Here is a 60,270-nt window from a genome sequence, read left to right on the forward strand (position 1 = left end):
AAGATCTAGTATCTACCTCTTGCTTTCAAATTTCAACAAGCAATGGGAGAGAAAAGAAATAAATACTTCCCTTTGATCACTGTTAAACAATCATGATTTCTTCTAAAAGAAAGCTTGCTATATACCCTAAAGTTTTTGTTGAACTAAAGAATAAAGAAGTGAAAATAATTGGTACCATATCCCACACAAACTTTTGTTTTGTTAAGTAATTAACCTTTTCTTTACCCTTTCATAATGAATGTTCATAACCCTCTTTCTTGCTTGAAAGAGTTTTCTTTTGAGAGTAGACTCCAATAAGCTAATTAGGTTAATTCTAATATGCAAATTAAGATCCAAAAAGATTGAATTCAGTTTGATTTGTTCAATTTCAATTTTAATCCTTATTTAGTCTGATTTATACGGTTATTTCAATTTTATGATACAATTCGATTGATTTGGTTATTTCTTTTGATTAAATGCTTAACCCTGATGCCTATACAACTTAATTACTTGTCATGATGAATGGTTTCAGTTTTAATCATCACAGTTTATCCGATTATTTTAATTTTAAGATATAATTCAATTAATTCAATTATTTCTTTTTATAAAAGTTTGATTGAATGCTTAACCCTAATACATATTCAACTTAATTACCTTAATTACATGCCATGGTGAATGATTTTGATTTTAATAAGTATTTAATTTGGTTTATCCGATTACTTCAATTTTAAGATATAATTCGATTAGTTCGATTATTTTTATAAAAAAAATTCAATTAATTCGATTCTTAAAATTTTGAAATCGAATTGAGGAATGCTTAACCCTAGTGTCTATACAACTTGATTATCTTAATTAGTACATGTCATGATGATAATATTCTTTTATTTTGACTAAGATATGTAAAGTATTATATATATTTAATGTAAAAAGAGGTAAATGATCAAGTCAGAAACCATAAGCAAGTAGATCCGCGGAATAATGATAAATCACAACAGAAAAGCCCGTTTCTTTCTAATCATATCTTAATTTACTTATTTAATTAATAATTATAACATTAATTATTAATTAATTAATTAATTTTTTTTCTTCTTTTGACTTGTGAGCCCCACATAATTAGCCTGTAGAATTGGTCTCTACCTTCTTGAATAAGCTCGTTTTTATTTCCTATAATCTACCTTACCATCTTCTTTATTTACCAATCTATCCTTAATTTTTTTCCCTACATTATTTAATAAATACTTAATTATTGGTATCTAAATTTGTAATTTATCGAATAAATGAGATAAACCCGAAATGCAATAATTCATCACGGTTCTTGTTATAAACTTATATTAATATGTCTATTTATAAATTTGAAGTGTTTTGATATTATTTTTTATCATATACGAAATGTATTGATAATCAAAATTAAATTCACACGATTACTTTGTAAAAACGAACATACATATATTTCATCTCAACATAAAAAATTTTCACATGATATGATATCACGAGAAACATCTCTAAATTTTTAATTTATTGAATAAACAAGATGAACCCTAAATGAAATATTATATGGTTTATATATCATGATTATCCGACGATCTGTATTTAAGAAGATTTATACTCTCAAAAGACAAAAAATAATATCCAACTTTGTGCCACTCTAGAGTTTCATTTGGCCGGCTTGTGTAATTGGAAATCTAAATTTAACACATTGGAAATTCCGAAATTAATATTTTAAAATTACCCCTTTTATTTTAAAAAATTAATTAATTAATTAATTTTATGGGGTTTTGAGTGTATTTTTGTACTTATAAACAAAGGTCAATTATGTAAATTTAATTAGTCCAAGCTGTTGGAATCAAAATCGATAATCAAGGAAATTATAATGCCTTAATTCTCTGTGACTCAGTATAAAATCTAGCTGTAAAGATAATTAATTCTTTTATAACAATTATAAATTCATTTATATAATTGAAAAAATAAATAAAAAATATTTTTCTATAGTAATCATATGTAAGGTGAATTGTTTTTTCTTTATATAAAGTTACCAAGTTGCAGTTGTGGATAGTTGAATTGAAGTTCCAAAGACATAAGACAGTAAGCCCTGCAGAGCCAGTTTGTGTTGTTCTCTCCTTTAAAAGCATCATGTCTGTCAGGTTTTACTACTTCTTCTCTTCTTCTTTGAGATAAATCTTGATGTCCTTTCTTTTAATAACATGAAAGTGAGACATAACAAGACCAGCTACCTACTGAGTTCTCATGGAGTACTCTCTCTACTTCCTGTTGCTGCTGCTGCTGCTGTCAGCTTGCAACTTGAAAACTGAAACAGCTTTGGGTTGGTAAGTTGAATGAAATCTTTGTCTGTTGGCGGTTTGGTTTTTTGTTATCTTTATCATGAGTTTTTTTTATTATTTTATTTTCAAAAGGGTTGCCTCTTTTGTGGAGATATTTTAGTTTTGAATTCTGGGTTCTTATCCTTTCTTTCTGTTTTCCTATTGGATTTCTTAAACCATGAGAAAAGTCCGGTTTTTGAGTTGTAGATGACTTGGGACTCTTTCAAAAAAAAAAGAAAAAAAAGTTTAATGCTTGGAACTAAGTTCAAGTTCTCTCACTTCCTCAATATTTCTGGTTGGTTTTATACTTTGTAGACTTCCAAATTCTATAATATTCTCTCTATGGAAAAAAATTATTGTGTTTTTATGATATGATCTGTTTACCATGTTTGGTTGCTTGGAAAATATAAATTTTTTAATTTTAAATGTGATTTTTTTTCATTCTTTTTTTGTTTCCAGATTTAGGATAAAAAGTCCTTTTCTAGGCTTCTAGGATGCTTTGCAGCTTTATTCTAGGTGGTCTTACCCAGATTTAATTTCTTTAAATATTTAGTAATTGTGCAAGGCTTTTTCTGGTTTTCTTTTTCTTTTTACACCTTAGATTTCCAGAAATAGTACCCTTTTCTCATTAGCCTCTGACATGGAAAATAGGAAGACAAAAACCTAGATTTTTTTGCTAGGTTTGGTTTCATCTTTAGGGGTATTTATATGTGTTTTCCTGCTGGTTTACTGGATCTGCAATTTTCACTTTTTCTCATAGATTCTATACTTTTGACTTGAAATAGTCTCTCTCTCTTCCTCTTACTGTATTGTTCTATAATTCTTTTTACAGGTATACATTCTTTTTTGGTAGTGCTTTATTTTCCATCAGTAGGGGTTAGATTGGATACCATAGCTGTGGCTTGGGATGCACTTCTTTTTCTTTGTCTGTTCCCTTGGTAAGCACTAACAATATGTTTTTTTTTTTTTTTTTTGCCTTTTTATCTTCAGTGATTAAACAGATAAATTCGATGCAAGATGGAATTTTCTGACTGTACAAGAGTTTTGTTCAATAGAATCTGGAAACTTGAACCTGAGAATGCCGCAAAGGTTATAGGGATTCTTCTTTTGCAAGGCTATGGTGACCAAGAGATGGTTCAGTTGGCTATGTGTCCTGATATGGTTATCCAGGAAGTAATTTACAAAGCCAAGGCTGAACTGCAACAGCTACCTCTTAAATCAGGGTCACCTCCTATATCCCCTTCCATGAACTCGGCCCCTGGTTCAGAATTCCCCTCACAGTTCACTTCCTTTTCACCACCTGTCTCCTCCAGGCCCTTTTTGTCTCCCAGGAGCTTCCAGGTCACATCTCCATATTGGGAGCAACAACTAGCTGCAAAGCATAACTCTGATTTTATGCCGTCGGCTTACTTGGATTCTGTATCTGAACTGCAAAGTCAATCTCAGTTGCTGAGCCTGGAGGAGCAGATAGAGTCTTTAAACTTAGGAAATGGTGGATTTTCAAATGATTATTGTTATTCAGATGCTGTATTGGGTAATCTTGGTGTGAGAACAGAACGTCGGCATCAAAACCTGCCTGACTTTCCAGTTAAGACTTGTCATTATTTCAACAAAGGTTACTGTAAGCATGGAAGTAATTGTAGGTACTTCCATGGCCAAGTCTCGGACAACTTCCCTCATATGTTTGGTAATAATTCAATGGATGCTGTTAATGAAGATCCCTTTATCTCGCTTGAGAACTTAGAGCTGGAAATTGTAGAGCTCCTGAAATCAAGGAGAGGGGAGCCTGTTTCAATTGCATCTCTCCCTTTGTTATATTATGAGAAATACGGTAAGGTTCTTCAGGCAGATGGTTATCTCACTGAAAGCCAGAGGCATGGCAAAGCAGGCTACAGTTTGACAAAGCTTCTTGCTAGATTGAAAAATAGTATTCGAGTAATTGACAGGTATGATTTATGAATTATGATCTTCTATATAAGAGATTAACCTTGAGGATTCAACTGACTGACTCTTCTGTGATTGAGTCACAGACCTCATGGACAGCATTCAGTCATTTTGGCTGAAGATGCACCCAAGTATATGGAAAATCGAAATGATAGAAGTGATCCAGGTCCAATTGTTAGTGGATCGCGTCAGATATATCTTACATTCCCAGCTGAGAGCACTTTTACTGAAGATGATGTCTCCAACTATTTCAGGTAACATGATCTTGAAGCTTTTTGCATGCTTATTTGCAGTTATATAATCAGTATCCCCAAGGTTTCTTATTTTTCTTGTTCTTAATTGCAGCAATTATGGACAAGTTGAAGATGTAAGGATTCCCTGCCAACAGAAACGGATGTTTGGGTTTGTAACCTTTGTCAGTGCAGATACTGTGAAGATGATTTTGGCCAAAGGAAATCCACATTATGTCTGTGGAGCTCGTGTTCTTGTGAAACCTTACAGGGAAAAGTCAAAGCTGGTTGACAGGTAAATAAAATTATTTCTCGTTTTCCATTTCCACATTTGGAAATCCATGAATGGAATGCAGAATATGATAACTCCATTGTTAAATTATGTGGTTTCTTAATCATGTTGCAGTATGGTTTTGTCATAGCTTTGGACTCTCATTTTTTCATGGCACTTATTCCAAAAGTTAGACTTCTTTTTCTGCTTTCTGAAACATTAATCAGCAAATTCTATAGGCTTTCTAGCTTGTTTTCTTCTTCCGTACTTTCGAGTCCCATGTTAAGGTTTGGTTTTCATGCAGGAAGTACCAGGACAGAATTGAGTCTCCAATGTACTATTCTCCGCACTATATAGACATGGAACCTGAGCTTCATTCAAGTAAGTAGCCTCTTTTTATAACCTTGTTTGTCAGAATTAAGGTCCATAGCTACATAAAACATATGCTAGCTTGGGCCTTCATTCTGGTCTGGCAAAAGCCATCAAGGTTTCTTCAATGGAAACTTAAGGTGGACACTTCAAATCAATTTGTATCCTTTTATATTTTCGTGATGTTTAATCTTGTCGCTTGTGAAATAAGTTGGTACTCATCTGATGTATGTTTTTCTCAGTTCCAAGAGGATATGCAATGTCTAGGTTGTTCAGGAAGCAGTTTATAGAAGATCCAGAACAAATCTTTGAACTCGAGAGGAGGCGCCCATTGGAGATGCATATGACACAGAAGTCTCAGGCTCATCAGTCCTACTTTGGCTACTCCATGGATGGGTTGAAAGTCTCAGAAGGTCTCTAACCTTTTTATCTTTTGTGCGTATCCTTTAACTTTTCTCTCCTCGTTACTTCTCTCCCTTAATTGCTTTCTTTTTCCACCATGCAGATCAACTCAACTTCCCCTCAACAGAATTCAATTATCTGATGGAAGCTTTCAACACCAGCGCTGCATCCGATGAAAAAATCAAGCGCTTAGAGACCAACACTGACCAGGAGAGGTAACTCATATTGTATAACCTGAAACTACAGATTTTCTTCCTCTTATCCAACTTGGGCTCTAATGATTGTTTCTGATGTTCATGTATTCTGCAGTGAAGGACTTAATCTCCCAGATAGCCCTTTTGCTTCTCCTATAGCAAGTGGCATTTCCACAGTCATTTAGGCTCAGCAACACACAGAATAGAGTTAGTACTGGCTCAAAGATTGACATGGCCAAAACTTATACATAAAAGAATCCCATTTTAGTTTCTTTTTTCTTCCCCTACTTGTTTGTTAATCAAAGTATCCTGAAAGTACATACTATCCAAAGAAATCGTGAACGAAGGATCTCCCCTCTGTTACTTGATTTTGAAGTGGCAAAGCAAGAAGATAATGATACATAGAAGTATATAAGAAGGTTCTACACTTTTTTGATGTTAAATCACAGGAAGAAGGCAAGAGGTATGGATCTTTAGAAGAGGATGTAATATAGGTCTCTTTAGGTGATCAATAGAAATCTCTGTAGCACTGAGCAATAGCATTGAAATAACTTTAACCAAAGGGTAGATCTATTTAGCAAATTTATACCAAGTTTATCTCTGGTTTCATCCTGTTTCACTTCATACATAATATCATCTTCATCTATATCAGATCTGTTGGTGTCAAACATTGCAGTCTTTGCCTTAGTTTGATTACTGATAATTGTCACAGAGGACTTGATCTCTCAATCTCAAGAAGTATACTGCTTCTTTCCAAGCAGATAAAAAAGTTTCGTCCTATCTATTGTTGCCGGCTTTTAATGGCCTAAGAATTGATGCAACCACCATTGATGGCTAAAGATGAGAAGGGAACTGTGACATTGATGCTCTCAACTGCTTAAAATAAATTCATCCTTTCCCTCTCAAATTTTTCTTGTGACTTTCAAACTGGCTTTTACTGTTTCCAAGCCTGTCATTGGAGGGAAGAAACTTACAAAATTTGACTTGGTTTTGCAATGGCCGAGGGAGTCAACTGACACTCCCTAGGAGATGGAGAAATCATGGAACATTGTGTTCCTATGCCAGCTCCTCAGAGGTCCAACAGACAAACTTTATTTGTCACTAAACCAACCCACATCTCATCCCCATATTCAACCCCTTTTCGATCATTCATGCACGACACGTGTTATCTTAACATATAATTAATAACAAGATCCTGGAAGCATGTCACAGACAAAAATGATCAACAGAAGCAAGGATAGGATTTCAGAAAATGGGTTTCAATCCAATTTCTGACACCTCTCAGAATTGCTGTTCCTGTTCATAAGTGACACCCAGGGAAGATACATCAAAGGGTTCCTCTTGTATATTTGTATACGTGGTGTGTGCATATGTTACATGTCATGAGATCATTATTTTTTTAAAAAAAATTTAATTTAATAAAATATGTAATATTTATATTTATAAATTTTTTTAAATCTTTTATTTTGATCGATGTGAGATTAAAATATATTATATACTTGTGTGACATTTTTTTTATCTAATTTGGTGACTTTTTTGTCTCCTCATCCAATCTAACGATATTCTCATCACGGTCGATCACCTTACTTACCTCTCTTTTGGAAGTGCTTGATGTGAGTCAAGTCTAAATCGAGCCAATTCTAATACCACTTTGTCACAAGATCATTATTCTTTCTCTAAATTTGTGTGATATTTTTCTCATCCAATTCGGTGAGGTTTTAATCACCATCAATTACGTTTCTTTATTTTTTTTAAGTATTTGATGTGGGTTAAATTTAAATCAAATCTATTCTGATATCACTTTATCACGAAATCATTATTTTTTTTTCTAAAAAACTAACTTAATAAAATATGTAACGCTCATAGTTCTAAACATTTTAAAATCTCTTTACCTACTCAACGTGAAAGATTGAAATATAGTACCTAATTTTGAAGCATTAAGCGTGACATTGCGCATCTAGTTTGTTGATTCCATCTTTGGGATGGAAAAGGAGATTTCAGGCTGACTTACACCACTTTGGGTGTGTGAGGGGTGTCTAAGACCGCAAGACAAGGTGCCTAAGCTGTCAGCCCGTGACAAGTGCTGAGATTTGCCATAAATATGAATTAACTAGGTAAAAAGATGGAGAGCAATAGATTCTGAAAAGACAAACCAGCATTGTTGAGGTTTGTCTCATTCACCATCTTCTTCTGTTTAGCAGCACAATTTTGTGAGGTTGACACCCCACTTGGTGGGTCCTTGTAATAATATTTCCTAACCCAAACTGGACCTAGATGAATACATCTGCAAATCTCTGTCTCTAGAAACAGGATTTAACTCCGCAATTCACGCGAAAATAATTACCTCTAGACAAGGCTGGTGAGAAAGACTTTACAACCAGAGGCATTGCTCATGCTTCAGCACTCTGCAGGTCCCATCAACCATCAATCCATTAGCAGATGTGTTTGACATAATCTCTTATCTGCTTGACATTCTAACTATATCTAAATGTGATTATCTTTCTTTGTGTCATGTTAGAGAGAAAGCAAGACCATACCCTGATTTCTAATGAATATTTCCTACCACCATTCTTGAGAAGATAATTCATATACAGTTAGTTTTAATAATCATTTCTTGGTTTGGTTTCTGCAAAAAAATGGAGGAAAGAAGCTGAAAGGTAAGAAGAAAACAGTTGTATGAATTTGCAGTGTACTTTAACTAATGAACCACTTTCCGAATCCAACCTGGTTTACCCACATCAGGCTGAAATACATAAAGGAGATCGATTCAATGATACATGTTACAAGGAAGTAAGAAAAGAAAATGAATCTTAAAAGATTTCAGTAGGGAAAAAATGATTGATATGTATGTTTTACAGGATGCTGATACAATTACCTCATTCACTCATCCCATCATAGTGGAGTACGGGGATAGATGTTTGCAATAAGAAGAGCACAGGGGGGGGGGGGGGGGGTGGGGTGAGGAAATGGCAAGTGTACTGTTATCATTCATAAAATGTAATAGAAAGTAAAAAGGAAAATCTGTAGTAGTATCAATTGTATAACTGCAACTTGTTCTCTTGATTACAGTCAGGATGTCAACCTGCATTGATACCAACATATCATGAGAAGCATAAAGTGATAGCCAAAAGTGTACAAAGGATAGTATGACAGACAAAATAACATCTCCATTATGATTTCAGCATACCATAAGAATTACAGCTGACAAGAATTTACACTACCAGATAATGGAGGAATAAACACATTGCTTATAGATATATCTAGAATAAAGACAATACAATGCATGAGGAGGAAGGCATCATAATTTTACTGAGAAGAATTCTTTCTAAATGGAGTACAAATTATAACTAGTTCTGTTAAGGGCAAACTACGCATGCTATATATTTGAATTCTCTTTCTATTTGACAGAATCAATAGTGTTGGATTGTTTCTATTTTATAAGCAACTGACCTTAAATTTACAGGGTTCTCCTCGAGGTCACTTTCATTTTCAGTCACCAGAAGTTAGTAAAGTACTCTCATCTACATGCCTTGGACCAAGAGTGTTATTGTCATATGCCTATGCAACAGTGAAGCAACGGCTGCAGAGATTTTACAGTGTAAACTCTGTCACAAAACCATGCTAAACAAGCCAATCAATTGATTTAAAGTTACCGGGATACCAGATCTAGCTTACCAAAGGCTTGTTGAACTTATAATCTGAATTTCACTTCAAAACCTCCTAAATAATTTCAGGAAAAACTAGCATATTAGACTTCTTGAACCATATGAAGAGACCAATCCGTAGCTCTGATTCCCATGTTAGTGAAGTAGACAGAATTTCAGGTCAACCTCGCTTTCAGATTTCCCACAAACCCCTTCAGCAGTATGGCATATGTAGTCAGAGCATCATTCCAAAACCTCTGAGTAGTTTCAGAGAACTAGGATATTAGATTGCTTGAAGTTGATTAGAGACCAATCTGGTACAGGAATTCCATTACTAGTAAAGGACTCTTTTGAAGCATTTTATCAATGCTTTTCATATTTCTTTGCGAACTCCTTGAGTAGCAACCTCTGACGAAATGCCAAATATTTATCTAAACTAGTTCCAGCCCACTGCTGGCAAAAGCATTCATCAGTTGGAACCAATGAACCGAGAGGAAATGGCCCCTTTGGAGCCTTCTTTAGGGAAACCAAGAACTGGTGGCGGGGTCGAATTCTCTGATCCAATGATAAGCTCAAGTACATAGGATATTTAGTCAAGGAGTGCACCTCATTATTAAGCTCATTGACCAAGTACATGTATTTAGGCTTTAGATTGTCTTCCAGAGACAGAGATAACACCTAGAAACAAATTCAAGATGTTAGAGAAAAAAGAATTTTCTGTGTTTTCATGCACTTACAAGAAAGTGAACTAACCTGTGTAAGACTAGTCAAGACTTTTAAGATATCAGAATTACGCATCCCAATGCTTCTTAGGAAATTTATCCTGGGCAGTAATCCGCCATCAATGCTGTAATGAAGAAGCTGGGGATGTTTTCTTACCATCTTCACAATACTATCTCTGGGTGCTCCTAACTCCTTTGAGAGAAACATATAGCGAGTATTCCATGATATGTCAATCCGTTGAACTAGAATCTGAGGGCTCAGCTGCACAACTTTACCTAAATCATTTTCTTTAATACCAACCTCCTCAATCAAGTATCTCACTGTGGGTTTTAATGAATTTTCAACACTATATGAAAACAGAGAAGGTGCAGAAGCAATTATCTGCCCTATTCTGGAATTTGGAATCCCCAGACCCATTAAAAAAGCAACATGGGACTTCAAGTTGTTCTCCACAGTGTATTCTAGAATCTGTGGTTGTCTCAAAAGTATTCTTCTAATGTCTCTCTGCTTCACACCTACACTCAACAAGTAGTCCAACCTTTCCTGAGCAGAACACACATTGATTTGGAGAGAAGGCATGTGTCTCTCATACATTTGGATAAAATGTGATTCTTTAAGCCCAAAAGTACGTAGGTAATTGAGAAGAGGGAACCATTTTTCATCGAAATCAATTTCATCTGCCAGCCGTTGATATCTGTTTTCTCCAGATGTCTTCAACACCAGCTGCAATGAAAGAAAACATATAAAGCCCCTTTTACACCATTGGTACAGGTAATATCAAAATTTGATAGGTTTTCTTACCTTTCCTCCTCCATCTTTACAAAAGGAACCAACTTCCTTCATTTGGTTAGGAGCATAATAAAAATTTCCTATACTGCTCTTCTTCAGAACATTATTACCATTTCTGACATCAATTCTGTCTTCAGCAACAATAAGACCTTGTCTCAATTTCAATCCTTTCGATCCCTGGCGTTGCTCATGCGGTCTTTGGTTCCCTGCACAAACAAATGAATCTTCTTTGTTAAACTCCTCTAAAGACTTTGTCAAATGTTGTGACAAGCTCGCAAGCATACCTTCTTTAGCGCTTCCCTTCTGTGATTTAAATTTCTTGCCATTAACATTGAATTCATGAGTTTCAGCAAAGTCATCCTGAAATGAAAACATCCATAGTTACAACCAGTAAACATAAGCTCAATTGTTCAACTACTAAAACCAAAGCACAAAATGCTTGCTAGTCAACAATTATCTTAATATCAAGGTAAATACAGTAAACAGAAACTGATGGGTCATTTTCTACAATACTAAAAAGCTCTTGTTTTTATTACAAAGATTGCATCTTGAACAACCAATTATACATCTTTCTAACTATAGTTTCTACCCAAACATATAATCTTCAGCAATTAAACATATAAGCAAGAAAAAGTGACTGTAGAGGAAACTTACATTCATCAACCAATCATCTCCAGCCATGTCATCGTCTTCATCAAATTCTTCATCTTCTTCCCCCTCCTCGTCCTCCTCAGTATCATAAGGATTAATCGTTTGACCGTACCTTGACTTCTTATTAGACTTGAGAATTTTGGGATTAGAGTGAGTTGACAATAGCACCAAGAACTTCCCTCTCTTGAGGCTTCCTCCACTGCTCAAAGCAAAACCCGAATTCAAAGAAGAAGAGGGAGAAGGAGAAGGAGAAGGAGAAGAAGGGAAGAGAATTGAACTGAAATGATTCAAATTGTGAAGAGACACAGCTGCCATTTTTAGGATAAAGAGAAAGACAAGAAAATACTGAAAAACCCCAGAAAAGCGAAGGGAGTATATACTGGAAAAACTTTATCTTGTAGCTATGGCTGTCGATGAGAGCTGAGGTTTTACTGGGGTTTTTAGTCAGACGAGATTTTTTTTTTGTTCCAAACGCTCAAGAGTGCTGTCGTTTTATGTGGTTATAAACTTGGCGCGGACGTGGCCCAACTAAAACTGATCGTTACGATTTTCCTTCCTGCTTTAACAACCAGAGGCTATAATGAATCCTATCACTCCGCCATGGAAGCTTCACTTTGTGCTTCTCTTCCACTCAAGCTACCCCTTATCTCAACACCCACAGTCACAAAGTACCCAAATCCGACTGTCAAGTTCACTTGCAACAGAACATGCAAAACTTTGACGGGAAAAAATCAATGGCTGATGACAACCAAGGTTTCTGCTGCTTCCATTCATGATGTTTCAGCCGTAGCTGATCCTGCCCGTGTCGATATTACATGGCAAATTGTTGTTGGAGCTATAGGTTAGCTTATGTCTACCTATGTTGCATGATGTTGATTTACTACTGTTTAATGTAATGTTTGTTGTTTATTGTTTTTGCAGCTGGGGTTACCCCTTTCATTGTTGCAGGGATTGAATTCAGCAAAAGAATTGTAAGTGAAACAATTTTAAGCATTCTTTATTTGACTAATAACAAGTTTGAACCTTATGAAGTTTACTGTTTAATGTATGTATGTATGTCATAAATGCTTTGGAAGTTTTTGTCTGTCTGTGCAGGCATATGATTTGATTTTTTGTTTTGGTTGATTTTATTGATTGTAGATCGCACAAAGAAGATGTGAAGAATGTGGGGGCTCAGGCCTTGTTTTCAGGGACAATGATTATTTCAAATGCCCTGGATGTGGTATGCCTTCTTAATTGGCTATTTTAATTGCTTTCTTGGTGTTGGAAAGCAATCCTGTCAACTGATTTGTCAATCTTGCGCCTCATTCTATTCTCTGCTGGCAGGTGGGTTTCTTCCATGGCAGTCATGGAAAAGATTCTTCACTGGTTAAAGCTCCTTTGAATTCATCTCTCAGTGTTACAAGATTGCCAATAGGCTATTGTTCAGTTTTCAGGCATGTTGTAGAATCTGTGTGTAAAGAGGTTGAAAACTTGAAAGCCAAGTGATTTCAACTGGTACAAGGAGGAAAAGCTGTAAAAACATTCCTGCATATCAACTCTTGTAAGATATATGATTTCAGGTTAATGTGCTTCAGTTTTAAAGTGTAACTGGCTAGCAGCAAGAGGAGAATTACTTTCTCTTTGCATTATCTGACACTTGCTAAACATAGTTTAGGAATGAACCAAATCAATAATCTGTTTTCTGGCAGACATGTTTCTTTTCAGCCGTTTAGCTAACATCTAAATAGATGGTTTTGGATTCAATTGGTTAACAAAATAGTGTCTAGTTTGTTATCTCTTGTCAAGTTCTTCCAGGTCGGAAATCGAATACCATAATTTGATCACAATTCTCATGTTCAGGAAGCTTTAACATCAGCAATTTGTGTATGTGCAGATGAGAAGACTGAATCAGATTACTCCAGTTTCAAAAGAATTAAATTTAGATTCAGATTGTGCATGCTTGAACTCAAATCTGCAGACAATAAGAAATGAGGAGAAATGTTTCATCAGAGAATTTGAAAATATGGTTTGATTGAAAACTACCACTTCACCTTTACCGTCTCAGTAGATTTTTTTTTTTTTGAAAGGTAATATTTATTAATCACAAGAGATCTCGCAAGAGGAGATTACAAAAGACACTTCAAGAATACCATGCAAAAGAGTAACAGATTACAAAAAAAGAGATCTGCTACTTCCAGCATTGAGGTACAAAGCATGACAAACAGAGGATAAAGTGAGAAATTATTTTCAAAAGAAAAGACATAGGGGTAGTTGAAGGTTAACCAAAATAATAAAACCTTTGCAACGGAGGAATAGTTCATGTACTCTCCCCCTGTTGGTTTTGAACCTGAGATATTTTCCAATGCCTAATTTCAGAAAAGTGAAGACCCCCTAGTCTAGTCCATGTTCAAAGTTTTCTGGTCTTCCTGTTCTTCCATATTTCGCCAGTCTCCTTCCATGGATATCATAAATATCATAACAATGACTGCAACAATGCTTACCCTTGCCCCATTGAATCTGTCATCCCTTTTGTCCCTGTTGAATCATGCACATTTAACCTTCTCTCCAGCTCATATCTTGACTTTCCAGTGCAAGCATTCTAGGCCAGTTCCATAGCAAGTTTCACCATATTCACTGTACCGACAACTCTCTTATCTCTTTTTCGAGCAAATATATAATTCCGACAGACCTGACAATTTTATATACGTCATTCTACACGTAAACCACCCATTATTATGATTTAACAAAATTCCTTTACAAATACACTTAGTTAGGTTGCATTTATTAGTCAACTTCCTCATATAATTAAACACATGACTTTGAACCCAAAGAAATCAACACCAAAGACCAAACTTTTGCTTAATCCTCTTTGGTTTTTTGCTGGCACCAAAAGTCTCGTAAAATGATTCCCTTTGAAAATCAATCACCCTTAAGGAAGAATCCAAGTAGACTTTGGTAGAAGGATGTTCTGTTTTTGGGCTATCTGTCTAGGTGTAGACAGTGCAGAAAGGTTTGACTTACTATATATATATATATATATATTTTGATATAACCATGTGAAAAATGATTTCCTGTATAAATTTGATTGGCTGAATATATTTTGATTTGGATGACAATTCCTTCTCATAATAAAGGTTTGAAGATTGCGGCATTGACTTTTGGGTATAAGGACCATGCTGCTTGATGCTGGAGCTATAGTTTCGAAGTGGAAGACTTTTTATCTTAACACTGCAGGAACAGTACATCTTTTATTGCATTTAAATAAATTCTTAAATTTTGATTTATATTCAAATAAATTCTTAATTTTAATAAAAAGTTTGACCATCGGATTCAATATTGATTGATATTTTTACTCATATAATATATGAGCTAATTAAACTATCGTAATTAATTGACTAAATACATCAATTATCACGTGATGTGAACATAAATCATAATATTTTGATAACAAAATATAAATAAATTGAAAACATTGCATCAATGTGACATAAAGCTGATGGAAATTCTCAAACATTGAATACCATCTATATTAAACAATCATATCTGACTAGCCAGGGGGAAAACACTGAGCAAATTTGAAAGGAGTTCAACAACTTTTGCTTACTGATGCAGCCTTTCCAAAAAGCCTTCTGTTTTTTGGACATTGACATAACAAAAGAGCCCAAGTTTGCAAAGACTACTACTCATCAGGACAAAGGATGGAAAGACAGAATTTAGTTAAAACAGGTTTGGAAACAAAACACAACACAACGCGGCTTATCTTTGGAGGTCGGCAAAAGAAAAAAACATGGGGTTACATCAAAAAGTCAACCTTCCTAGTCTGTTTTCGTGTCTGATGCATACTATAACCAATTTGGTTCTCAGCATAGAAGAATAACATAGTACTTCATTTGATAGCATAGAAAACCAACTGATGACAGCATAGAAAACCAACTGATGACACACCTTGCTATTATTCTATGCAGAGGTTAAAGCTTTAGGTTAGTTTTTATGTTAGTTGTGGAGTTAGTATAGTGTTGCACTCTTGCTTTTAATTAAGATTCCAAAAGGATTTAAAAAGCAAGGAGAGGTAGGTTATGTTATAATTCTCCCATGTCCTAGATTCCCTTCTGCATGTGCATAAGTAGTCAAAGGTAACTTATCCTTTTGGACCTCACATGGAAATTTGGGTTGGATTCTAAAATGGGGTTTACCTTAAAAAAATTATGAACCTGTTACCTGATGAGATTATAGGGTATGGCTGCTTTCCATTGTTTGACTTTTTTTTTTCCATTGTTTAACTTAATTATTCTCCCCTTCTTAAATTATGATGGAAATTTCTTGTTATTATCCCTTACATGGAGAAATGCAAGTTAAGATTGATAATCTAAGAAGGTACACTGTACACTTTAAGCATATGACAATTTGATGGAGACTGGAGAGGAAGGCAAGGAGGAACCTCTCTCTTGTTCTATTACAGTGGGCTTAAACCGTGTGGGTCCTTTTTCTTGCATGTTGGAAGGGTCTATCCTTACCCCTTTTTTTTACCTCAAAACGAGTCCTGTTTCTCCTTTTATTTCATCAGTCAACTTTCCAAAAAGTGTCCCCCGAGAGAACAACAATGAGACTGAAATACCCTTGTCCCCATTCCAGCTAAAAAGTTTTCTTCATTGGCCATTTTGAGTTTTTGACAGTTTACTTGAATTACTTAAAAAGACTTCAATGACTATGAAAAGAGTAACATCTGCACAGAAAACTGATGCATGCATGTAATTTTCTTTATATGCATTCATCAGTTTTTTTGTGTAAGGGTAGGTAGAACACATGGTAATAGCGTCAAACTGCTTCATCCCATCTCATTGTCGTCACATTTGAAAAGTAAGAACTGGTTTTAAATCCTTGAAATGTGTATCATGAAATGCATGATAATCAATGTAATCATTTGTATTCATGAATGATTACTGGTGTAATCTAATGGCACATGTTTTTCAATTGTTTTCTTTGTAGATATAGTAGCTCTCTTGGTATATTTCACATAATTTATTGATTTAAAAAACCTCAGATAGACAAAATAATCTAGCTTTGAATATGGTAATGTTAGCTCCAAGGTCTTAAGTCTCTGCTAGACGTACGGTACATGGTACATATGACTCACACCTAAAAGAAGAAAATTGCAGAAGACTTTGACATTGTCAAATATGGTGTTCATGATTTGACCATAATTTGAAGACTCTAAGCTAATATTCCAATAGAAAAGAATAACTTTTTCAAATATATACTTAATTAAATGTTGATTATCTCACCTAATCAACCAAAGAGATAAGGCTAATGGGTCATAATATTTTATTATACCATAATAGTTTATGGTGTAATAATATATGTTTGGTGCAGACTTTGTTGGTTGAGAGGGTCTTTTGGTCTTTTTAAATATTACAAAATGGGAGATACAGATATATCCCACAAAGAAAGAGACAATGAGATTGAATTTGAAGATGCTTGGATGACATTTAATCGATGTCTTAGGTAAGGATCACGCATTACTTTCTGTCATTTTGTCAGTGGCAGTTATGTAATATTCATGATGGAGAATGTCATTTGTTGATGAAGCTTTGTTATAAAGTGAAGGTTGATACACCGTGCAGGTTGGGAACCATGTTCTTGCAGTTTTAGATTCTCTGAAAAATCTTTGAAAGCCAAAACTGAGCACCAAAAACTCTGAGGTTGGAAGGGGGGATCCAAGAAGGTATGGGAAAAAGAAATTCTTAGTTGTGTTTTATATTGAAACTGACAAGGGTCTTTGCTATATTCATGTCATATGTTGGAAGTTCTTTGGTGATTTTGTTTTATAATTTGTTGGCTTTGTTCTGGGAGTTTTTGGCTTCTTCTATATGATGAAAATGATGCGTTTCAGGTCTGAAATGAGTTTTTTTTGGTGATAAAATGATGGTGGTGATGAAGAGGTAGCTTTTTCAGCTGAATTTTCATGCCAAGTTTCTGTCTTTTTTGAGCTTATATATAGGATGTGAATATGTGTTGGTGAAGGTAAAACCTTTATGCTCAGGCTTATTAGAAACGATTTGAAAGTAATTGGCTTTTCTTCTTTCATCCCTGCTTTCATTTGTTTTATCAAAGATTTGATTATGGCTCTACAGAATCATGTCTGAGCTTGTCCTTGAAATCTCTCTCTCTCCCTGTCAGGAAAATGTAAAAGTGAAAGAAATTCTATAGCTTGATCCTATATGATAAATCTCTGCTTGCTTTGTCGTTTATTGCAGCAAAATTTGTTGTTAGGAATATCAGAAAAAAGTTTTCCTTCTTTATGTTCATTGTTTCTATCCCCCATTCAAAAGGCAAAAAGGTTTGCATCCCTATGTTAGCAGAGAACTGGTCGAAAACGGGTTCTGCAAAACTTTTACAGGCCTAGCTTGGTTGCATCTATGATGATTTCTGTCTTTCAATGAATAAACTGCTTGTTTCATTAAAGCTCCTATGTTAAGCTTTTTTTTCCTGTTTAAATGCTTACTGATAGTTTGTCTTTCGTGCTATTTTAATGGCAAGAGAACACGTCTCGGCAAAATACATGTAAAGGAAACATATTATGTTTAATGCTAAAGCATATTTTATCTAAAGATTTCCTGTGGTTTGAACTCAAAGTGGATACTATTATCATTTATAGCCTTTACTATTTTGGTGGAAGATTTTTATATATATGGCACTATGCCTACCCTGCCTACCCATAAGTTACCTATCTTCCAGTCATAAAATCTCCCGCACTAACTATGTTAGGTTTTGGCTGCTTAAAAGTTAAATTGCTTTTGTCATTAAAGCAATGTCTTTGGTCATCTTGTTAAGCTTTTCAACTATGTTCTATATTTACTCTAGGACAGAGAACTTTTACTGTTGTCCATCTTAATCATGGCATGCATGCTAGATTATTAGCAGATTTAGGGTCTTCCAGGTTGTGTGGTGATGTGCTTGATGGTTGTCATCACCATTGGTCAGATTCTTTTAGGAAGATTCAATATGCTTTCTATGTTCCTTCCCATTTACTTTTTCATTTTTTGCCGCCTTTCCTTTTTTTCTTGTCTGATGTTGCAAAACAACCATCGATGCTTTTACAAGCCTTTCCACATTTACCATGAACAGAAGTATAAAGGAGGAGATAAAAGGCATGTGAAATAAAAAGAGAGGAAAGTGGGGGTGGGGTGGAGTAGGAACTATAGAGGTCTTGGGTGTGAGTTGTTTCCATGACACCCTACCCTATTACCTCAGTGATCTATGATTCTGCTGGTATAAATGAAAAGATGGCATATTTTAGATAAATTATTATCTGCTTTTTCCATCATAAAATACACCTTAAATTTTTGTCAAACCTGCTATGCAGAATACATCATCTCATTGATATGTTATCCATACCAGGGAGCAGGGTTCTGGAAAATGGCAGGATGATGTAACTTATTCGTGACAAAGAAGCTGTCAGTTGAATTCTAAGGCATTTTATCAGAAAAGTTTTCCAGTGTTTCTACCTGCTGTTGTGTGTCAATTGGTAGCATTAAATCAGAGAAATTTGTCCAATGCAAACATCTGAGAAACATAAAATTTCTGGTAAGTACTTTGACCAGCCAGTGCAAGAGCTGGAGTCCCATTGTTGGCCTCCTAACCGGAGTTTGGATCACTACCAGTCATGCTCTGATGATGGTGGCAATGGTCTGCAATATTCAGTTCAAAATTTGGAACAGTACTGCACCCTTGAATCATCGTCTAGTATGCAGAACTCTTCTTCTACAGCCAGTTTCTCACCCAGTGGAAGTCCTGTTTCACAGCCTAACTCGCAGTCTTACCTGTCAGACGTGCATCATTCCCCAGATAATACATGTAGTTCTCCAGTAAGTGGTTCTTGTGTAACAGACAATGAGCATGACTTGAGGCACATGATAAGACAATTGGAAACTGCTATGCTAGGAACTGATTCAGATAATTTTGACATTCATGCTATCAACGCTTCTGGTGGAGCCACTCAAATTTCCATAGAAGAAGAGAGGTGGAAGTACATGATGGAGATGATTGCCAGAGGGGACCTTAAAGAACTGCTTTGTGCTTGTGCCAAAGCTATAGACAATAACGATATGCATATGGCTGACTGGTTGATGACACAATTACGCCAAATGGTGTCAGTTTCAGGTGAACCAATACAACGTTTAGGAGCCTACATGTTGGAAGGGCTTGTTGCAAGGTTGGCCTCTTCAGGAAGTTCTATCTACAAAGCCCTAAGATGCAAAGAGCCTGCTAGTACTGAATTGCTTTCATACATGCACATACTCTATGAAATCTGTCCATACTTCAAGTTTGGGTATATGTCAGCAAACGGGGCAATTGCTGAAGCCTTGAAAGACGAAAGCAGAGTGCATATAATTGACTTTCAGATTGCACAAGGAGCCCAATGGTTGACCCTAATCCATGCCCTAGCTGCTAGGCCAGGAGGACCTCCAAGCATTCGTATTACAGGCATTGATGATCCTACATCAGCTTATGCAAGAGGAGGAGGACTTGAAATAGTGGGGCAGAGACTACACAAGCTTGCTGAGTCGTGTAAGGTACCCTTTGAGTTCCATTCTGCTGCTATTTCTGGTACTGAGGTTCAACTTGAAAACCTTGGAATTCAACCTGGTGAAGCTATTGCTGTAAATTTTGCCATGACATTGCACCATATGCCGGATGAAAGTGTGGGCACTCAAAATCATCGGGACAGGTTGTTGAGGTTGGCAAAGAGTTTGTCTCCAAAGGTGGTGACTCTTGTTGAGCAAGAAGCCAATACAAATACTGCCCCATTCTTTCCCCGATTCTATGAAACAATGAATCATTATTTGGCAATCTTTGAATCAATTGATGGTACTCTGCCAAGGGAACACAAGGAGCGGATCAATGTTGAACAACACTGTCTGGCCCGGGAGATTGTCAACATTATAGCTTGTGAGGGATCTGAGAGAGTAGAACGCCATGAGCTTTTGGGCAAGTGGAGATCAAGGTTTATTATGGCTGGCTTTACACCCAGTCCATTAAGCTCATTCGTCAATGCTACCATCAAAACTCTGCTGCAAAGCTACTGTGATAAATATACACTTGAAGAGAAAGATGGAGTTCTTTATCTTGGCTGGATGAATCGAGCTATAATCACTTCTTGCGCATGGAGGTGCTAACCAAACAGCATTTTGTTGTTATTATTGTGTCAACCTAATAGAACCTTTATCCGAAATACGTTACGTTTCCTTTCTTTTTGGCATACATAACAGATAACTATGAAAATCAGCCCTTTATTTGATAAGAATATCCATCCAGGGATGCGATGAGCAAGGCCTTTGTACAACTGAAAGTGATTAATACTAGTTGTTTACTGTTTTTGTTGCAGTCTGTCTTGCATACGCGTTTTCACACATAATTATTCTTCATTTTTAGTTTGTCGTATGCCTTTTGTGGGAATGAAAGATGGGGTGCTGGCCCATTTGGGTCAATTTGGCAGAAAATGTTCACATTTCAGTTGAAAACTATGAGAAAGCAAGGAAGTACAGCACAAGGGTTTTGTACAATCAAATATTCCAAGTTGGACTGTGGCCCTTCACGTCCAATCGAATCACACTCTTCATACACACCATCAATGGTATTGGAAATCCTCCCAGCGATCACCCTGCAAACTATCACAGCCCTCTTCAAGTTCTTCAGCTTGAAAGAAACCATGCCGTCACTCACTTCCTCACTGCTAGTACTCAATCTAATCCCATTGTTCCTGGTGAATTCCATGTCGAATCTAGAATGGATTATCCTGCAAGCTCGACAACTGGGATCTTTACAAAGCTCAGACACTTGCTTCAGCTTCCTGCTGCAGCAGGCCATTGTGGTGCCATAGAACAGTAACAGCTCGTTGCCATCCACCACGCTTCTTGGATGTCTCTTGTGTTGCTCGTAGGCTTTTCTCATAACCTTTTCTCTGTACTCCTCAAAGCTTTCTAGAGCATCCATTGAGCTCTTCACTCTTAGCACCCTTTTGATCTTCCATGGTGGCTTTGAGGGGTCCACTGATGCTCTTTTAAAGATCAACTCAATGATGTTTCTTGATGGATCACCAATGCTGAGCTCTGTTAAAAACATACCAGGATTAGCTTCAATTGCATGCAGGAATATACAAAATCCCATGACATGGGACAAATCAATTGGACCATAACCTACATACATGATGGTGACTGCTTGGTAGCTTTAAGGAAGTATTTTTCTTTTTCCCTTTTTCAGGCCTTAACTTGAAATTATCCCTGACACAAAAATTAGGAATCATTTTTATCATATTGTACACCAAAGGGTCCATCTTGCCTTTTTTTCCTTAGCCATAAATTACTAGCATACAAAATTCATAATACTTCTTTAACCTTTTCCATATTTGCTTTTCCCTATTTCTTTGGCAGTAACTGCAAGCAATTAGAGTGTTATTTCTGCTACACAAGATTTACCACATTATCATTATAATCCTGGTTCTTTTGATGTCTGAACTGCAGGCAGTAGAGTTGTAGAGGAACTGAGGTACTGAAAAAATATTATATCTTGACTATGGAAAACTGAATCTTTCTCTTTACAACAGTTAAAAGTTACAAACTAACCATTTCCATTAAGCTTTGGTGAAACTCTTACACCTACTATGAACTTTTCAAGATAGCAGAAAAACCTTCGAAGACTTAAACTAAAGATTGGAAGCCTTAGCAAGAACATATGTGTGAAGGAAATGCGGTACAAATACTTACCATGAAACTGTGTTTTAGGATAGTTTGGCCTGAAAAGGGCTTCGCAAAATGGATTTCGAAGTTGATGAACAAGCTCCTTCTCCAAGCTCTCATGTCTAGAATCACAAGCCTTTCGCCTACAGTAGTTTTCTGCCCGGCTAACCACATCAGTCAGCTTGCATACGCAGTTAACATTCTCCTTCAAAGACACCCAAGCTGCCTGCATTTCTCTCTTTAGTCTTTCCCTGACTTGGATTTCTTTCCAAGTTGTGAACTTAGCAGGGAAGGGAGAGACACTTTTGAAACTTGACAGAATGCAGTGATCTTGCAGAATCCTACACTGGCAAAGTTATAGCATATGATGATGGTATGTTATCATTGTCAATGACAAAACTATAGCTTTCAGTTCTAAATTTGTCCTGAGATGGTAAAATTTTGTAGGTTCGAGTGGAGATATGGGCCACAACGTGGCATACTTCTACAATCCCTGCCGAAGCAAAGACAAACTGGTGAATTTAAAGGGTTTTGGATTCTATCAACAGTGCATTTATAATGTCTACCCTACTCAAAATTAGAACCCAAATGTTGCATAACCTTCAGGATATACCACAAGCCAACGGTGGGAAAGAAACATGAGTTTCATTCTTCAACAAATCCTTTCCTGATACTGATTTAGGTAGATTTTCACCACTTTTTATCCTGATACTGAAGGGCAAGCAATAACTAGAAACATCTGTTCAGTCCAAAATAGACCTATCCCTTTGGCCAAGCTACCAACTTGCTGACTTGAATTTGAATCAGAGCATGAAATTTACCTATGTAAGGAAAAAGAATATATCATTAAGACAAAGATTAACAGATTCCAAGATGTGAGAACCTGATATGTTTTTGTTATAAGATGTTCTTTCCTAGTTGGTTCACAATTCACATGCACCAATAACCTAATAGCTGTTAATGGATTCCCCAACAAGAGATATTATAGCTTGTTTTGTCCTTCGTATTCCAGTAAAGAAAATAAGCTGTCTGCAATTGCATCTCACCCTGGAATCAACAATCAGGACATGCAATTTCCACCTTCTTGGTCTTGGATTCTTCACGCGTTCGGTCAATCATTTCGTCGTCTCAAGCTCTCAAACAATCCACTAGCAATCATTTTTGTTAGATAATATATGAGAATCATCCATCAAAATCTGAGAGGCAATGGTCAAGAAAAATACAGGTATACACTGTACTAATCACAAGTTCTCTAAGAAGTCAAAGACAACATAGAACACATAATTTCTTACAAATTCCATTTCAAGAACTTGGTTTACAACACTTTCCTGTAAGAAAATAATACTTGTATCAGTTCAACTTTTGTACAAACTCCAAAGTTGATACAAACAGTGATTGGCAACAGAAGGCAGTTTGTAGTCCAGTTAACAAGATCAGCTCAGATAGTAAAACTAATATATATATGAAGAACAATCCATATTTTTAAAATACAATTCTAACTTCTTTTCTTTTACCAGCCAAAAAGATGGAAAAAAGAAATCCTGTCCATTGGTTTATTTCTTGTCACCTTCACTGTTAACCGATTTAAGGACCCGTTAGTATTCTTCCCATGCTCTGTGGATATGCATAAGAATGATTTAGGGGTAGAATCTCAACACCACGACCTTCACTTGGATTTTCTCTGGATCCATACTGAGTCCTGCCACCATTTAAAACACCATAATATGTTGTTATTGGAGCTGCTTGAATTAATTTGAAACTAGAACCACCAGTCTGTGCGTGGGTTTGCACTAGTTCAGAATGCAATTGCTGATGTTCATTCGAACTGTTTTCGGGAGCAGAACTAATCCCAACACCAAGATCAAGGCTAATGGCATCGTTTTCTTCTGATCTAATCCTTGACGGCCCATTTACAGCTACAGGCCCTGCTGTATCATGACTACTGGTCCTTGCAGTAGGTACATCGTGATTGTGTTTTCCCTCATATGTGGTTATAACAGCTTTCGGATCATGAGATGCCCTCTCCACGTGTTTTCTAACAGGGCAACCGGCATTTGTGCACTTATAATAACTCCTACATAAAAAGTAAGCAGAAAATAAAATATTATAAATGCTGTCCTATCTAATTTATGACAAAGCACAAAAGTCCACATGCTTACAATGGAATTCTATGCCCACCAATATAATGTTTAAGAAGCTATATATTGAAACAGATGAGCATATTAAAAAATAGGACTTGTCCTTATGACATTCTATCATCATTGATTTAATGATATGTACCTAGGATTAGGATTTCCTCTCACTACTTTTTGCCCATATTTGCGCCATCGATACCCATCATCCAGTATATCAACCTCACTCAGAGTCTGAACAACAACACGTGGTTCCCGGATTGGCTTCACCACAGGAGTGATATCAACCCCACCATCCATTTTCCTGCTCATATTTTGATAGTATCACTAAGCAAGCAGAGTAAACAACAGAGGAAAAAACTAAAGCCACTATCGAACAATAACAATACCTTCGCTTTGAGAATGGATCATCATCATCAACCTCATCTATGTTATCATCATTAGCTGTGACAGGAGATAGATCTGCAGTACTATTTGGCTCAATACTATGAGCCATCTGGCCATACATGCTGGATGACTTGTCTAAAATGGGGAAAAAGAAAAGATTAATTCAAAAGTGAAAAAGCACCCAACATTGAAAACTCAATGTGTAGTTTTTCCCTTACCATCTCTACCGGTGAAAGATGAAACCTTGTCAGATCTTTCTTCTTGACCAGGCATGATATTACCAGAAGAATATCGGCGGCTAGGTTGAGGTTTAGGATGATCATGTGTACCTTTGTATATTATCTCTGTAATCTGTCCATCATGAGATCGCTCAAACAGCTTTTTCACTTCACAATTAGGATGCGTACATTTGTAATAACTGCGTGGAAATTCACTTCCTTTCACTTGTTTCTGTCCATATTTTCTCCAGTTGTATCCATCATCAGATGGCACTGATGGGCCACCTGATCTATGATCAGACTGCCCTGCCTGAATCCCACTATTTGGGTTCCCTATCTGGTTTAATTCGTCTACATCAACTTCAGCAGTAGCACTAGCCATAGAAGTAGCTGTATGAACAGGTACTGAGAGACTCAACTCATTTGAGGAGCCTGCCATTTCACTCTTAACTGAAGAAGATGAATTGAATGATATAGTCTGGTATTGACCCTGGATCTGCAGAGACTGTTCACTTCTCTGATGGTTTAAATCTGCAGGAGCCTTGAATAAGCAAAAACCTTTAGATAACTATACCTTTCAAGGAGCAGAATATAATGAACTTAGATAAGGATGTCAGTATTGAATAATTTAGAGAGAGAGGAGAAAACAGGTTGCTAATTTTAGGTGTCCTTATGAGGTCCTCCGGCATGATGCCTCTACTGGTTTCCTAATACATCAGTTGCCTATAGCAGGGTTTATGGCAAAGTCAAAATTAAGGCAGAAGAGCATTTGAGGAAATCAGGATTCTAGGTTATCACCTAATCATATACCTATTGCTATAGTGAAACATAAATAATTGTAATTAACACTAGCTCCAGGAAGCAAAGGAAACAAAAATAAAAACTATTATTTAAATTTCAGCCTCAAAACATTCATTAACATTTAGCAGGAAATTACCATATTTGATCGAGGATGGGGTCTAAACTCAAAGCAGCTAGAATTTCTTTCATCGAAAGTATTAGAACACACGGGAGCAGCCGAATATGTACTAGAAGCAACAGAGGCGTGCACTGCTTGAGGCTTGATGAGAGAACCAGTAGTTGGTGAAGGCTCTGCCTGGAAGAACAAGAAGCATAACAACTATTACTCAGTATAGTGCTACAAAACTGCTCAGCTTCTGTTCACCCACAAGCAAGCAGGTAAGCTTCCAGCTACTACTCTCATCAGCAATTCAGCATAAATAAGTACTTAAAGTTCAAACTCATCTAGTGATCTAAGATTAAACAAACTAATCCTAGCAGCTTTTTTAATGCCAAAAAGAACTTAAAATAAAGGGGGGAAAAGACAAAGATTCCAGAACAAACCAACTAAAGGTGAGTTAAAGCAAAATCCATTCAATAAATGTTCATGTACTTCCAGTTAACCCTACGCTTGATGTGGAAAACAAGTTCCGCAAAACCTCCCACTCAACTCCTTACGCTTCACCACCCGTATCTATTTTGCAAATTCAACTCTATGTGATGTCATATCCTTCATCAAATCACAGGCAATTAGGTCTCTGCCCTTCACCTTGACCCACGTACTTTCTATTTTCCACCAATTCATTTCATTGCCTCCTTGCACCACACACTTAAACAAACATCCATCCTTTGATCTAAATCAAACAAATGCCTTTAAAGAAGCATCAATCCATTGATCCACTCCACCTCACCACCAGCATCTATTCTTTATTCTACATTACACATATGGGAAAGTTCTCGAGTATGTCCTCACCGTTAAAACAAGGACAGAAACCAAAATATAAAAAGCCACAATTCCCACAACCAAAAGGGGAAGATTCATTATGTGAAAAAACAACATAGGCATTATAAAAATAAATCAAAACTATAAAAGGATTCAATCTAAATTTTTATACTTACAACACGTTAAATAAAATTAAAAAGGCTTATTCCTCCTTCCACAATATACAAATCCATGGACACTAAGGAGCCGTATTTCATAATTTATTTAATAATTGCAATAATAAAGCATCAGAATCTTTTTTTCTTTAAGGCCCCCAACATCATGAACCACTTCACATATAAAATCTAAGCATTTTGAACAAGAACCAATAAAAATGAAAAAAAAAAAGCAAACAAATATAGTAACCCATTAATTTTTTTTCCCCTTAAGCATCTCTTCAGCTGAAAATTAAATCGAAATTACCTCATTCACAAACCTAGCCAACCAATCCTTAAAAAAAGAACGGGAAAAGAAAAGGAAAAAATTCCCCACTAAAAGCTACTTTGAAAAAATAAAAATCAAAACTTTGAATCTCACATTGCTTAATTCCTCACTTACTTAAAAAAATCTTGGGTTTTTTCTTAAAGAAGAAAAGAATTCAAATTTTCAAAAAGTAGCCAACTTTCCTCTACTTTCTCAGGAAACAAACAGAACCCAAAACCGATCCAACCCCCCAAAAAATAAATATCAACTCTAACCTTGACATCTGAAAGAAGAACTGGAGACTCCAAGAAAGAAGAAGGACTAAGCCCAGGTGGGATCGTAATACAAGCCGACCTTGAGATCGGTAGCTTAGCCGGAGCCACCAGCTTGTACCGAGCTCCACCTGAACCACCTGACCCCGATGGATCACACGTGGCCTGCACGTGTTGAGTAGCAGCAGCAGCTGAAGAAGCTAATATTTGTTCCTCCATTACCATTAACGAAAGAAAAAAAAAAAGGACCAGACAAGTGAGGAGAAGAGGGTCAAAATGAAGTTGATTCTTAGTTGTCTGTAAGAAAAAGGAGGCATGGGGTATCTTAGTAAATTCAATTGTAATTTTTCCTTTTTTTTTCTTTTTTTTATTTGTTGGGTTTGTCTTAAAATTAAATTAAAAATTGTTGGAAGTGAGTTTAGTGTGTTGGAGAAGGTTGTCAGAAGAGAGGGACAGAGTTTGACTTGTTACATTGGATCTGGGTCTGAGGGTTGTGTCATAGCCTTGCCTTATCACTTTTTTTTCTTTTTTTTTAATTTAAATTTAATTTTTGGGATTTTTTCTTTTTTTTATTTTTTAGATTTTATTTTTGGAAGGTGGTTTAAATCTTCAAAAGGTGACCCATTTTGTCAAGGCAATCATTGTTGTTATCTACAAGGGCCATACTTTTCCTTTCTCCACTTTTGTTTTTGTATTTTTCTTTAACACCCCTCCTCCCCCCCCCCCCCCCGTCCTCCAAAAAAGAAAAGGAAACACCTTTGGTTGAGTTTGGGTTTTGAGGCACCTATGCAGGCTCAGAGTAAAGTTGGGTTCTTGATTGTGAATTCAATGTCCCCAAAGTATCCTAAATCTAAAGCATTTCTCAATGATTTACACCAGCCATGAGCAAGAAAGTTATAGAAAGAATATAGTGATCAAGTTGATAATACATGTAACAACAAAAAAAATTACAACTAAATTGGTTCAATTGATTAAACCACCCCAAATTCTAACAAAATCCTAATCCTCCTACCTGTTGTCAAGCTCTATAACTCAATGTAAAAACCTTCTAAAACAAGAGATAATGACAGCACCCTTTAATAATTGAGGAAGAGAAGTTTGAGCTCCCAAACCTCCTTTACCTTTAACAGATAAGTTATGTAATTATTTGTATTAAGCTCTTAGATGGGTCATGACTCACGGGCGAAGACAACTTTTTATAACCCAAAGTTGAAAGATGAAAATCTATGGGAAGACACATTTCTTTCTTAACTTTAATTATGTTCTTTGTTTGTATACTACAATAAACATTTGCTATAAACATCATAAAGGACACATAATCATGATTATGGGACCAAAGCAAGAGTTTGCAGAGTTTGCAGACAATGTCCATAAAAGGTTTAAAAATGAGCATTGTAGTACTAACAAACTTTCTTTCCGCAAAAGGTTATGAAGATCCATGATTGATGCTTGAACATTGTAGAATGAGACAAAGGAATTTGAGTAAATATATATAATAAACAAAGGTATAGGCTCAGTCTCAAGTCACTTTTTTTTTTCCCTTCTTCATTTCAAAGAGTCTCAAGTCACTTTGCGTCTGAAACTTTTTGATATTTAGGCTTTGGGTACTTTCACAAGCAATGCCTTAACAAGGCAAGAACTTAATCCTTTTGGGTAAAAAAGAAAATTTAAAAGCTTAACTAGACAAATACAGCACTCAAACTAATGTTGGCTTTTACTTACTGTTAGCATTAAAGAATGTGTTCGATATAAACAGCAAAGGGAGACAGGCAGCCTCCAGTGTAGCTAGTGTCCTACCCTTGAAACTGTTTCTGCAAAAGCAAGTTCATAAATGAGCAACCTTGTTAACTGTGTCTGCATCTCAGAGATTTCCATGGAGCAACGGATAAAACAATAATTGATACTAGGGAAGAGACATGTCACAATCACTTTAACAAACCCTCCCCTCATTCACTCAACTTCTTATTGGCTTCCACCACCTAGAACTACAAAGCCCATTTTTACCTTTAAACCTCTGTTGTACAACCCATGATGAGCAAATAAATCAGTTATCAGACATTACCATATATAAGGCCACTCAATAGATTATCATTAAATACCAGTTCTAGAGCAATAAATTCTACAAATCAGCATGGAAGCAAAAATTGTAGTCATAAGAAAAGAGAAGAAAAATGAAAAACACCGACAGGTCGGATAGGCTTGTATAGAATAGCTATTAGACTGGAAAGTGGAAAAAGAAAGAATGCATCTAGGAAGGGGGGGCTTGGAAGGAACTAAAGCATGCACATATTTTGCATTAGGACAATAAATTGAACCCAACAAAGAACTGATTTTCCAACCAATATTCTTAATCTTTGTTTTGTTCATAGAACAAGACAGAGTACTAAGTGGCTTCTCATTTCCCACTCCAAGTTGTCTAGGTATGGTAGCTCTAGGTAAGGAAACGGATTCAGCCAATGAAGAGCCCTTTCTCCATATGTGCACGTCACCAATATACAACATAGAATCTAAAGATTAGCATTCGTTTAGAGGAAAAGCACCCAAAGCTCATTCCTTTAGTCTTGATTCACAACCCAACTGCCACCAGGTGCTACCTTCACTCCCCTTTCCTTCATCTCCATTCTCATTCCCTGAGCTTCCTCATATCTCCCCACACTAGCATAAATCCTAGCCAACAACACATAATTGGCAGCATTAGACGGCTCTATCTCAAACAAAGCTCTCCCAGCAATCTCAGCCAACTCCACCTCTCCATAAGTTCTACAAGCACCAAGCAAAGCTCCCCAAGTCTTTGCGGTTGGCTTCACAGGCATTTCTTTTATAACTCTATAAGCCTCGTACAACCTCCCTGCTCTGCTCAACGCATCGACCAAACACGAATAATGATCAGCACTCGCTTCTAGTTTATAATCCTTATGCATTCTATCAAAATAACCCAATGCTTCATCTGCTAATCCGGCATGGCTACAAGCTTTTAATACCCCAAGAAAAGTAATGTCATCAGGCCAAACTTTTGCCAACTCCATTTGCTGAAATACCTCCAATGCAGCCTTTGCCTCACCATGCAAAGCGTGAGCTGATATCAAACTACTCCAAGCAACTACATCTCTTTCTTCCATACATTGGAATACATTTCGCGCGTAAACCAGACACCCACATCGCCCGTAAGCTTCCACCAAACCACTTCTCAGCTGCGGGTGCGGTTCTGTGTTACTCCTAAGCGCGTAGCTGTGAATTTCTTTGATCAAACTCAATGCCGCCACGCCAACGCAAGCAGGTAACAGAGCCAGAAGCGTGATCAAATTGGGCCTCAAACCCACTCTCTGCATTCTTCTGTAAAACTCGGTAGCCATGAAAGGCCCATCTTCCAATTCAGACAAGCCCGCTATAATGGGATTAAACGTGGACTCGTTTGGCCCGACATCCATATATTGAAACAGATGCAAAGCCTCATCGACGCGCCCGCAGCGCGTGTACAGAGAAATCAAGGAATTCCAAACAACGACGTTGCGTTGAGGGATTTCATCGAACAATCTGCGGGCTGAAGAGATGGAGAAGCATTTCCCGTACATGTCGACGAGAGCGCAAGCGACGAATGGGTTGGAGAGGAGAGATGACTTGGTGGCGTGGGCGTGAATCGACGACCCCAGTCGGGGACGGCTGATGGCGGCGCATGATTTGAGAACGAGGGGGAAGACGTAAGGGTCGAGAGTGAGAGATGGCGAGGCTTGCATGCTGTGGAAGAGAGAGAGGGCGTCCGCATGGCGGCCTTGGTTCACGTGGGAGGTTAACTGTTTTGTCAGAGACAGTAATCGCAGGTGGTTTGAAGTATAGGAACTCATGTTTCCATGCCTGAAATGTAGGAGCTTTGTCTGATACAAACGAATGTTGCTTTTGCACTAGAAATGGCTGTGTCATGGTACACATAACCTGTTTAATATTTTGAGGACTCCCAGTCAAAAATCATAGCAGTATCCGATTCCAGTACACGATGGGTGTGAAATTCACGACTTCGATTTAGAAATTCACAATCCCTCTCTAACTACTCCAAGACTATAGCTCTAACTCTCTAGTTATGATTTAATTTGGTATTAAGTCAGATTGTAAGAAAGGATCATAATTTGGATTGACAGTGTAAGAATTAATCTCAAAACCCAATGATCCAAATGAAAATATCAAAATTTTAATCATTGAATGCCTCATTGGCAACTTCCCCTTTCAATATATAGTTAAATTGATTTAACATTAAGAAAAAAAAATGTGCAAGGGAAATTAACAGAACAATTTCTGGTGGCATCATATTAGCAAATTTGAGATCCAGTCTCCCTAACAAATATTGCAGAAAACTGCATATCTGAAGCATCATGCAAGTGGAAGTTAGAAGATTGAATAAAAGAAAAATGGCTAGAACATTGAAAATTACGTCATCTCATAAGAAATCATAATATATTGTAAATCTTCTGGGGAATTAGCAACATGATCGGTAAATAAAATACTATGCAGCCTCCCCCATGTCTACAAAAGTTGGTCATGGTGAATCTAGTTCATGCAATACCATCATCCAGTTATCAAAGAAGCAGGAGTGCTTTCCAGCAACCTGTGCCTCAATGGGCCCTAGCATCCAAAGGCAACCATGGTAACGAAAAAACAGTAACAGCAGCTACTGTGGATGGTAAGATGGATGGTAGTGTGGTGGTAAGCCGTATGCACTGTAAGTAGTCAGTCTGTCATAAGGATATAAATGGGAGGCAGCAGGGTTTGGATTCATAGAGAAACCCATAGGGGCTCCGGCCAAACCATATAACCCCACTGATGAGCCTGCATAAGGAGGAACAGTAGCAGAGCCTGCCAAGCCATAAGGACCGGCTGGCGAGCCCAAATATGCAGCAGAACAATCAGGCAATAAACCTGCTGGCTGTAGATGTGATTGCTGGAATGGGGGAACAGCTGAACTTGCACCAGCAACAGCCAACGGTGCTGCCATAGGAACAGCAGATGCAAATGTTCTAGGACGCTTGTTGCCACTCTGCTGCTGCTTTACCTGTGCCAGCTTCTTCTTCTTTGTCTGCTGCTTGGCCTGCTGCTGCTGCTGCTGCTGCTGAGGCTTGGCAGCAGGAGCTGCTGCAGGGCGTTTCCTGTCTGCCTGCTGCTTCTCAAGCTGCTCAATACGCTTCTGAAGGTCCTCCTGTGGATACTCAGTTTCTAGCTTGTGCTCTTGAATTACTTTAATTACAGCTTTCAAGGCACCAATTTCTTTGGCTGTGGCCTCATTCTGCATGAGGAAACATAATTAAATCAAAAGAAAATGAATGTTTAAGTATAATACCCTGAAAATTTTGCAGGAAATGAAAGCTTACCTGTGACTTAAGAGAGTTTTTTCCGTCCTTGCACACTTGCTTAGCAAGCTTTGTTGTCTCCTTCAGATATTCTTTCAAAAGATGGACTGGTGGGAATTTTTCCGCCAGCCCAAACTCAAATATAAATCTCACAGCAAGAAGTTGTTTGCCACTATCTAACAGCTTTTGAATCAGATCTGCAACACATAAGAAAAGCAAGGCTGTTTTCATCAAAAGCTACTCCTAAAACTACAAGATCATTACTGGCAAAAGGGAAACAATTTTAAATCCTAAAAGGGGGAAGAAATTATGTAAATTCTACAGCTTACACATTTCTTAAACAATATGCTACATTTGCACACATTCATTGATGCAACAAAAAGATCTCCCCATGCTTTTCTTCTTGTTTATCATTCCATGAACCAATTTTTTGTTCTTTGAGAAGCTACCATACTCATGTGTTTCACTTGCTTCTTGTCAGTGAAAACTGAGCAAGACATTCTAAACTCATACATGTGTTTCCTGTTCAAAACAAGTTCTGAAGTTTTACATGCACATAAACAGTTTGAAATAGAGCACAAACACCAACAGTAAAATCAAATAAATCTAAGTGCGCAGAACAAGAATCACATTGAACCAAGATACCAATAGCATCACCATAAATCATATCCCTTAAACAGCTAGACCTATTGACATATCAATCCATACATGAAATGCTTAAATTCTCAAAACTCTATCACACATGATAATCTATATCAAGCATTCATGATAAAACTCATCAGCCATGAGAAAGCAATTTAAATGCACATAAAACAATGGTAAACAAGAATAACACCAATCCCAAAATCATATAAATCCAATTGCACATGATAAGAACCGAATTTAATCAAGAAACCGGTAAACTCACCATGAACTTTCTCCCCTAAACCAATTGACCTACACAGCATTGTAGCTTGCCGGTATCTAGCAATGATAACAAAGTAGCCAACAAGCTCCTCTTTATCAACCACAGCTCCCAAACCATAAGCTGCCACTAAATGCAAAAACGCCAGTGTCTCCAAAGAGTTATCTCCGCTCAACCTGAGCTTCCCTTTCCACTCTAAAGCTAACTGCTTTGCTCTCTCCCTCACTTCATCACTAAAACTTACACCAGTTTCCATCAACTGCTCCAACAAAAACACGCAAACCCTCCTCAAACCGAACAATTCCGGGTCTTTATCGCCTTTAGACTGCGAATTCTCTGCATGAAACCCCTCCATTGCATCCAAAACCATAGCCGCAGGATCCGGGGCACTCTTTAGTGCACCCGGAAACTCCATTCGAATAGCTTCCCGCTCTTTTTGGTGGTCATTGACATACTTCCTCAACCCCTTCCCATCCATTCTCTCACAAAACTCCTTCAGCTCCGGCCGGGTCACCACCGAGTCAATTCGGCTCGACGCCGGAGCTAAACCATTAGATTGCAATCCCACTGAATTTGACGACGATGGTTGCTCAAAATTCAACGGTACAAGCTGGTTTAAAGGCCGATTCGCAATCGAATCAGTGACAGACTCAACCCGGTCCTGTCTCGTTAACGGCTCCGAACCAGACTGGTCTCCCTGTTTCACCGACAGCGGCTGAGCTGAGCACCGAGTGTGCTCCAAAACGGGGACGGCACCAACCGGACGGTCAGCGGACTCGCGCGACTCGAGGATGCGGAATCGTTGAGTTACCGAGTTCTTAATTGCCGTGAAGTGAGAGTCGAGGTCGGACCAGGAGATAGAGAAAGAAGAGAGGTGCAAAGCGTTGGCTTGGAGATCGTCGAACGCTTTCTTCAGTTCCTCCTTTTTTACATCTATGAGTTTGATCGCCGATTCTATTTCTTTCAGCGACGGAGGTACCGACGCCAAAAGATTCTGCGACGACATTAAAAACCTAAGGGAAATGAAACAACAGAGAATTTGCGACGATTTAATTTTTTTTTTCTTTCCCTTTTTATCAGTCTTCAGGCGTGTAACTTGCCGGGAAAACGAGTAAGCCGAAGGCGGTTAGGTTCATAAACGGTGTCGTTTTAACACTTGGAAAAATTCATATTCGGCCCAAAACTTTGATAAATATCCAATAAAGGTCTTGGGCTTTTAACTTAATCCAATTAGACTTGCCCCATTTTGGTCAACGCTTAGGCCCAACAACATTTATGAGGTCAAACTATATATATTATTAGCGACCCATTTTTTATTGAGTCAATTGTAAATTTTGTATATCGAAAATTGATCAAAATAATCAAATAAATCATTCCTCCTAATCGATTAATATTGAAATCAAAAAATTGAATTCAATTGGTTTCAATCAATCATTTTGATTTATGCTAATTAATATTAATCTCGACTTACAAGAACACAAATTTAGAATTTGAAATGGTGATTGTTGAAGGCATAAAATGAACAAAAAGAACATAAACTTCTTAAAAATGAAACATATATATACATATATATATGTTCATATATAAGCAATAATGATGGAAATGTTGCTGTTATACCACATGCTTGCACAACTCATAATGCAATAAGGTTCCCTTGGACAAATTTTGGCCCCCTCTTCCATTATAGAGATTGCAAACCAAGGAAAACAGAAGTGGATAATCATGACAGGCAACAAAAAAGCTTCTGATAAAGGGAATGGATAATGCTCCAATGGCTCCAAAAGATAAGCCTTGATTTCAATATACTTTGCTCCCATTTTTGTTTGCAGGGTATTATGGCTTACAAGTTTTCTTCTTCTATATTTCCCTCTGGGGATGGCAAATAGACCAATTTAGAATTCTAAACATTGCATATGGGGGGCTATGGGGCTTTGCATGTGAGGTGGGGCCACTAAGTTGTAACCCTATGATTTGTGAAAGTGACAGTCAAGAGAATTTGAATCCGTCTCTTTTGATTAACAAATATATATATATATATATTTATTATTAAATTAAATATTTAAATATAAGAATACACGTTACTTTTATTTAATGGGATTAGTCAAAATTCGGACCTAATTACATCCAAATACACTCAATTTTTGTCATTCATATAATGTGAAACATGTTTGCAACTTCTTAACAAGGTCTCAACCCAAGTAGTAAAGAATTTGTCATTGATTTGTTGTTATTTATTTATTCTATTTTTTTAGAATTAAAAGGTTTATTTAATAAGGTTTTGGGTTTGGTTGGTAAAACAAGTTAAGCATATCCAAGTACCAACATTCTATCTAAATACTATCATACTATTAAAGTAATAGTTACCATTTATATATATCTTAATAATTTCGCATTTTCAACCGTAATCTTTTAATTTTTATCGTGTATATATTTTATATACATAAACAAAATAAAAATTAAATTAAATTTACATCATGGAAGAATCGATATATCTCCAAAATTTTTCGAATAAATATATTTGTCGATTAATTCGAGCTATTTAAAATTGGTTCAAAGGCTAATTCATATTGAGCTTACCAAGGGTATCATACTTTGTCTCGATGCCTCAATAAAAAAAAAAAAAAGCTATATAGGATATAAAGAAAGATTGACTTGGTCTTATTTTGTTGATTCAAAGACTTGGGGGAAGAGTTATCTTCATAAAAATGCACCCCATGTGATATCTAAAAAAGATTTGAATATTGGTCTCTTTTTTTATTTATCTTTACTTAATAATATCTTTATTTTTTATATTATTAATTTTAAATAGAGATTTTCATGCTCGTGACACGTGGACGATATCGGTTTTATAGCAGCCCTTTACTTTTAAAAATTAATTTTACAAAAAATAAGGAATTGAAAATTAATTAATTTTTTCTTTTGTTTAGTTTGATTGAAGCATTGATGGGTGGGGGTTCTCACATGCTTTCCATGTAACATATTATTGTATGTTAAGAAGTGGCCAAAACAACTTGGACTGGAAAATCACATGTTCCTTCATGTTTTAATAATTTAGATAGCAAAAGCCTTAGGATATTGTCACAAGAAAATCCCAACCTCAAGAACCCTAGGATCCTATCCTATCTTTTAATTGATTCTTTTTTTGATATTATTTTTCTATGTCTTTTGCGATAGATATTAAAGGTTATGATTTTCGATTTATATCCGCAATTACGGGTTTTTCATGTGAGGCACTTTTGTGGTCTAATGATGAATTAGAAAATAATTTGGAGCCTTAAATTTTAAGAATCAAATTGAAGAACTTTGAATTCCTTCCTGAATTTAGATAGAAAAGCCTTAGGATAATGTCACAAGAATATGCCAACCTCAAGAACCCTAGGATCCAATCCTATCTTCTAATTAATTATTTTTATATTATTTTTTTATGTTTTTTGAGATAAATATTAAAGGTTATGATTCTTTTATATCCACGATTACTGGTTTTTCATGTGAGGCACACTTGTGGTCTAATGACGAATTAGAAAATAATTTGGAGCTTTAAATATTAAGAATCAAATCGAAGAACTTTGAATAAGAAAAAATTTTCCGAGAATGTTAAATTTATTTCAGGCTACTTTTTGAAGTATTGATAAACATGTGTTATCACCTAACTATTTCGGGTAATTTTAGATTCGAGATAAAATTAATTAAAATGGTTTATATTAATATATAAAAATTCCAGATTCGATATAAATAAGGTAGCATGAAAATATCGATAAAAATCCAAAACTTGAGAAAAAAATCGATATAATATAGGTTAACATCTTAATTTAAATTTAAAGAAAAAATTTTCATATATTAACTTCTAATAATTTTGAAGTTGAAATTGAAATTTTTATTTCAATAACATCGTACTGTGTGTAAATTATCGATTTATGATTGTAAAATTATTTACTATTAACTGAACGATCTTAATATTTTCTTTTCAAAAAATCAAATCGTACCCTTTAATAATTCATATTATATATATTTGACTCGTGAATCAAGAAAAATACTTTACGAAATTTGATTTTTCTTTGAACAATTTTCTTGCAAGCCAAACACACTCCCAATTGTTGCCCATTGACTATGCCCACAACATAGAAAATTCAAAGTCATAGACTTGGAATCAAGACTTTCTTCCCCCTTCAATCACTTGACCTCTCTAGTTTCATCTAGGCCGTCCAAACCACGTCAAAAACCACCCACATGCTTACGTGGACGGTCATGATTCAATGTCAAAATCTTTTGTTGCCAACGTTGACTTCTTTGTTTTCCAACATAAAAGGAAACAAAACCTAAAAAGCAGCTCCGAAGATATGTACAACGTGGTAAAACTAAATCGACCAAACAAAATCGAAATTTTTTATGCATCGAGTATATATTTTAATCCATATTGTCATCTAATTCGTTAATAATGAATAAGATCGGACAGTGTATCAAATATAAATTCAAAAAAAAATTATTTTTTTATTTTAAAGATTCAATTATGAATTGTTATTAATTATAAAAATAAATTCAATTAAAATCGTAATCGAGGGCAATCTGAACTTTCTAAACTCATTTCTTAGTTACCATAAACATTCATAAATTAAACCTATAGAGGTTAATAAAAATTAACCCTAGTTAATCAACCTAATCTTTTTAACCTAAAAAGCTTCTCCTATAAGTACCACTCTTCAAAACCCTTTAGCTTTTCCATAACTTCGTGTTCGGTTACCCTTCTTGCAGATAAAGTTTCTGCTTCTCATATCTCTCCTTTGTCCTTTATGGTGAGTTCTCCAAACCCTTTTGTTTTTTTGGGTTGAATCCTTAGTTTTTTATGGCAAAATCTTCGTATATTTTGCAAGTTTTTTCATGATTTTTTTGTGTATTTTTTTAACTTATGTTTGTGCATGATTTTCATGAGTAGATGCCTGGGGTCAATCCTGAACAATCCGACAAGGATTCGGAGCCGTTTGTAGAGATCGATCCGACCGGCCGTTATGGTCGTTACACTGAACTTCTAGGTTCGGGGGCGGTCAAAAGGGTCTACCGCGCATTTGATCAAGAGGAAGGGATCGAAGTTGCATGGAACCAAGTCAAACTGAGGAACCTTTCCAACGATCCGTCGATGATCGACAGGCTGTTTTCGGAGGTTCGGTTACTGAGATCATTGACCAACAAGAACATTATCTCGTTGCACAATGTCTGGCGCGACCAGGAGCATAACACCCTGAATTTCATCACTGAAGTCTGTACTTCTGGGAATTTGAGGGACTACAGGAAGAAGCACAGGCAGGTGTCAATGAAGGCATTGAAGAAATGGTCGAAGCAGATTTTGACAGGGTTGGATTATCTGCATACTCATGAGCCTTGTATCATTCACAGAGATCTCAATTGCAGCAATGTTTTTGTTAATGGAAACACCGGCCAGGTATATGCTCATGGTTAGATGATGATGATTCTGTCTTTCTTTTTTACATGTTTGGTTACTGGGGAAAGGTAGGAAAAGCAACGAAAAGTAAAGAAGGTGAAAGGTATAGAGAATATAATTCTCTTATTACTTTATAGTTTTATTCACTGTTTCAGTATCTTCAACAGGTTAAGATTGGTGATCTGGGATTGGCAGCCACCGTGGGGAAGAGCCATTCGGCACATTCAGTCCTCGGGACACCGGAATTCATGGCACCAGAGCTGTACGATGAAGATTACACAGAACTTGTCGACATATACTCATTTGGTATGTGTGTGCTTGAGATGGTGACCTTGGAAATCCCCTATAGTGAGTGTGACAATGTGGCCAAGATTTACAAGAAGGTGTCAAGTGGGGTGAGGCCTCAAGCCTTGAGCAAGGTTAGGGATCCGGACGTCAAGGCATTCATTGAGAGGTGCCTTGCTCAGCCTAGGGCAAGGCCCTCCGCGGCGGAGCTCCTCCAGGACTCGTTTTTCGATGAAGTTGATGATGATGATGATGAAAATATTGATAGCGGAATTTCTCCATGACTAAATGCTAATTTTCAATGTAGTATATATGACTGAATTAGACCTAGGTTTTTTTTATTGTTTATCTTTTTCTAATCTTAAAGTGTTCATGATTGATTTGGATGCAAATCCAAATCAATGGTTAGGTTTTTTTTCCCTTTAAATTTCTCTTTCAAGTAGGTTAATTGGATAACTTAGGAGAGTTCCCTTTAGGGGAGGGAAAGTTAAGGGTTCTAAAGTTTATTTTGTACATATTGTTTTTTCTAAACATACAATATATCTAAATATAAATGAGAAAGAAAAAAATTTACGATTTATTGTGTGTAAAACTCTCGATATCTTGGATATGAATTTTTCGAATTTGAAAATTCAAACACACGGATAAAAGATCAATTCAAATTCAAATTGTATTCGAAGTAAAGTCAAAGAAAAATCTAATAGATTCAAATTGAATACCTTTGAATGGGGCTGTAAAGAACATGCTTATGTCTTTGAGGAGAGCCAACCTATAAGGCGAATGTGACATTCAAGCAAACGACCTTTCAAGCCTATGTAAAAGCACAGCTCTTGGCGTGTGGAGAAGAGAAGCATATTTTATTATAGGGAAGTTGGGTGACAAAGAGACCTTCTCCTTTCCTTTTTTCTATATTGCTGTCACACTCAAATTTGTTGGGAAAATTATTGCTAGCCTGGCCCTAATCTGGCCTGACTGGTTTTTCCATTTTACCAAAATAAAAAAAGGGTTTGCAGAATTTGGCATCAAAAGTTTGTTTAGTGCTTTTGCTTAGCTTTTTTGTATTTCCTTGTGTAAGGAAATGGGTTAATTTGGATGGGAAAAAATAATACGGAGAATATGGTATAATGATATCTATACTTAGAATTAGTCTGCCTTTAATCAGTGCTTTTGGGGGAGAAACTTTCAACTCTTTAAATGATTCTAGTTCCCCCACTATAATCTCAAATTAGAAAACTAATCATATTATAAAATTCATTTGGCTGACTTTTTTGGCCAAAAGTAAAATTTAATGTTCTTAAACAAAGCATGGAACCATGATTTTCAATTTTTAAATGTATTTTTATGTTTTTGCAATGTGATTCCTTGATGAACAGTGTGGCCTGGATTGGAATGTGAGAGGCTAATAGAACCAACCATGCGAATTGACTGGGTCATTTGCAACTTGCAGGTGGAACAGAAGCCTATTGGTTCCAGGAAAAAACAGCTGTAAATCCATTAGTCAAAGGGATAATGTCTTTGTTGGATGTCTGAAAGGGTTGACTGATGATTGAACAGGCAGAAGAATGGTCATTGCCAGCTCTTCTTGTCTCTGCAGATTGGGAGATTTCCAGAAATATTGCATTTGACATCCCCAAAGATCACGCTAAGGAAACATAACTTTATTTTAGGTTGATTTAAGGAAAAGAAAGGGTAAACTTTTGATAACCCAAGCAAGTTAATAACTTGAGTATGAGGTATGCCTGTTGCCTTCTGCTTGTCAATGCATGTTTGCTGCTCCTTGGCTTCACAGTACAAGGTTTAGTTAATTAGGACTTTCCAAAAGACAAACATTGTTTTTGTCCAAATATCTTATCACTTACTTCTTGATGATGATGTTGCTCCATGAATTTCCTCAATCAAAAAATTAATCAAACTACTGTTAGTACGATGATCTACAGAAAGAAAGAAAAGTTTTCGATGCTTGTTGGCATGATTCTGCAGCCATATCAGAAGAGAATATGATAGCTCAAACTGTTAACAGAAACCAACAGACTATGAGCAAAATAGTGAAGATGTCTGAGTAATATTCTAGTATGAGTCTGGTGTCTCATTGAAGATATCGAATTATGTGAAGTTTGTGAATATTGCTTGTATAAAGTATTAAAAAAATGCATACATGAAGCTTTGGAAACTAAGATAGAATATGCCCTTATCAGATTCATCGAAACAAGGAGAAACAATGATGTATTGTGATTCTATCAAGGTGCCTTCCTGAGTAGAAATCTAGTTATGACTGCAACTTACCACATTTTTGATGAACCAACAAAGTAGTCTAAAGATGTACAGAAGGGGAGATTTTGACCTGTTTTTGAAGGGGCTAATATGCATTGCAGTTTTTCCTCTATTAGCCACAGTTTGCCTCGGAGGTAAGGTCCACGAATCTGAATCTTTCCTTAGCTTCATTAGATCTGTTGATCCCCAAAATAAACTGGAAACTCAATGGAATGAGTTGTCACAAAATCCCTGCTTGCTTAAGTCTAAAGGTGTAAAGTGCAATCTGCAGGGTACCTCCATATTAGAAATAAGGCTTGAAAATTTGAATCTTAGTGGGGTAATAGATGCACATGCCCTTTGCATGCTCCAAAACCTTGAAGTTCTCAGCTTAGCAAGAAATCTTGTACATGGAACCATACCTAGCTCGATATCATACTGCACAAGGCTGAGGTATCTAAATCTGAGTAGCAATTCTTTAACTGGGAGAGTTCCTGGCACTCTAACTAAGTTGAAATATCTCAGGAGTTTGGACATCTCTAACAATCATTTTACTCCCATCGGCCCACGTGTAAAAAGGGAATTTAAGCATGTTTATAAGTATTCCAAGGAACCAGTCGCATTACAAAGAGATAGTCATTTAAAAACAACAGGACATGATGAACAGGCTCCAGCTCCTCCAAAGGACTCTAGTGATAAAAAGTCAAACAATCTATTGTTGGGTATCGTGCCCTTAGTTCTTGGCAGTGGGTTGTTCTTCCTGTTATTATACTATTTGAGAAAGAGGGCTGATAAAACAACTAAAGAGAAGGAGATTCTGAATGCTCTCAAAGAATCTCCTCTCAAATTTCCTCCAGTCGGTGCTACAGAGGAAGCGAAGCCTGAGGATAGACACCAAGAGCTTGTGTTCTTTGTTGAAGATCATGAAAGCTTTAAACTAGATGATCTCCTAGAAGCCTCAGCCGACTTACGAAGCCAGAGCCTTTGCAGCAGTCTTTACAAGGTAATACTTAAGAACAATGCCACTTATGCTGTCAAAAGATTGAAGAAATTGCAGGTGTCCTTTGAAGAGTTTGGCCAGACAATGAGGCAGATAGGGAACTTGAAGCATCGAAATATTTTACCCCTTGTTGGCTACAATTGTTCTAATGAAGAAAAGCTTCTGTTCTACAAGTATCAGAGCAATGGGAGCCTCCTAAACCTGCTGAAAGGTAAGTTGAGAATCTTAAGATCAATGAGGCTGGTCATCCCGTGATCAAACCAATTTAGGCTTTCCAGCGAGCATGCAGGTGCACCCACACCTCACTCATGTACAGACCAAGGTGGTCAAGCATTACAGCATTGCATTTTTCTTTCACACAAGCACGAGAAAATTGAGACCAATGTTCTTACATCCTCTTGATCTTTTGGCATCTTTTTTTGAACTTAATTAACAACTTTATGACTGGCTTTAGCTGTCAAAATGTCTTCTGTCCTGTATCTCAGATAATTGTTTTGTTAACATGCAGACTACATTGAGAAGAAAAAAGATTTTCCATGGAGACTTAGGCTGACCATAGCAAGTGGCATTGCGAGGGGTTTGGCGTTCATATATCAGAGTTCAAACGACCAGGAGATCATTCCTCATGGAAATCTAAAGCTCTCAAATATACTGTTGGGTGAAAACATGGAACCATTAATAAGTGAATATGGGGTTTCAAGACTTTTAAATCTCCAAAAGCAACGCCTCTTCTCCTCCAATGGTTATACTGCACCCGAGAAAAGTTTATCAGAACAAGGCGATGTTTATAGCTTTGGAGTTATCCTACTGGAGTTACTTACTGGCAAAACTGTGGAAAAAACTGGAGTAGACCTTCCCAAGTGGGTCAGGTCGATGGTGAGGGAAGAATGGACTGGAGAGGTCTTTGACAAGGAGGTCAGTAAAGCTGCATTGCAGTGGGCATTTCCTTTGCTGAATATTGCTCTTAAGTGTGTATCTCATTCCCCACAAGATAGACCAGCTGCATCAGAGGTCCTGGAGAAGATAAATGAGGCTTTGTTTGCACACGAAGATCTTTCGGTTTCTTCTATGTCTTCTTTTGAATCTGGCCATCCAGATTGCTGTATACTTCACAGTGTCATACCTGAGACTTGGGACACTCCAGGATCAAATTGTTAGTGGACATTTCGATATGTTTTATATTCCATTTCACTTCAGCACCAGAACAATAGTACCGTTTCCTCTGTTTAGCAGGAAGAACTTCCATGTTAAGTACAATAATGAGGGTTTTATATTCTATGTAAGCCTTTTACATGAAAGGCAGAAGCCAATGTACATAATGAGGAAGAGTGAATCCGACTATAAGTCATGTTATTATCACAATAGACTTTATAAGTACTTGTCTGTTGTTTGCTTGTCTCTTTTTCTTTGAAAGGTACCTTCTAACACTTAATAATTGAAATTCATCTCAGTCCTTGACACAAGCAGGAAGCATTGCAAGATACTTCTGTTTAATCCAAACCAAGAAAGTTTATGTTTAACGTAGCAAGCTTAACACTTATTACTTACCTGTTGCTGTGCAGCTCTATCAGGGTGAAATCTACATGCCAGAGTGCGGTTCCTTTGTTCTTCCACTACCCTTTTTTCCGGGTTATGTAATAACTTTAGAAATATACTCTAATTTGATAAACAAACAAGGCAATCATTATTTTATCATAAGTCTTGAAATGAGATCAAAATGACATGTGAAACATGCACAAACGGTAGCTTCCCTGCTGCAACTTGCATTTACAAAAATTTTTTAATAAATTATGAAAGAAAAGTTAAGATTCTTTCATTTGTTATGTATCCAATTTCATGAATTTTCTGTCATGGAGAAGTTGATGGCAGAAATAATGGGATTTGTCCATTTGGGATCATCAACCTGTTGCAATGGTTCAACATTGTTTCTTAGATTGGTTTGTTCTCTTATGTATATATATGTTTAAAAAAATGCAGGCCAGATCATTAAATATCCCAAAAATATCTTCACTACAAACCAATGTCTCTTTTCTAAACCAGATTAGGCATTGAACCTTGCTTTCTGCTTACACCAAATGAAATTTTTATACCAGCCTAACTGCAAAAAGTTGTTCAACCAATGTTAGAAACTTATAAAAAAAAATAATATACGCATCCAAGAACCCTCATTGAACTTTCCGAAACGTGTAGTTTAACATCGAAATTAAGGTTTAAATAGGAGATTAAGGACTAGATCAAGCACCATTTAGCTGGCTGATGTTTTTCATTTATACTACTAATTTAATAGGACTTTTGGTCTAATGTGGGGAGAAGAAATGAAGCCTCCTAATCCTTTCTGGTTGTTGATTTTGGTATCTATCTAATCAAAGGGCTTTAACTTGTGAATGCATCAAATCTGAAATGTCACAGATGCCTTAAAACAAAACAGAACAAACATTGGATTGTACTTGATTTCAGAACTCAATCCTCAATGTTATCTTGAAGAGGTTTAAGACAAAATCCAGAGCATGACATGATGATTGCCATGAACTTGTAATAATCTGATGATGTTCTTAACACCCACCCCCCCCCCCCCCCCCCTTTTTTTTTTTTTGGTGTCATGAGCTTTGGTCTAACATGTAAGTTTTAACTCCACTAATTGTATGTGTGGTGTCAAGCCAGGCAGGCTCAATCTGTACCAAAAGGGTTTCCATTGTAGACATGAACATAGAAAACAACAGCATGCCAAATTTTTTGAACCAACCTGTCTATCAACATATGATATAAAATAAAAAGAAAAAGAAAAAGAAATTAATAATTGAAAAATGGAAATTTAAGGTCTAAAAAAGTGGTCCAAAAGTCTGCTTCATGATTAAAATGCAAAAGTTGAAACATGATTTTGGTTCTAACATGCAATCCCAAGCAAGGAATAGTTAATGCCATATGCTTAATTGATTCAATGTCTATACAAGAATCAAAATATAATTTTTATTAATTTTCTTAAAAAAAGAATAAGGAAGTAAAAAAAGAAAAACATCACCATCTCCTGCCATCAGTCTTTAGGCTACTCCAAATATTCTTACACCAGAGGATTGCCAATCTCAATCTTCTCTCTCCCTCTACATATATATTCTCTCTCTTCTCTCTCTACCTCTCTCCTCAAATTCCATTTCTTTTGATTTAATTAAGAGGAGTGGAATAACCAAGAAAGATAGAAAAAGAAACAGAGGAGGAGAGAGAGAGAGAGAGAGAGAGAGAGAGAGAGGGGAGAAGTAGAGAAAAGCCTTTTTAAAGAGAAGGATAAAAAATGAGCAACAAAAACTCCTCTTCTGTTTCCATTGTCATCATTTCTCATCTCAGATCTTAATTTGCTTCTATTTTCTAAACTGGGTCATTTCCAAGATGGTAAAATTTTGTCTTCTTCTTCTTCTTCTTCTTCTTCTGCATCTCTGTTTCTCTCTGTTTTTTTCTCTGTTTCCTGATCTTTCTCTGGACTTTTCCTTTGTCTTGATCCACATAATTTGGTCTCAATTTTGAATTTTTTGTGATTACCAGGAAGCTTGGGTTGTTTTCTGATTGGTGCATGAAGTTTTCAGATGATCCTAGATTGGATTTGACAACTACCCACTTTGTCTTTGATCAGGTTCTGTCTATAATTCATAAGAAAAGGTATGTTGTTTCTTTTAATTTTCCTGTTTGATTGTTGTTATTGTTCACATTTTGATCTGTTTTGGTTTGTTTTCCCCAATAAGGATGGATCCTTTTAGCTGCTGATGATAATTTGATAATTCAGAATTGGTTTTTGAAGTTATCAAAGAGTTTCATTTATTGAATTGGTGTTAGAATTCTGATTGAATTTGAAAAATTTTAATCTTCGAATCCGATTGTGGTACTTTGTTTTGAGAAAAGTTTAGATTTTTCTTTCTGGGACTGAAATTGGTGGTTGATGATGGTGATTGCAGATAAGATGGAATCAGATCTTGGTAAACTCTTCATTGGTGGGATATCTTGGGACACCGATGAGGAACGTCTCAAGGAGTATTTCAGGAAGTATGGGGAAGTGGTGGAAGCAATGATCATGAGAGATCGTGTCACAGGTCGTGCCCGTGGCTTCGGTTTCGTTGTCTTTGCTGATCCTGCTGTTGCTGAGAGGGTAATTATGGATAAGCATATGATTGATGGTCGCACGGTGAGAGCCTTGATTATGATTATCCTTTATACATTACAGATTTAATTAGGATTTTAAACATTTCTTTCCTTCTAAAATAGTAGAAAATGCCTACAGAGGAGGGATGTTTTTCTCCTCAATTAATTTGAGATTTGTGATAATCACAGTGAGTTTGAACTATTTTCTGGCATTGACTTAGTATGGCTTTGTTTGAGTGAATTTCTATCCAGTTGTTAGTTTGGGACAGAAAAAGTGATGCAATTGTTTGATTAAAGTTTCTGACTGCTCAATGTTCAGGTTGAGGCAAAGAAGGCTGTTCCTAGGGATGATCAACACATTCTAAACAGGAACGTGAGTAGCATTACTGGATCTCCTGGTCCTGGACGCACAAAAAAGATTTTTGTTGGAGGTTTAGCATCTACGGTCACCGAGGGTGACTTTAAGAAGTACTTTGATCAGTTTGGTTCAATTACTGATGTTGTGGTGATGTATGATCATAACACGCAGAGGCCGAGAGGGTTCGGCTTCATTACTTATGATTCAGAGGACGCGGTAGACAGAGTCCTGCATAAAACATTCCATGAACTCAACGGGAAATTGGTTGAGGTCAAGAGGGCAGTTCCTAAAGAACTATCTCCAGGCCCCAGCCGCAGCCCTATGATTGGATATAATTATGGCTTGAGTAGGGCTGCCAACTTCCTCAATAGTTACGCTCAGGGATATAATCTTAGCCCACTTGGAGGATTTGGAGTCAGGATGGATGGTAGGTTTAATCCTCTTGCTAGTGGTCGAACTGGGTTTCCTCCATTTAGTACCACTGGATATGGAATAGGTATGAATATGGAACCAGGAATGAGTCCAAGCTATGGTGGGAGTTCCAACTTTGGCAACGGTCTTGGATATGGGAGAATAATTAGTCCCTATTACAGTGGGAATTCAAACAGGTATAACACACCTATTGGCTATGGTGTAGGAAGTGGAAGAAATGATTCTGTTTTGAGCTCTGCTACTAGGAATGTCTGGGGAAATGGAGGCCTAAGCAATGCCACAAATGCTTCCAGCCCTGGTGGTTACTTGGGGTCTGGAAGTGGGAGTTTTGGTTCTTTAGGAAATAGTGGAGTAAATTGGAGCCCTTCTCCTGCACAAAGTGGAGGGAATGCTTCTGGCTATACTGGGAGTGCTGGTTATGGGAATGCTGATGATAACTATGGTTTGGGAGGGGTAGGATATGGAAGAAACGGTGCAACTGTTGCAGCTCCAACATCATCATTTGCTGGGTCAACTGGTAGTTTTGAGGGGTCCTATGGGGATATCTACCGCAGTGGTTCAGTTTATGGTGACTCAACTTGGCGGTCTGCAACTCCTGACTTAGATGGCTCTAGCACATTCAGTTATGGGCTTGGCAATATATCTTCAGATGTTGCTGTGCGAACTTCTGAGGATTATGTTGGAAGTTACAGTGTTGCAAGTAGACAGTCTAATAGAGGTAATACTCTCTTTAGTTTCATTAAGTTTTTTTTTTTAGAAATAGCTTTTGAATTTAGGTTAGATTTATTCTAGATTTACCTGGATGCAAATAACTACTTTCAACTTAAGGGTTTGGGTTGAACTTTCTTAACTCTAGATGAAAATTTCTTTTTGCTGGAAACATAATTGCGGTCATAGTTTATGGATGTTTATAATATCAACATAAACTTGTTTCTGGCATCTAATTAGCAGAGGGAGTCAAAAAGAATAAAGATAAATTCATTAGTATAAGGTAGAACTAATTTGTTTTAAGTTCATGGAGTTTGAATTTAAGATGGAGATCATACTCGTTTTTCCTTACTTAGCAATTGTTTTTGGAATGGAATGTGAAGTCTTATCTTTAGTCATATCTGATTTCAACTCCTGTAAGGATAGCCAACTGTTTGCTTTTCTTGTGGTACCATGATAGAATCCATCGGTGTCAATTACTTTATCCGACCTCTTCTGCATATATGCTTGCTTTTTTAACAGTTTGCATCAGGGTTTATTCGTCAGAACTTTTCCTTTGGGCCTTTATGAACTTGATCTTGTTGTATGTAACTCGGAAGAAATAAGTAGGGAAATTTAACTTGTTCTGCTAAGCAGAGTTCAATAATCTGAATATTATTATTGTCATAGGACTGAAAAATGATTTTTTACATGCAGATACTTGACGTTGATTCTGAACATTTCATTTATGCTGATATGTTGAGGCTCGAGAGTCGTGTGCCAGCTGGCTGCATTTGTTAATTCTTATATTTGTTGGTTTCTTATTCAGGAATTGCTGCCTAGGAGAGCTGTTACTTGGATATCAGAAGTTATAATGTAGGTTTGAATGAATTTGCGCAAACAGGTGAAAAGTTTGTGAATTTGATACAACTGCCTCAGTACTATGTCAGCTTACACGGAAATTGATCTTATAGCACTAACGAGGGTTATTGATTTGAAATATACACATTCAGAGTGAGCAGTTACAAGGGATTTTGTGTAAGGTTTGAGATTTGATTTTTTTTGCTTTTTTATTTTTAATAGTGAAAATTTAGGTCCTTTCTTGGCATTTGAGTGAGGTGTAAAATCAGATTGCGGGATATATACTCCGGATGATTGGTTCCAATTAATGTACCATGCATCTCCAGCAAGGCGTGCCGGTAGTAGTACATCAAAACAATAGGGTATTAATTTTTTTTCCTTTTTTTTTTGGTAATTTTTTCAGCTGCTGTAATGCCTGGCAGAGTTGCTGGTTCTTGTCCTTATATTTCCTTCATATTATCTGGGATTGTTTTTCTCTCAGAATTGTAAGGACTTTCTGTTCAATTTACTAGTGTGAAACATTAGAGGGATATCCATATAAAATCCCAATCAAATAAGTTACAAAGTATTCTGATTCATTTGTTATTTACATCAAACAACTTTATTCGCCATATATGTAATAACTGTTTGCTTTTGCTGCTAAGCTCTCCATCAGGCGCATTCAAGAACATGGCAATCATCTGCATGCTATTAGGTTGTGAGAGACTTGATTCCTATGGTTGTGATGTACAGATATGGTGGAAAATTTTGGACTGTTTGCCTTGTCTGGAATGTTACAAATGCTGCATTAATTGCCTTTCTAGTTGTATTTTTCCATCATCTGCTGATAAAATTTTTGCAGTTATTTGTTCACTCTGACTATTCTGTGTGGTCACACTGAGCTCTTATCCATACTTCCCATAGAAAAACTGGAATTGTCTTTGCTTGGGGTTTTCAAATCACTTTCATTTTGAAATTTTCTTTTATAGTGGCACCCCCAAAAATAGATACTACCATGGTTGTGGTCCTCTCTCTACCTCTCTCTCTCTCTCTCTCTCTCTCTGAATTTTTATGGCATTTTGTCCTGGTAAAAGCTTTTTGTTATGTGGATTTTAGGAGGCTGCCACTATCCAAATCCTTGTTGTGGGTTTCCATTTTCCACTTAAAGTTGCCAGAACTGATAACGTTATCAGCTTGCAAACCTGTCTGTGGGGGCAAAAGGCCCATGGCAATTTGGGTCCAGGTGTTTTTGGGGGCTGAGGAGAAGAGAGCCTTTCATGATGAAAAAGAGCACATCTTTTTCCCCCACACCCATTGTTTTCTTTTCTTGGTCCATCTACTTTTGTTCAAAAAGTTCAGGTGCTCATCAATGACCAAACATGGATGATGGATCTGGAATAATGACTTCACTTGAAATGGACGATGAACTTTCACTCCCGGTAGTTGGCAAAACCAGGAAAGCATATCTAAAACTGGAAATTGCCGATGTTGAATCAACTGACATGAATTAATCAATGTAAAAACACACCTCCATGGAGCTGTCACGGACATCCACTGTTCAATTATCTCAAGGAAATGGTAAGTTGTTGAATTTGAAACTTCAAGATGAAATCATGGATGGGAAAACTGGGAATATGGTTCATGATTTTTCCACATGAATATGACATTCACTGGGGTCCAAAAACTTAGCAGAAATTTTCTTCAATGGCCCTGATTGCACCGCAAACTTCACATGTTGGCCAACTGCACATCACCCTAGGCAAGCAGTACTACATAGAATTTGTACAAGTTGCTGCCAGGGAAGGAGGCATGATTCACCATGACAAAGTGTGGGGTATGTTTGGTCTTTGAATAAAAACGATAAATTAATCTTTATACTTGCAAATTAAGAAGAAAAAGGTTCTTACAGAATGCCCAAACATGTCTTTACTGGCAAAAAGCAAACTTATCCCTTAAAAAAAGGATAATTTGTCCAAGACTCAACTGCCCTTTTTCTTCTTAGCTTTATAGGATTCTTCATTCTCTTCAATGAAAAAGAAAGAGAGAAAAAGAGAAAGTTAGAACAAGGCCAAAAGGTCAAAAAGGTGTAGGCCTCCATTTACACCAGCAAGAAGTACCACCTTTTATGTTATTGAAAACTTTTACTTTAACCAAGTAAAGTTACTTGATTAATGAACCAGGATCAAGTGAAAACATGAATTAGAATAATATGAAAAGGTATCTTTACCTTTGAAACAATGTTGCTGTAAGGAATAACTTTGGGATGAAGGAGAGAATATGGAAGAAAAATTGCATCAAAAATTCAAAATTAGACTGTAGCATATGAGCATGAATGTCAACATCATGAAACCAGGTTCAACATAATGGTGCTTTATCTAACATTTTTCTGAAGAAAAGCAAGTTTTGCCATCTTTTGTTTGCAGTGTTTGACATTGGCAATGGCATCAAACCAGAAGTTCAGAGATCTCCAATGGTTTCTGCAGGCATTGGAGACTGAAAGCCTTAACCTACACAGCATTTCCTTCTGCCTTTCTCAACCTGTTTCAGGCTGTTATCAAGAAACAGAAAGTTCCATGAACATAAACATTTCCACAGATTGCCTTGAGTATTTCTCCCTCATTCTTATAGTACTAGGACCAGCCAAAAACACCTTGCTGTCTCTCAGGGATTTGGAGTTTCACTGTGTTGAATGGGAATTACAACAAATGCAAAATCTTGGAGTGTTGTTAGATAGTAACTTAAACATCAAGCAACTCGTGTTTCGGCAGAACAGATTCAATGTAGATTGTTTATCAGAGTTTTCTGATTTTTTGAAGAGAAATGGAGCTATCAAGGAGGTTTTGTTCTCTGAATCACGTATTGGGACCGTTGGTGCTACATTTCTTGCCTCAGCTCTCAAGGTGAATGATTGCTTGGAAGAGTTACAGATATGGGAAGACTCCATTGGATCGAAAGGTGCTGAGGAGCTTTCAAAGATGATTGAAGCTAACTCAATGCTGAAGCTTTTGACAATTTTCGACTCAAGCTCGATCACAGCAACCCCTCTTATATCTGCTGTTTTAGCAAGGAATAGAGCCATGGAAGTCCATGTATGGAGTGGAGAAAGTGGAGATAAAAGTTCCAAGGTGGTTGAGTTTCTACCTGAGAGTAGCACACTTAGAATTTACAGGATTGATGTTTCAGGTGCTTGCAGGGTTGCTTGTGCTCTTGGTTTGAATTCGACTGTTACATCATTTGATATGACTGGAGTACGTCTGAAATCCCGGTGGGCTAAGGAGTTCAGGTGGGTTTTGGAGCAGAACCAAAGCCTGAAAGAGGTAACCTTGTCGAAAACTTGCCTTAAAGACAAGGGAGTTGTGTATGTAGCAGCTGGACTATTCAAGAACAGGCATTTGGAACGCCTGCATCTTGATGGAAACTGGTTCAGTGGGGTAGGTGTGGAGCATCTACTCTGCCCTTTGAGCAGGTTCTCTGCTTTGCAATGCCAAGCCAACATCACACTAAGGTCTGTGACATTCGGAGGAAATAGAACAAAAATAGGAAGAGATGGTCTTGCAGCCATATTGCAGATGTTAACAACCAATGAAACTTTGACTCGGCTAGCAATTGTTGATGATCAAAGTATGAGACCAGATGATTTTTTCAGAATCTTCAAGAGCTTAGGGAAGAATGCCAGTTTGAGGTGCTTGTCCTTACAAGGTTGCAAAGGGGTTAGAGGGGAGAGGGTGCTGCAGGCAATAATGGAGACACTACAAATAAATCCTTGGATCGAAGATATTGATCTTGCTAGAACACCACTGCATAATACAGGGAAGGCAGATGCAATTTACCAAAGATTGGGCCAGAATGGGAAGACTGAACCTGAAACTGAAAATGATTTGCTCAAGGACATGCCACTGACAGAGCCCAAGAGCTGTAGGGTATTCTTCTGCGGCCAAGAGTATGCAGGTGAGTTTAACTACACTGAACCTTTCTAATTTTAGAACTCAAATTCTAAGATCAAAGATAATTATTTCTTTTAGTTGCTCTCTGCAGGAAAGACAACACTTTGCAATTCAATATCACAGAATTTCTCTTCTTCAAAGCTTCCCTACATTGACCAAGTGAGGACCCTGGTAAATCCAGTTGAACAAGCTGTTGGAACAGTTGGAATGAAGATAAAGACTTTCAAAGATGAAGACACAAAGATATCAATATGGAATCTTGCCGGTCAGCATGAGTTCTATTCTCTTCATGATCTCATGTTTCCGGGGCATGGGAGTGCATCATTTTTCCTGATCATATCCAGTTTATTCAGGAAACCAGGCAACAGGGAACCAAAGACTCCAATGGAGATTGAAGAGGACCTTCAATATTGGCTCAGGTTTATTGTCTCCAACTCGAAAAGAGCTGTCCAGCAATGCATGCTACCAAATGTAGCAGTAGTCCTCACACATTATGACAGAGTCAATCAAACGTCACAGAACTTAAATGCCACGGTGAATTCAATACAAAAATTGAGAGAAAAGTTCAACGGATATGTTGATTTCTATCCAACTGTGTTTACTGTTGATGCAAGATCATCTGCATCAGTCAGTAAACTCACCCATCACATTAGAAAAACAAGCAAGACTATTCTCCAGAGAGTTCCTCGGGTTTATCAGCTTTGCAATGATCTTATACAAATTTTATCTGATTGGAGATCAGGGAACTATAACAAGCCAGCTATGAAGTGGAAAGAGTTTGCTGAGCTATGCCAAGTTAAAGTTCCACCTCTGAGGATTCGCTCTCGACATGATAATAAGGAGAAAATTGAAAGGAGGAGGAGAGCTGTTGCTACTTGTCTTCATCATATTGGGGAGGTGATATATTTTGATGAATTGGGCTTCCTAATTTTAGACTGCGAGTGGTTTTGTGGTGAAGTACTCAGTCAACTGATAAAATTAGAGGTTCGAAGGCAAAGCTCAGCAGAGAATGGATTCGTCAGCAGGAAAGAGTTGGAGAAGATTCTCAGAGGAAGTCTACAGAGCCAGATTCCAGGAATGGGTTCAAAGGTGTTTGAGAACTTAGAGGCCACTGACCTTGTAAAAATGATGATGAAGCTTGAACTATGCTATGAACAAGATCCATCTGATCCAAATTCTCTGCTATTGATTCCCTCAATTCTTGAAGAAGGTAGAGGAAAACCACAGAAATGGCAACTAAGCTCCTCTGATTGCCTTTACGCAGGGCGACATCTTCAGTGTGATGATTCAAGCCATATGTTTCTTACACCGGGCTTCTTTCCACGTTTACAGGCAAGAGTTTTACCTCACCTTCACCCGTTCAGCCTTCTCTTTCTCTTCTCCTTTGCATATTAGCTTTTCCTTTAGAAGCTACTACATCTAATAGTCTTATTACTCTAATTTGAATAAGACCATCGAAACAGGCTTTATCAATCATGGTTTAAATAAAAGATTTGTCAGCTTACTTATCCACTTTGGATTCTTCAAATTATATATTTAGCAGTGATTTAATTATTCCTTTCTAGCTTTAATGATTAAAGTATAGAACAGACATGCACCATGGGAACGTTTGATTAAAGAAGAGTTTTTTGAATGATAATCTCTGCAGGAGAATTGTCCTGCTCTCAATTTCTCACCAAATTTCACAATTTGCAAATACAGGTGCACCTTCATAATAGAATCATGGCACTGAAGAACCAGCATGGAGCTACTTATAGCCTTGAGAAATACCTCATTTCTATAACTATCAATGGTATCTATATCAGAATAGAGCTTGGAGGACAGTTGGGTTACTACATTGACATCCTTGCCTGCTCCACCAAGAACCTGACAGAAACACTCAGGCTTATCCAACAGCTCATAGTTCCAGCAATTCAAAGCCTCTGCCATGGTGTAACTTTGATTGAAAATATCATGAGGCCAGAGTGTGCGCAAAACCTGATTCCTCCTAGGTACAGGAAATCCCAATTTGTGCCACTTCAACAACTTAAACAAGCACTACTCTCAGTTCCAGCTGAAAGCATGTACGATTATCAGCACACCTGGGATTCAGTGTTGGATTCGGGCAGATCGATTCTTAGAGCTGGGTTTGATTTAGCTCGAGACCTCCTATCAGATGATGACTTCCGGGAAGTGTTACACCGAAGATATCATGACCTGTACAACCTTGCTGTGGAACTGCAAGTTCCACCAGAAAATAATCCAGATGAAGCAGAGAATTCTTTGTCCAATGCTGTTGAAAGTGACAAAGTTGATCCAACTTTCGGTGGAATAGCCAAGGGGGTGGAAACAGTATTGCAGAGATTAAAGATCATTGAACAAGAAATAAGAGATTTGAAACAGGAGATCCAGGGACTGAGATATTATGAGCACAGGCTTCTCATTGAGCTTCATCGCAAAGTGAACTACCTTGTGAACTTCAATGTTCAAGTAGAAGGGCGGAAAGTACCCAACATGTTGTATTTTGTGACAACAGAAAACTATTCAAGGAGATTGGTAACCAACATTATTTCTGGCATGACTGCTCTTCGGCTGCACATGTTATGTGAATTCAGGAGAGAAATGCACGTTGTTGAAGATCAGGTCGGTTGTGAAGTAATGCACGTTGATAACAGGGCTGTAAAGTGCTTAGCTCCATACATGACCAAGTTCATGAAACTGGTAACATTTGCACTCAAAATTGGGGCACATTTAGCAGCTGGGATGGGAAACATGATACCAGATTTAAGCAGGGAAGTAGCCCATCTCGCTGACTCTTCTGTAATGTATGGAGCAGCAGGAGCAGTTGCCGCTGGAGCTGCTGGAACTGCAGCAATGGGACGGATAAATGGAATCCGAAACAGAAACAGGACCGGAGATATTCAGCAAGACCTAAGATCAGCACAACAATGGGTGGTGGACTTTTTAAGGGACAGGAGGTGCTCAACTGGAAAGGATATTGCAGATAAATTTGGGTTATGGAGGGTGAGATATAGGGATGATGGCCATATTGCATGGATCTGCAGAAGGCACATGACCATCAGAGCAAATGACATCATTGAAGTACCTATTTAGAATTTGCTGGTGTACATGTAATAAAATGGTTTCTCATTTTCTATCGAGTTTTCCATTGATTAAGTTATAATAACCTCTACAGCCACTGCAGCATATTGGAATGGCAAAACTTGTTAGCTTCCTTAAATTTTGAATGTTACTTTGATCTTATGATGGAATAAAAATGTAAAGTTTAGGATTAAAGTCCAATGGAATCTTTTACCTAATTATGCAGAACAGGGGAAAAGCAAAATTTTTGCCTGCTTTGCCCCTTTTTGGCCTTAAATCACCATGGGACCAAAAGTTAAAGAATATGATTACATGCATAGATAGACCGTTGATAGATGGAATGTTATTTGCAATTATTGAAAGTTGAAATCAGCAGGAAGGAAGACATGTTATAAAAGGAAAGGTTCATATATACTAACAGCAGGCTGCAAAGGAACAAAGCTAGTAACAGTACAAGTCATGGTTTTCCCCCCCATCAGCTAGAACATGTCAACATACAAAGGAAAACAACACATTACATTATACATATTATTACACCTCACTATTAGTATTAGTCTCCAGTCTTTCCACCCTAAAATCTAAAGTCACCTGTGTGTCTTCCTTTGAGTACAGAGGAAGAATAGCTTAGAAAAAAGCCCTGCTTCCATAGAACACCCGAGAGCCACTGTTTTTCGATGCCTGTATTTTCTGATCAGTAGTACTTGAATTCTCTGATTTGGTTGGTCCACTGTCGATGTCGAGAGGGAGTTTCATCTTAGCCAATGACTCGGTAAATTGCTGCATGCTTTTCATGTACATGTCCACGATATCCTGCTGCACCATCTTCTGCTCGGGCTCAATGTTGACAGAAACAACAGGTTTTGCAATGGAATCACTTTGTGCCCCAGAAGAATCACTCTCACCATCTCCGACATCTGCAGTTTTCTCTTTCGGGGCTGAATTGTGTTCCTGAGGAGAGGTTTTGGAAGCAGTTGGACCATCAGAGGACTCAGAGCTTGCAGCAGCTGATGGAGATGATACCCCATTAGTTGACACACTGCTTGGAGGAGAATCAAGCTTGGGAACTTGGATGGAATTGACAGTAGCAGTTGAGAAGCTTTCCACTACATGAACACCCATGTCTGAACTAGGTTGATTTTCAGCATCCGAGGTGACCAAACTTTCGGAACTTTCAGAGTCCAAATTGGAACATGAGATCCCAAAATACTCAGAAACCATCATCTGGTTCTCGTTAACAATTTTTGGATCCGGAAACTCGATCTTTTCTAACTCGCACTCACTTGTTTCTGAATCCTTCACAGTTGCATCAGCAACCAAATCTGTAGGCATTGCAGGAATAGCAATTACTTCGGGAGAGGATCCAGCATATGCGAGAGACAATTGGACAAAACCAGCAGGTGAATGGAACAGATCAGTTGAAGAAAGAGAGAATACTTTCTCTAATTTCCCATTCTTGAGGAGTACTTCAGACAGCGGCACCAACGCAAACCCCAACAACTGGTCTTCAAGATAATTCCTCACTCTACTCATCATGAATATCTCAATCTTGAGAGAGGAGTCAACAGTTCGAACATTGAGGCGAAGATTTTCATTGAACACTGGATTCCTCCCACCACCATTGATGATCTTGGTGGAAACTGTGCTTTCAGGATCACTAGTGAGGCAAAGCTTAGCATAGACATCCTGCTTTTGGTAAATGCAGATGTTTTGGATGTCTCTTGCCTGATGGACATAAACCTCAAGAACACCAATGAAGTTCTCTTGGTTGGACACAACAGCTTCCCTTCTGTTAACATCAGACCCATTCAATAAGCCACCGGAGTTCCTAGTGAAGAAGTCGGATTTCTGCGTCTCAGGCTCAGCTACAGCAGAGCTCTTGAATGGTGAAACAACTGACTGTGGGGAATCCATGATAACACCAAGAAAATGAACCTGGCAAAGCACACAAGAAATACCTCCTTGAAAATCAAGTCACCCAAAAATCAAAACGTAGAAAATTAAATCTCCCCCAAACCAATTCCAACAACAGAAAGCTTCAAATTTAGCCAAATAGAACTCAAAGTTGACACTAAGAAACAATTTCCAAATCCAAAACCTGATTAGAACCTAAAACCCAAAATCTTCAAGCAAAACCCTAGTTCATGAAAAATTAAATTGAAGCCAAATTATGAACCTCTATGTTGCTAAGAACCCATGCCACAAACCTAGTCCCTTCCCTAAGCTGAAAGAAGCAAAACCACTACTAAAGCTAAAACCTTCTCAAAATCTAGCAGCCAAAGACTCAGAAGATGTGATTTTTATTAAGCTGACAACTTCCAATCAAAGACCCTCGACCTCCAAAACATGAAGCAAAGACAAAAGCCGAAAGATAAACCCCAAATCCAAAGCCTTTCTAGCCCTTACTTTTAACAAAAAAATTCTTCAATTTTAAAACCAAGAAACCAACAACCCAAAAAAGCTGGAACCTTCACTAAACAGCTTCAAAGACATAACCCCAACAGAACATAGCCAAAACCAGGAACTGAAAACCAAACCCCAAAACTCAGCTTGAACTGAAAGAAATAGAGAATTCCCTTTACTACTCAGAAACCAAAAACCCTCCCTCAAAAATGGAAACTTTCAAGTGAGCTAGTTTCCGAAACCCCCTGAGAGACTTCAGACTTAATAGAATGCAAAGACCCATCAACAGTCACAAGCCCAGATTCCAATAAAGCAACCAACTTTTCTTCACAAAAACCGGAATCCAAGGAAGAGTAAAACCAGGGGAAAAGCAAAACAATTATAAAATAAAAAGCAATTAAAATTCCCAACTTTGCTCTTAACTTAAACAAATTCAAAGCAATAAAAACAAAAACAACAAGAAAAAATATGAATTATATTCACCTTGGGCTTTTAGCTTTATGCCTTCAAAGTCAAAAGAAAAAAAAAAGGAACTGATATTTCTCTTGGAATCTGTGGCTCTAATCCGAGATCTGGACACAACCCAGTTCCAAAATCAAGGTGCTTTTTTGGTTTTTCTGATATTTTTTGGTCTTGTTTTCCCTTGCCTTCTCTTGGTTTCTAACAAGTGAACTGGTTGTACACGGCACTAAGACCGTGTTCTAATAAAAAAAAAAAAAACCAAGACAAGGAATAAAATCTTACAACAAAAAATGAAAAACCCAACACAGAGGATTCTCAGGGGCGTGTGTGGAAACTTGTCGGATAGACAGAGAGAGAGAGAGAGCGTATGTCTTTGGGGCTGTTGGGTCGGTATGTTATGGATATATTTGTTCCTTGTTTTTTTTTCCCTCCTTATCTATTTCTTAATGATTACAAAGACTTATACTATTTCTTCTTACTACCCACCATTTGTGTACACTGTCAGAGAGCAATCATTATTAAATATATACTTCCATAATTATGTAACATAATTATACAGTAAGCAAATTAATACCATCTTCATCTCTTTCTCTGTCTCTCTTCGAATAATCATCCTATACTTAACATTTATAAAATTTCATGTTTTACCCAAGTTTTATACTTTTTTTACATAACAAAAAATATATAAATTTATCACTGAATCAAACTTTCAAATGCATTACAGTCTTGAATCTTGTTCTAATTTCATTGGTATCATTGAATCAAATATTCGAATATATTTAAATATAGAAAATCGAAACATAAGCCATTTGGTAATAATTTGAGGTTATAAGAAAATTTCTTCCACCTATTATAGTAATAGTTATAGTTTTTCTTTTCTTTTTGTTTTTCTTGGTAGGAGGACTGGGAGCACCGGCCCACGCGGTGAGGGAAGAGAAATGGGCAATGGCAGACGGGGCCAATGAGAAGGGAAATGTGTGCGGTATTTCATAGGGGAAGTGGGGACACCAAGGTCATGTTAATGTGATTACTGTTTCAACTGTGCAGCTTGTCATGTTCTGTCTCTGCTTCCTGCCTGCCGCCCCCTTTTTCCCTGTGGGGGGGCTTTTGCGTTCTCCTTTTTCTTCCATCTTTTGTTAACGGTTCAAACTTTGGAATTTCTTCAACTTTCATCTCTTTGCTCTTCAAGAATATACAATTCACCCTAAATTTATCTGAATTTTACTGGCTTCTATGTTGGTATGTTTTCTCTCTATTCCCACAATTTTCATTTAACTTTATTGTACCTACAACTATAAAAGTCTAA

General features: G+C 37.1%; 12 protein-coding genes and 1 pseudogene across 16 annotated transcripts; 7 read left to right on the forward strand and 6 right to left on the reverse strand.

Moving 5' to 3' along the window:
- Positions 1-2,022: 2,022 nt before the first annotated feature.
- On the forward strand, positions 2,023-6,375 carry LOC18593366 (zinc finger CCCH domain-containing protein 18-like). Its single transcript, XM_007020542.3, has 8 exons — positions 2,023-2,303; positions 3,288-4,243; positions 4,328-4,495; positions 4,587-4,766; positions 5,047-5,123; positions 5,354-5,524; positions 5,617-5,728; positions 5,823-6,375. The coding sequence occupies exons 2-8, from the start codon at positions 3,315-3,317 to the stop codon at positions 5,890-5,892; spliced, it is 1,707 nt and encodes a 568-aa protein (XP_007020604.3). The 5' UTR covers positions 2,023-2,303; positions 3,288-3,314; the 3' UTR covers positions 5,893-6,375.
- Positions 6,376-8,525: 2,150 nt separating this feature from the next.
- On the reverse strand, positions 8,526-11,940 carry LOC18593367 (Mitochondrial transcription termination factor family protein). The gene is made up of 7 exons (XM_007020545.3): positions 11,518-11,940; positions 11,148-11,223; positions 10,876-11,069; positions 10,105-10,797; positions 9,383-10,029; positions 9,158-9,287; positions 8,526-8,789 (listed from the first exon to the last, which is right to left on the reverse strand). Exons 1-5 carry the CDS (start codon positions 11,827-11,829, stop codon positions 9,715-9,717), a joined length of 1,590 nt encoding a protein of 529 aa, XP_007020607.3. The 5' UTR covers positions 11,830-11,940; the 3' UTR covers positions 8,526-8,789; positions 9,158-9,287; positions 9,383-9,714.
- Positions 11,941-12,069: 129 nt separating this feature from the next.
- Positions 12,070-13,204, forward strand: LOC18593368 (uncharacterized). Its single transcript, XM_007020548.3, has 4 exons — positions 12,070-12,355; positions 12,436-12,485; positions 12,655-12,736; positions 12,841-13,204. The coding sequence occupies exons 1-4, from the start codon at positions 12,115-12,117 to the stop codon at positions 12,885-12,887; spliced, it is 420 nt and encodes a 139-aa protein (XP_007020610.3). The 5' UTR covers positions 12,070-12,114; the 3' UTR covers positions 12,888-13,204.
- A 3,879-nt stretch (positions 13,205-17,083) lies between these two features.
- Positions 17,084-20,880, forward strand: LOC18593369 (scarecrow-like transcription factor PAT1 pseudogene; annotated as a pseudogene). The gene is made up of 2 exons (XR_016027376.1): positions 17,084-17,218; positions 18,895-20,880. The product of XR_016027376.1 is annotated as a scarecrow-like transcription factor PAT1 pseudogene (transcript).
- Positions 20,881-20,984: 104 nt separating this feature from the next.
- On the reverse strand, positions 20,985-23,430 carry LOC18593370 (uncharacterized). The gene is made up of 3 exons (XM_007020557.3): positions 23,279-23,430; positions 22,260-23,053; positions 20,985-21,605 (listed from the first exon to the last, which is right to left on the reverse strand). Exons 2-3 carry the CDS (start codon positions 22,462-22,464, stop codon positions 21,007-21,009), a joined length of 804 nt encoding a protein of 267 aa, XP_007020619.2. The 5' UTR covers positions 22,465-23,053; positions 23,279-23,430; the 3' UTR covers positions 20,985-21,006.
- A 76-nt stretch (positions 23,431-23,506) lies between these two features.
- WRKY20 (WRKY family transcription factor family protein) lies at positions 23,507-27,708 on the reverse strand. The gene is made up of 6 exons (XM_007020558.3): positions 27,430-27,708; positions 25,907-26,065; positions 24,970-25,510; positions 24,754-24,886; positions 24,513-24,668; positions 23,507-24,306 (listed from the first exon to the last, which is right to left on the reverse strand). Exons 1-6 carry the CDS (start codon positions 27,649-27,651, stop codon positions 23,817-23,819), a joined length of 1,701 nt encoding a protein of 566 aa, XP_007020620.2. The 5' UTR covers positions 27,652-27,708; the 3' UTR covers positions 23,507-23,816.
- A 1,890-nt stretch (positions 27,709-29,598) lies between these two features.
- On the reverse strand, positions 29,599-31,432 carry LOC18593372 (Tetratricopeptide repeat (TPR)-like superfamily protein). The gene has a single exon (XM_007020559.3). It carries the CDS (start codon positions 31,266-31,268, stop codon positions 29,982-29,984), a length of 1,287 nt encoding a protein of 428 aa, XP_007020621.3. The 5' UTR covers positions 31,269-31,432; the 3' UTR covers positions 29,599-29,981.
- A 406-nt stretch (positions 31,433-31,838) lies between these two features.
- FRL1 (FRIGIDA like 1) lies at positions 31,839-34,745 on the reverse strand. Its single transcript, XM_007020560.3, has 3 exons — positions 33,670-34,745; positions 32,784-32,959; positions 31,839-32,698 (listed from the first exon to the last, which is right to left on the reverse strand). The coding sequence occupies exons 1-3, from the start codon at positions 34,670-34,672 to the stop codon at positions 32,087-32,089; spliced, it is 1,791 nt and encodes a 596-aa protein (XP_007020622.3). The 5' UTR covers positions 34,673-34,745; the 3' UTR covers positions 31,839-32,086.
- Positions 34,746-38,362: 3,617 nt separating this feature from the next.
- On the forward strand, positions 38,363-39,977 carry LOC18593374 (Protein kinase superfamily protein). The gene is made up of 3 exons (XM_018124575.2): positions 38,363-38,456; positions 38,597-39,100; positions 39,268-39,977. Exons 1-3 carry the CDS (start codon positions 38,454-38,456, stop codon positions 39,667-39,669), a joined length of 909 nt encoding a protein of 302 aa, XP_017980064.2. The 5' UTR covers positions 38,363-38,453; the 3' UTR covers positions 39,670-39,977.
- Positions 39,978-41,570: 1,593 nt separating this feature from the next.
- On the forward strand, positions 41,571-44,033 carry LOC18593375 (putative inactive receptor kinase At4g23740). Its single transcript, XM_018124574.2, has 2 exons — positions 41,571-42,846; positions 43,144-44,033. Exons 1-2 carry the CDS (start codon positions 41,679-41,681, stop codon positions 43,791-43,793), a joined length of 1,818 nt encoding a protein of 605 aa, XP_017980063.2. The 5' UTR covers positions 41,571-41,678; the 3' UTR covers positions 43,794-44,033.
- Positions 44,034-45,693: 1,660 nt separating this feature from the next.
- LOC18593376 (RNA-binding (RRM/RBD/RNP motifs) family protein) lies at positions 45,694-49,683 on the forward strand. Of its 4 annotated transcripts, XM_018124573.2 has the most exons (5): positions 45,694-46,019; positions 46,170-46,283; positions 46,577-46,803; positions 47,080-48,268; positions 49,067-49,683. In XM_018124573.2, exons 3-5 carry the CDS (start codon positions 46,582-46,584, stop codon positions 49,078-49,080), a joined length of 1,425 nt encoding a protein of 474 aa, XP_017980062.2. In that variant the 5' UTR covers positions 45,694-46,019; positions 46,170-46,283; positions 46,577-46,581; the 3' UTR covers positions 49,081-49,683. The 4 variants fall into 4 exon arrangements, 3 of the variants coding, with proteins under 3 accessions (XP_017980062.2, XP_017980061.2, XP_017980060.2); XR_016027495.1 differs by lacking the exons at positions 45,694-46,019; positions 46,170-46,283 and having other exon boundaries at positions 46,546-46,803; positions 49,067-49,280; positions 49,502-49,683; XM_018124572.2 differs by lacking the exons at positions 45,694-46,019; positions 46,170-46,283 and having other exon boundaries at positions 46,546-46,803; positions 48,955-49,683.
- A 1,572-nt stretch (positions 49,684-51,255) lies between these two features.
- Positions 51,256-56,303, forward strand: TRN1 (tornado 1). The gene is made up of 3 exons (XM_007020569.3): positions 51,256-53,025; positions 53,113-54,353; positions 54,723-56,303. The coding sequence occupies exons 1-3, from the start codon at positions 51,516-51,518 to the stop codon at positions 56,112-56,114; spliced, it is 4,143 nt and encodes a 1,380-aa protein (XP_007020631.3). The 5' UTR covers positions 51,256-51,515; the 3' UTR covers positions 56,115-56,303.
- A 186-nt stretch (positions 56,304-56,489) lies between these two features.
- Positions 56,490-59,438, reverse strand: LOC18593378 (Calcium-dependent lipid-binding (CaLB domain) family protein). The gene is made up of 2 exons (XM_007020571.3): positions 58,986-59,438; positions 56,490-58,034 (listed from the first exon to the last, which is right to left on the reverse strand). Exon 2 carries the CDS (start codon positions 58,011-58,013, stop codon positions 56,727-56,729), a length of 1,287 nt encoding a protein of 428 aa, XP_007020633.3. The 5' UTR covers positions 58,014-58,034; positions 58,986-59,438; the 3' UTR covers positions 56,490-56,726.
- Positions 59,439-60,270: the final 832 nt, after the last annotated feature.

Source organism: Theobroma cacao, chromosome 7 (genome assembly GCF_053813885.1).
Source record: "Theobroma cacao isolate CCN51 chromosome 7, ASM5381388v1, whole genome shotgun sequence".
Lineage (NCBI taxonomy): Eukaryota > Viridiplantae > Streptophyta > Magnoliopsida > Malvales > Malvaceae > Theobroma > Theobroma cacao.

Bases quoted from the DNA above. Each gene is read 5' to 3' on its own strand.
- LOC18593366 (XM_007020542.3), top strand. From the start codon at position 3,315: ATGGAATTTTCTGACTGTACAAGAGTTTTGTTCAATAGAATCTGGAAA. The intron at 4,767-5,046 runs GTAAATAAAATT...GTTTTCATGCAG, and splicing joins AAGTCAAAGCTGGTTGACAG to GAAGTACCAGGACAGAATTG. The intron at 5,124-5,353 runs GTAAGTAGCCTC...TGTTTTTCTCAG, and splicing joins GGAACCTGAGCTTCATTCAA to TTCCAAGAGGATATGCAATG.
- LOC18593372 (XM_007020559.3), bottom strand. From the start codon at position 31,268: ATGAGTTCCTATACTTCAAACCACCTGCGATTACTGTCTCTGACAAAA.
- LOC18593367 (XM_007020545.3), bottom strand. From the start codon at position 11,829: ATGGCAGCTGTGTCTCTTCACAATTTGAATCATTTCAGTTCAATTCTC. The intron at 11,070-11,147 runs GTATGCTTGCGA...TTGTTTGTGCAG, and splicing joins GAAGGGAAGCGCTAAAGAAG to GGAACCAAAGACCGCATGAG. The intron at 10,798-10,875 runs GTAAGAAAACCT...CTTTCATTGCAG, and splicing joins GTAAAGATGGAGGAGGAAAG to CTGGTGTTGAAGACATCTGG.
- WRKY20 (XM_007020558.3), bottom strand. From the start codon at position 27,651: ATGGTAATGGAGGAACAAATATTAGCTTCTTCAGCTGCTGCTGCTACT. The intron at 25,511-25,906 runs GTAATTTCCTGC...TGCTTATTCAAG, and splicing joins CCCATCCTCGATCAAATATG to GCTCCTGCAGATTTAAACCA. The intron at 24,307-24,512 runs GTACATATCATT...CTTTTTATGTAG, and splicing joins AGAGGAAATCCTAATCCTAG to GAGTTATTATAAGTGCACAA.
- LOC18593368 (XM_007020548.3), top strand. From the start codon at position 12,115: ATGGAAGCTTCACTTTGTGCTTCTCTTCCACTCAAGCTACCCCTTATC. The intron at 12,486-12,654 runs GTAAGTGAAACA...TATTGATTGTAG, and splicing joins TTGAATTCAGCAAAAGAATT to ATCGCACAAAGAAGATGTGA. The intron at 12,737-12,840 runs GTATGCCTTCTT...CTCTGCTGGCAG, and splicing joins TTTCAAATGCCCTGGATGTG to GTGGGTTTCTTCCATGGCAG.
- LOC18593374 (XM_018124575.2), top strand. The intron at 39,101-39,267 runs GTATATGCTCAT...TATCTTCAACAG, and splicing joins TTAATGGAAACACCGGCCAG to GTTAAGATTGGTGATCTGGG.
- LOC18593370 (XM_007020557.3), bottom strand. From the start codon at position 22,464: ATGCAGGCAGCTTGGGTGTCTTTGAAGGAGAATGTTAACTGCGTATGC. The intron at 21,606-22,259 runs GTAAGTATTTGT...TGTTTTTAACAG, and splicing joins TCCTAAAACACAGTTTCATG to AGCTCAGCATTGGTGATCCA.
- LOC18593378 (XM_007020571.3), bottom strand. From the start codon at position 58,013: ATGGATTCCCCACAGTCAGTTGTTTCACCATTCAAGAGCTCTGCTGTA.
- LOC18593376 (XM_018124571.2), top strand. From the start codon at position 46,561: ATGATGGTGATTGCAGATAAGATGGAATCAGATCTTGGTAAACTCTTC. The intron at 46,804-47,079 runs GTGAGAGCCTTG...CTCAATGTTCAG, and splicing joins ATATGATTGATGGTCGCACG to GTTGAGGCAAAGAAGGCTGT.
- TRN1 (XM_007020569.3), top strand. From the start codon at position 51,516: ATGGCATCAAACCAGAAGTTCAGAGATCTCCAATGGTTTCTGCAGGCA. The intron at 53,026-53,112 runs GTGAGTTTAACT...TGCTCTCTGCAG, and splicing joins CTGCGGCCAAGAGTATGCAG to GAAAGACAACACTTTGCAAT. The intron at 54,354-54,722 runs GCAAGAGTTTTA...TTGCAAATACAG, and splicing joins GCTTCTTTCCACGTTTACAG to GTGCACCTTCATAATAGAAT.
- LOC18593375 (XM_018124574.2), top strand. From the start codon at position 41,679: ATGAACCAACAAAGTAGTCTAAAGATGTACAGAAGGGGAGATTTTGAC. The intron at 42,847-43,143 runs GTAAGTTGAGAA...GTTAACATGCAG, and splicing joins CCTCCTAAACCTGCTGAAAG to ACTACATTGAGAAGAAAAAA.
- FRL1 (XM_007020560.3), bottom strand. From the start codon at position 34,672: ATGTCGTCGCAGAATCTTTTGGCGTCGGTACCTCCGTCGCTGAAAGAA. The intron at 32,960-33,669 runs GTGAGTTTACCG...TATGTGTTGCAG, and splicing joins TTTAGGGGAGAAAGTTCATG to ATCTGATTCAAAAGCTGTTA. The intron at 32,699-32,783 runs GTAAGCTTTCAT...TTCCTCATGCAG, and splicing joins AAAACTCTCTTAAGTCACAG to AATGAGGCCACAGCCAAAGA.